Consider the following 72,089-nt stretch of genomic DNA (forward strand, 5'->3'; position numbering starts at 1 on the left):
TTGTATTATTTTTTTTTCATTAGATCTCTGTTGTACCTGTGTGAAATTGTTTATATTCAATGTTCATTTGTACTGTAAGAGAACTGATATGGTCTCGACGTCACCGCGCTTCATACTATATACGTAATTACAATGTAATGACCAAATTGTTTGTTCCATTCAAAAACCTCTCACTATATCGCTATATATTGACGTCAAAATCAATAAATACTCTGCGGTCTTAATTAGTCACTTTTGTACCTTGATTGTACTTGAATAATAATAACCTAGTAAGTGAGGAACGACTAATCCAATTCTGAAATATACTTAATTTAAATTTTGACAGACTGATATCTGTGATTAATAAAATATTTTTAATATTGTCCAGTGAGTGAAATGAGGATATTTATTTTATTAGAAGTTTCCTACTGCCACCGGCACCCGCTATATGTGACGGGACAACATTTACTTTAGTCGTGTATCGTGTCTGGATACATATACAATACAATTATATCCATGAACGGCTACTTTCCTAATTGGTTTAGGTTGTACAAAGTAACGAACAAGTTTAAATCTGTAATGAACCCCACCACGATGCTCTAGCTGCTATCCCAATGATCGAACGTGAAACAATAGCTCTATCAATTTAGATAATGTTTACGTGACATCAATGTTCTATCTATCAGCGCGTACAGAGACTGACAAATAATAAATTAAATAAATTATTATCTATATAGAAATACCACCGATGTCATTTGAAACTTATTTGATCTTGAACGTTGCATATCGACTACATTTCTAATTCGAATTATTTTGTTGTATTCATATCCCCAATTTAAATAATTCCCATATGAGTTAAGTTTAATATCTATTAAAATTTTAAGTTATCATAATAAACGAAATTAAATCGGATTTCTGTAGTATTTGTAGTAAGTGACATCATTTCATTAAAATAGAAAAAAAAAAAAACGTAATGATTGGCGATGTTTGTAATAAAATAAAATTAATATATTTCGGTACCACCTTTGATTTAAAGTACAATGTAGTTATATAAATAATGCGTGTTTCATTGACGTACATGTATTCATTAAAACAATATCAGTATAATGTGAAATCGATTAGCGATAAGTTTAGCTTAGACTTAAGCTGTCTCGTCTCACATTACACCAATTAATAATTATTCTCCTCAATATATGTATTGGTACACTTATTTTAATAGGCAGAAACTAAATTATGTATAGGTTAAATAAAAAAAGAAAAATAAAACTTTTTTCTGTGCAAAAGTGCTCTGTGATGGCAAAAAAAATATTCTAGAAATCTAGTATTAACTGAAAGTGAACGAGGGTCGTACTATATAGTTCCCGAGATTATAAGAGAAACGGGAAAATAGTCTTACCGTACCTTAAGTTAGGGCCCAGCTTCATGTGACTTTAAAAGTTAACTTTTCAGTCTTTTCGCGCAAAGGGTTGTGTATTATTTTTATGTAGTACAAATGTGTTCGCAATTTGATTGCTGCTATAGAGTTTATGTTCATATTCAAATTAACTTTGTTGGTATTTATTTGGAAAATTTGTAATTGCTGTCTGGATTATAAGTAAAAAAAATTGATCTTATAACAGGCATGTGTATTTTTTGTAAGTTTTTTATGAACGGCTGCCTTAATAGTAATATATGCGTACACCAACCTCTATGTTTAACGGACGATTCTTGTCCGAGTCGTCTGTGATCCGTCACGTAGTCACGTACCAAATAATAGAGTAGCCGAGTAACCGGCCCCTTTGTATCTCGATCAGCCCTTGTGTTCTGGTGACAGGATACTGATTGTATTAAGGCGAAATGGGTAATGGCCTAAATTATATATTATAAAATAATGTAAACGATTCCACTTTTAAATGTCCTATTGTTATCGCTTGGCCCTAGGTCCATTTCAATAGTTTTTGTAACATACAGAGTGATGTTTACGCGTGGAAGTGTTGAGTGAGCTAAAAGCTTGTGATATGTAGGCGTGGTGTCCAGCGCACCCGGAGGACAGCGGCTGATCGGGTGCAGAGTAGTGCCGTCGGCGGCAGTTCCAACTTCTTTATCTATTACCTCATTCAATAACCTCACATAGTGTGCCCTATATATCAGGCTATATTTTATCTCCGTACTTATCACGCGCACTGCACTGTTATTTGGTACACACATTCTTCTCATTAAGTTAATTTAAGGTCTTTATCAGTGTATCAAATAGTCGATATATTTTCCTGTTATTTTTCTGATACCTAAAAGCAATGTATTTTACAAACAAAGCAGGAGAACAATAATTATTATGTAAGTGTAACAGTTAGTGAATTTAAGTGTGCTATTTTCCATTCCAGAACTCAACGATATCAATGTTCTTATATTAATACTTATTTTCGGGTTTTAAAAATGTTATAATATGTATTGTATAATTAAACTAAACCTTATGTGATTGAAATGCAATGTTTAGAAGTATTTTATTTTTTATTTTTACCATTAATTAATAAATAGTTAGTAGAGATCTATTTGAGAGTCTAATGTATCAATTATTTGTAAAGTTGGCTGTAACTAATTAGAAGTTACAATAAGTAGACTATAGACGATATTTTAATATAAAACATTTGGAGCAAATTTTATGTAGGTGACAAATAGTTGTTTTGATCATTATGTGAAGTGTTGTATCGTATTGTATCGTATAGTTAGCGCAATGTGTACGCACAACGGTGAGGCGGGTCGAGTGGTACGCGCCACGCGGCGGCCAGTTGCTAGCTCGCAACGCAACCGCCCATGTGACGCCCGCGTCGTAGTCAATATGTCCTCTTAATAATTGTACCACTCCACCACCAGTAGACCCTCGACTCTCACTGCACAGCACTGCTAGACTAATTCAGTTATTGCGTAAGGATATTTTTCTTACATTTCGATAAGAGTAATGTTTATAGTATAGGCAATAAATAATGTTAAACAAAAAGTCCCTATGTAATCGAACTGAATACAGAAACGCATGTTATATTTGTGGCCTCTATGAATAAGATCTAAGTTACATGTTAAAGAAAATTAATTTTGCTATGCACAGAAATGATACTCAATTAATTGCCAAAAAGTAATATGTATTGTATGTAATTCATAGTTCAACAATATTTCTTTTGGGCATATTTACTTTGAAGCTCTTGCAAAACTAGATTATGAGTAAGTAGGTTGTAGAATTCGATGTAGTAGAGTGAATGCATATTATATAATAAAAAAGTACTATACATATATATACTATATCAATTTCGTGTATTGTTCATAAGTAATAAATAAATGGGTTTAGCCATACTTGGGCTGGTTTGATATATATGTTACTGATTAATTGTAAAAAAAATAAAAAATCATTAAAAATATGCGTTTTATTTCATTTCCTTATCCCCTAATATAGATTTAGATTGTAGTTACGATAATATTTATATTTAATAAATGCCACAACATGTACAGCAAAATTATAATCAAAACCGGTTTTTTTATAAGTGATAATGGAATTTTAACTCTGTCTCCGGTATCGGTATATGTTGGCGGGCACCAGAGATAATTAGATAGGTAAGGATGAAAGCAGGCCACTTGGTCTTTAGTGACGAATTCTTAAAAAATGAAAAAAGATAAAATGTCAAAATCTTAAAAAAATTATCGATATAGAAAATAGTTTATGTTCCTATGGCCTATGGCAGACAAGATTATTGTTATACTGTCTTAGGTTGTCCTCCACGCGGTTCGCCTTGGAAACCATCGTAGTTAATTCCAGTTGAATCCATCAATTCGTCAACTGCTTTCATCTACTGGTGTTGGGCCAGCGTATAATGATAATACAGCGGGATTTTTTTTAATGGGTGATAATCGAATAGTAACCTCGCCCGCGCTATAGGTATACGACGGCGGAGTACTAGTGAGGGATGATAGGCGAGCATGAAAGCAGATTAGTTAGCCCATCTTGACGAATTCCAATAGAATTACGATGGTTTCCAGGGGGAACCGCGTGGAGTTAGACTTGATAAGGATGTATCGCTAGCAACGGGTCAGTTAAACCTCATTACTAACAATCCCTTTCCACCCTGGAGACGGGGTTATTTATACACGGGCGTACATCATGATTGGTTAAACAGTACGTAGTACGTAATACTAAGTCTGGATTGATAATACGAGGCATTTGTTAATGGGTTTAGATGGAATGGTAACTCTGTCTGCGATATCGGTATACACTGGCGGGGTACCAGTTAAGGGTGACAAGTGAGGATGAAGGCAGGCCAGTTGGCTCCTAGTAATCGATTGAACAAGAATTAACCACTATGGTTATTATGGTGATAGGATGTATTGCTAGCAATGGGGCTGTTAAATTTCATCACTAACAATCCTTTACCCCCCATAATACGAGGTTTAGAGGTAACAAACTTAGGTATTTGTTATAGAGTAAGGATACATCTTCGTAAATTTTTGTTTTTTCTTTTTTTTTTATACAACTTAGAATGGCAAAGAAGCTGACGGTCCACCTGATGGAAAGTGATAACCGTTGCCTATAGACATGAGCAGTACCATGGACATAACAGAGTATACTGTTTCGCCCATGATACCCTCCATGCGTCGCCATTCCTGAGGACTCAGGTGTTATTCCTCTGTACCTAGTAAATTCACGCCATATCCCACCCTTCAAACCGAAACACAGCCATGTAATCAAAACTGCTTCACGGTTGAAACACGAATGGGACAGAGGTACCCAAGCAATCGACTTTTGTACAAAGTCTCCCTTTGGTACCTTATATGTACGCTTCATTGTCAATAGACCACCCCCTTCTTTTCCCATAACTGACGTAGGAGGCGATTAAGGGAACCTAATGGTCGAGGGATGGGCGGCAGAAACCCTCTTAAAAATCACCAAGGCCTAACTATGGTTGTCAACCCGCCTGCCAAGCGCGGCAACTGCTGGCTAAACCCCTAATAGGTCTATATTCAGCAGAGAACCGAATATGTATATATATATCTGTCTACTGCTGAGTAAATAAGTCTCAAAAAATTTTCTGTTCCTAAAACATTTTTTATATCAGGATCTAGAAACTAAAAAAACATACTGAAAATGTCGAAAAAAAAAACCATTTGTACCTGTACCAACAGCACTACACAGTACAAGGTATGCACATACTGGTCAGCTAGTCTATCGTGATGGATTCACTTGGAATAGAACACGAGTTTCCAAGGGGAATCGCGAGGAGGTCGACCTGACAGGGTGTATTGCTAACAATGGGGCTAACCAATTCTTATACTTAACAATTCATTATCACCCCTATACATAGCTATTATTATGTAATATTGTACAATATTTAAGGTAATATAAAGTCTAGGAAAATGTAATAAAATTGAAACTATTAATAAATACTAACACTAGTTTTTAGGATTTGGTTACGTTAATTAACATTCTGTATATATACGTATATGCCTAATGTACCTAGCTATCTAATTTGCTCTAGAGTTGCACACTGAGTAGGGTCAAGCACGCTTGACTTAATGGGAGGTTTAAAATGTGGAATAAGTATTTGAGCAAATATAGTCTAGAGGCTTCGCACAGGGCATTGTTTTACAGACAGTGAAACAGAGTAAAATTGTACAATAAGTAAGATGTTATCGTTTAGTTGCTTATTGGAATTGTACATATTTAAATTTTGCGCATATAAGGGACTATCCGATTGTACGACAGTTTTGTCCGTCATAATAAAGTTTTCTTTTTTTTTATAATTTTGCAAGTACAAAAGTTGTGTGTCCAGACCTCTTGTATGAAGTCACGGTACCCGGTAATTTATTTATTTATTTTTTATTGCACAATAAAGTTTGTACAAATGCTATATGGGATTCTCTATTAATTTAAATAATATAAGGCAATTATTTAGGTAATTCCAATGTTATTAATTAATTTACTCTTCAAACGGCTATGCGTCCAATTGTTGAGTCAAGATGAAGGCTGGGGGAAACGGATAACAGCTTCATTGCTGGCAATATATGCGAACCCCCTGGAAACCATTGTGGGTAATTCTAGTCAAACTAGACCTGCTTCAGTCTCATCGTATTGTTTTTCATTAGTTCTCCACTAGCGTATACCTATAGCGCAGGCGGGGTTGCCATTTTATTATCATTCCATATAGAATTATCATTGTGGGTAATTTAATTAATATTCGAAATACCTACTTTTGACGATCACGGGTATAATTGTGTTATCCAAGGAATTGTTTATTACTATTTAGGTGATCGCTATACTATAGTTAGATTAAAAATTCCAAAAGTACACAAATAAAACACGAAGTTTATAAAAATTATTATATTTACATTCTATACATAGATAATATTTACATATGTAAGTCGCTACAAAATGGAAGAGACAATTGTATTTTATTAATTAGGTATATTTTATATACATTTGTTAATAGGATTTATAAAACAATACCTTATATAATATTTATATACTTTTATTTGTTTATACAATCAAGCAGGTGACGAATAAATGAACTTCGCAACTTAAGTGCAATTCTTACGTAAGATTTGAAATTCACTAACCTAGGTACATATATCTAAACTATGTAGGTAAGTATATAAAATTCATCATAATCATGTAAACAATCAAAGCTTTTTAGACTAGTAAGTTTGGTATATAATGTATTTATATAAATGTCGCTAATATAGCGCTATTGCAGAGTATATAATCTTATATATAAAAATCTTGTAGCACGGTGTTTGTGGTCGAACACCTCGGAAACTCGACCGATATTTATGAAATTATTTATGTATATTTGGTAGGTATGAGAATAGGTCGTAAAGTATATTTCATATAGCTAGGCGATTAGACTGTCCCTATCCAGAAAAAAATGTTTTATAATATATATGGCAATACAACATTTGCCGAGTCAGCTAGTGAAAAATGAAATGGTTTTATAGTATAAGTCGCTCCAAGTGCATTTTTAATGGTTTTACAATTTTAAACAGACATAAAATAGCTATTAAACATTCTGGGAATGAGATATTCACCGTGAAAAACAGCGTTAAATAAAGAGTTAATTTTAAATCTAGTCTCTTAATTAATAATAATCTCATATTATTATAGTACTTTTGTCTATCGTCAATAAACAATAGAAATAATGTTATAGACAGGTACCTAATATGCTTTACAAAAACAGTGCCAATAGAGTATGCATTCAAATGAAAGTAAATGCAATATCTAACTTAGTGCAATACAATGTGTGCATTGAGAATATTTTAGAAAAAATATAATAAATTTGATATTTTTCGGTCTCCAATTAATATTCAATCACATTTTTTTTTCTATGCCTATAAGAGACTTGACATGAAGTTAGATATATCTATAGGTAATATTTTACCTGTATATTCAACCTACATATTATTCAAATTTCTTCGTTAAATTTTAAGAGTTGTTCTGTTATTAGGTAGTGTGAATGGTAGGACATGAAAAATGAGGTACCATGCTACATAAATGCAAAATATGGGTAAAAGTAAAGTGACAAAACATTAAAAGAAGCAAGCCTCTTATGCTTCAGTCAGGCAGGAAAACAATGATACCAGGAATTTTATGAGATACGTAGGAATTAAAATTTCATGGTAAAAAATTATTTTATTGACTAGATTTATTTTCTTTTTTATTTTCAAAATGGCAAACAAGTTGACGGCCCTCCTAATGGAAAGTGGTAACCACTGTGTATAAACATAAACTGCACCATGACCATTTCAGAATTTATTATTGTTAGGAAGCCAAACGAGCAGACGGTCCACCGTTTTACCGGTTTCACCGGTTTATGGAAAGCGGCTACCGTCGCTCATGAACACCTGTAACACAAGAGGCGTTGCTTGTTGCCAGCCTTTTAAATGTCTGTAGGTAAATTTACGTAATGCCCCATATTATATTGTAAGGGGAAAATTGAAGACGGAAGCTTGTTCCAGAACCAAGATGTACGAGGTAGAAATGAACGGGATGCACGAACAGTGATAGTGTGCCAAGTAATGAGGATGAATACACTGGTAAAGGTACACTGTGATGTTCAGTACCTATACGCCTTTAATGCATTGCCATCTTAGTAAAATTATATAAAACTGATAAAAATTGTATGTAAAAAATCAGCAAAAAGACGTAAAAGATTCGATATTGTATGCTCGTTTCTCTACGATATTATAACATTGTGGTGATCAATACTCTTATATCGGAGACCGTAAAACTCATTTGTAAATCTAATGATTCATTTTTATCAAATAAATGACTAATGATTTATTATTTTACTCGAAACTTTGGTCAGCTGTAAATTTGTTACAAATGTATTAATTCTGTACAGCTGTTACCTCACTTCCGTCGAGTTCAAAGCGTAGAAGATATTTTTATACCAGAAGTCTACTGTTTTAGCCCAAGCGCCGAGAGTGGAGTCATTTAATTTGAGCACTTCTATGAACATTTTCACGATGACTTCTTTCAAGTCCTGTTGAATATAAAACATTATTAAATTAAAAGTGTAGAAAGAGCATCAAGTGTTTTGAATATGTATACTCCAAAACATCAGCAACAGCAAACCTTTTAAGAATATTCTACCTTTGTTTTTTGCCCATAGTTACCCTAGTTATAGGTTTATTTAATGGATTAAAATGGAATGGTGAATTTTTTTTAAACACAGGGGGCAAACTTGCGGCTCACCTGATGGTAAGTGTAGTCACTTACCGCCGCCCATGATCACTCACAACACTAACGGTATTTTTTTTTTTAATGGGTGAGAATGGATTGGTGGCGGGGCACCAGTGAGGGATAATAGATGAGGATGAAGCAGGTCAGTTAGCCCATCGTGACGAATTCAACAAGAATTATTCACGATGGTTTCCAGGGGAACCACGTGGAGGTCGACCTGATATATGCCCTATATTGCAACACTAACGGTATTGCAGGTGTGCTGCCGGCTTTTTAAAAAGGAATATGCACTTTCTGCCTAAGATATCGGTTTATGCTGGCTTGGGCACTAGGGAGAGATGATAAATGAGGATGAAAGTTGGTCAGTTGGCTCATCGTGATGAAGTCAGCAAGAATTTACTACGATGGTTTCTAGGGGGAAACGAGTCGAAGTTGACCTGATAACCCTATCACATTGATAACTGATGTTGTTCAAAATTTTTAAGTTTGAAAAATAAATCTATGGCTCACTACACGTTTTGGGGTATTGTAAGTGTGGTGAGTAATCTATAAATAAATAACAATAAGGATTTTAAAATCATTACTAACAATCCCTTTCCCCAACCATCGCAGTTAATATCTGGTAAATTAGTCATTTGTCACAATGGACGAAGTGACTTGACTTTATCCTCATCTATCATCCCTTATGCCTTCAGCGTGAACCAGTAGATTCATTATTAGATTTCATATATTAAAAAAAAAATATTAAGGAGGTTCAGCAGTGAACAATGAAAGGCTGAAATCATGGTGACGATGAATAAGACTGGATTATTCTTACGTGGAAATTTTTTTCTTTGATTTGTCTTCTCTTGTGCGAGTCTCCAATTTTGACCATCATCGCGGCGACTATTTCTGGCTGGTTCAGGTTCACAACCGCCAAGTTTAGTGACGTCATCAAATTAATTACGTGCGCCTTGAACTGTATGTTCTCGGAAAATTCATCTTCGTTCACGTTCTTTAACATTTTGAAGAAGTCCTTTGCATCGGGGTACGCTCGGAAGAATCTGTAACAACGAATGATAATTTGATTGTATGGTAGAAACTAGGGGTATATATAGCAATATCTATATATTTTAGTTACAATATCTATATACCTGCCCAATGAGGAATATGTTAAAAGTCTGTTGTCTAAAAAAATATATTAGACAATAGACTTTTAACATATTCGAAAATAGATATTAGACCGATATGGGCGATATCGAAATAGATAATGACTTTCTCTTGCTATCCATGTCCAGAAGAACTTAACATAAACATCGGTATTCGTTTAATCCATGACTAGTAGAAATAGAGACATAGTTATTGATACATAGGTAGTTGTTGTGGAAATTACCTACGACAGAATAAGGGATATATTTAAGACACTTTTGTGTTCCGTTTTGTTAAAATCCTTTATGTACGTAGTCTACCAATATACTATCATGTCACTATAATTTTTTATATTATTAGCTGACACGATTAACGTTATTTTTTTCTCCTGTCCCAATCTAATATTAATTATAAATAATAAATTAAATATCCATTATCAATATAAAATAATTGCTTTATCTATTTTTGAGCGAAAATTCTTATAGTAGAGCTACGGTTATTTTTTGGTAGAGCATTAGCTTTTATATTTTGTAAGTTTATTGTTCTCAAATTATAATAAATATATAAATTCTGAAATTTATTTCAATATAGAATATTAATGCAATATTTTTTATTCCTTCTTTTGGGCACAAATCTTGTCTGGAAGATCTTATTGCTTAGCAATAAAACCGCCTTCTGTACTCCACTATGCTTATTGAAAATCCTCCAAAAGTCCATATAGGTGCAATAAAGTGTTAAATAAAACAAAATATTGCAATTAATGTTATATATGTATAAATGGTCTGAATGAATATAATTTTTAATTAAAAACACTGTAGCAGTTTTTATGAACGAATAAGCAATTTATGTTTGGGTTCTCAACAATCATTTTTATATATCCTCTATTTTGTTGACATTGTAAATTAAATTTGGCACTGGACCTGAACTACACGTGTAATTATACTAAGTATAGCGTGTAAGTACGTAATAAATCTATGCGGTTGACCTATAAATTGCGTGAGACAGAAGCTAACCAGATTCATTTTATCACAAATTTCATTGTGGTTTTGAATTAATGTTTTGGCTTTAGTTAACAGGCGAAAGCTCAAATTTTTAAGACTTGAATTTTTTGAACTGTGGTCATAACTACTCGTATTGTTCAGGTTCTTTGGAAAATTTATCTATATATACATAAAATGGGCCAACTTTTCTTTTCTCGTGGGTGTCGTAAGAGACGACTATAGAAATTAAATGGACGAGGGATGGGCAGCAGCGTCACTCTTTAAACATCACCAACTACTGGTAAAACTCTTCCAAGGGGGAAGCAGGTTTCTGTTCAGCACTGGACAGTTAATGATATTTTGGAAAATAATAATAAGGTTGAATAATATACTAATAGTTATTTTAATATTTAATAGCGTCCTATTCCGGCTTCGCATGAGTGCAAAAGCTATATTTACAAATTTCATTAATATAGTTTTTGCGGTTTCGGAGTTTAATGTGAATGAACATCGTGACACGAGATTTTTATATTAATAGGTTCTATTTTAGTTGATATATACTATAATTGTATGCCTACATTATTTTTTTGCAAATATTAAATTGCTCAGTTAGTTATCGAAACTGCTAGCGGCGTAGCGAGTTGGCTAGGACGGCTTTAGTTACCTACGATTGATCTATTTATGTTTCAATTTTGTATGTCTACGTCTTAAAATTTTTATATATATATAAGTTTTATATAGGTAACATATAAAAACTAGAACTCATTTTATAAGATATGATTTTGTTCTACAAATAATAATTTTCCAAATCGCTTTATGAATGATGGAGTTCTGAAGGTATAGACATAAAAAAATATAACCGATTTGAAAACCTCTTTGACCTTTTGACATTAGTAGAAAAGAGTACAACAGTGTCGCGTCTTCCTCATTGTTCTTGATTGAAACTACGTTCCAAATTGATCGGTAGATTAAAAAAAAGTGTCTATAAACTCCTATAAATAAACAATTTTTAAGGTTCAGTTAAGTCTTTAAATAAATTTATTCTTCTCAATACAATATGTATTGTTCAAGTCTCTCTAAGTCATGATTTAACAAGGGTTTTGTTGTAAATTAAAAAGTTTCTTCGGGGGAAAAGATAAAAGTTTTATCCCATTGCTACGGAGGAGTTCGAGCTGAAAATGGGACCACCTGGCGAAGCTGTCGATATCGTGAACTTTCAAGTTTCCTTTTTTATCGGGCATTAGATATCGGGCATTGACCCTAATCGTTGTTGTTTTTAGCAGACCTCAAAAAGAAGGAGGTTTTCAATTTGGTTGTATTATTATTTTTATGTTTTCTTTTTAGCTCAAAACTCCGTCATTTCTACGCCGATTTGGAAAATTATTTTTTTATCTGAAGGCGCATACTTACGAGTACAGATTAGGTTCACAGAAATGTTATCAAAATTGGTTGAGTAGTTTAGCTTTCAGATCAAAATAATTGGTTTTGTCACAATTGAAGTCTGTTTTTTTTTGTGGGTCACAATCTTTATTATGGGAAGTATAGAAGAGAACTGATTGCAATAAATCTTTAAACCGAAACAGGTTAATATTTTATAGATAAGATATGTTCAGTTCATAATTTTAAGTCACAACAGCAAAATAAGTTATAAATAAAATTCATGTATAAAAATATTAAATTTCTAATCTGTCAAGGTTATGCAAAAGTAATAACAGTAAAAAATTATGATAAATATACGTCTGATAGTTTCTCATCGTAATTGTTTTCTTAAATATGTGATAATAAGGGATCTATATAATAAGAAAAAAAAAACAATATTAAAAAAAAAAACAGTGTATGTTCCTGTGTCACGCAAAAACCACTTACTGCACTAAATATTCATAGAAACAGTGAAAACCGCATCCAATTTTTGAAGGTCGAAAATTATTTGGTATATGTTTTATTACGTACTTTCGAAATCCACGCGTATTAAGTCTCAGGCAAATTTTAGTTAAATTAAAAAAAAATTAAACAAGTATTGAACAGAAACTGTTTTTATATAAATAAAATATAAGTAACAAAGCATTTAACGGAATAATTTTCAACAGCAATCCACTTCTGGAAACTCGGATACAGCTTCACCCACCATTGTCCTGATTTCTGCGGTTGTGGACAAATTGCCACAATAAATCATGACTTCTGGATTACATTTATCTTGTTGTGAGGTTATTATACTCGTACACGGCGTACGTGGTATATAATAACTAAATTTGCTGGATTCTCGCTGGTTAACCACGGAATATTTATGTTAAAATTGTTATAAGAATAAATCTATTATTATTTTGATATAATGTACATAATATTAATATGTACATTATTACGTTTATTTTTTTTCTCTTGAATATGTTTTCCTGTTGGTGATCATATTGGAAAACTGCTTAGCTAGTCGATTTAAATAAATATTATAAGTAAGAAAATGTATTATGTTTACATTTAGTTTTATTGCTACATATCGAAAAGGTATTATATTATATTCCATATTTTTTTATGCAGTAAAAATATTAATAAAAAAGTTCATATATTATTGAGTATTAGTCTAACAGTAATTAATTATAAAGTATTAAATTTTTCCTAGAAAAAAAAAAAAGAACTAGACAAATTATATATAAATTAAATTTACACATAAACAATTAAATCACAATTAATAATATGATAATGATCTCGAGATTAATGGTTTTCATTATTTAATTCAAATAAAATTCTATCATATTTTCTTCGATACAATAATGCTAATAAAATTGGTAGATAGTCCCGTGTCGAGACGAGTTCGTTACACCAATATATTAAATAGATATTGATGTTAACCATTCATAAAGCAGCGCTATGAAGCCGAATTGAATTTACATTCATGTTATATGAAGGTAGTGTTATTCAATTGTATGTTGTTGTGTGTGTATTGAAGACACGCTGTATCGCGCACGAAATGCTTGGTAGGAAGAGAGTACTGAGAATCACTAGAAAAATAAGGTTAAAGAGAAATATTCCTTAAATTTTGGCATCCATTCGTGTATTTAAAATTATTTTCTAGGGGGCATGGCTCATTAAAAAGGCGTCCATGTTCTTTTAAACATGTCGGCGAAACTTAACTTTTACTTGTCGATTTATCCTTGTTAATTTCATCTTTAATGTCTAAAGGTTTTAAATTCATGGGAAATTAAGTTATCTCACTAATGTATGTAATATTTTGATAATTATTTAGTGTAGTCACGAACATAATCATTATTTAAATTTTTTATCAAATTTCTATCTCTTAGGTATTCGTATCCCACCAGCGTATGGTAATACCCTAAGTTTCCTTTCCATTTTCATCAATTATAAATACACTGTATTACATGTTTTATATATATTTAAAGCGAAATCAGTTCATGGTAATATAAGATTATTTTATATATTTTTTCAATTGAATAATGTTACTTACGAAAGGTAAAAACCATTGATATATTAAAATAAATATATATCTAAAGAGATTGGAGTATTTTTCTAATGTGATATTTACATGTAGATTTAAAAGACGATTTTAGTTGCGTAGATATCACAAAATCAGTTTAACTAAAATACATGTTGGAATACGCGTCGAAAACAATATGTTTTCAACATACAAACTTTAGAATACATGTCGCTAACATGTATACTAGTAAGTACGAAAATACATGTCGAATAACATAACGATGTAAATTTAAAAGCTCGTTACTTATGAAATGAAACATATAGACTTCTTTAACTGTAAGCGCAGAAGTTATTTCGAAATAGGTACATAATGTTTTAGTACTTGAAATTTTAGTGATTTACGGTAATAGAAATAGAGTTACTGCGCTCTAATATTGGCGACCTCGTATATTATGTGAATATGCCTATATACAAGTGGATATGGACAGACTGCGTATATGAAATCTTTCGATATTCCATCATAATAATAAAAGAGCTTTAAACATGTGTCCTGTAATATAATGATTTTATAAACACAAAAAAAAAATACTTTAATAAACAACTGTTAGCAAATTTGGACTTTATGTAATTTTATTTACGACGCTTAATTTAGACTTCTTATCTTTCATCCAATATATCTATGAGTAGGAATAAATATTATAAAAAAAACTACTTTATATTACTTATTTATAATAAAATAATTTCATTTATCAAGTAGGGATAACTTTAAAACCGAACTTTTTGGCGGGAAAACAATTGTCGAATTTTATTCTCATATTTAATTTTACGTTAAAATATGTTATTACAAAATGAAACGGGTCGAATTTGTTGATGAGATTAAAGAAATCACGAAATAACATATTTATCGATTTACTTTATTGTAGTACATGGTTAATTCAGTTTACCTTTTCAATAATTCAGTGCCATTGTTCACAGCGTCTGCGTAGACGGGGGCCCATGACTTCTGTACGGCGTACACCTCGCGTCTAGTCAGACCGGACAGCGGGTTCTGTAGGTCGGGGTTGCCTCCCCACCACAAATAGCTGAGCCAGCTACCCATCGTTACCTGAGAATTTATCGAATAACAGGTTATTAGAAACTACACACGCTTGTATACACACGTACACCCGTTCTATGACTGAACGTATGGAATAAAAAGAAAAAAAAGAAAAGAAATATACTATTCTACTTCGACTGTGCTTATATAGGAATATATGAAATTAAAAATATTAATACCCTTTTAAGTGTTCTATTAGTGAATCTGAACATTTTTCTCAAAGAAACATGGGTACAAAAATTAAATAAAGTTTAAAATTTCTAACACAAACTTTCTCTGCACGTTGACTTCGGTTAGATTGATTTGCACTGAGCTATAATAATATTTAGTAATCACTCAGAATTAATCCCGTTAAACAAAATATTTAATTATTTATATTAAATATATATACCTATTCATTTATTTTATTACTGATGATCAGCTGACTCTACACTATTAACTAGTTTTTATCAGCAGCTTAGTCTACGTGGAACGAGATAAAAAGTAGCCCGTAACATTCTCCATCCCATGTATTACGTGTATACCAAATTTCATAGTAATTAGTTAAGCGGTTAGGCCTCTAACAGGTAACAAACAAAGAAACTCATTATTATATTTATAGTATTAGTAAGGATATATGACAGTCTATACTACTCTACTATATCGATCAATATCGTTGTCAAAATATTTGGTTGTTTGGTAGAAATAAATTCTAATATATTCATATTTTACAATAGAACAAAATTTTTTATACGTCATTCTAAAATATTTTTTTTATAATAAGTATCTAACAATGAAACACAGTCTAAATAATGGAAAATGGCCATCACAGTATTCAATTTATTAAGGACAGTACAGTAGGTAAAATGCGAGACGCTGTGACCTAAAGCGCCGTACTCTCCCTGAAGAAGACTTTCGGATTTAATTAGAAACAACAAACATAGTATGTCCATGATATTCTTGTTACAGTACCTTTTTGCCGACCTGGCATTTTGCATGGCTGTGTTTCGGATTGAAGGGTGGGATATGGCGTGAATTTACTGGGTACAGAGGAATCACACCCGAGTCCTTAGGAATGGTAACGCATGGGGGGTATCATGGGCGAAACAGTATACTCTGTTGTCAATGGTACTGTTTATAGGGTACATGTCTATAGGCGACGGTTACCACTTTTCATCAGGTGGGCCGTCAGCTTGTTTGCCATTCTAAGTTGTATAAAAAAATAATCTAAGACAGGGAAACCTGAAGAGTACTTATTCGTTCGGAGAAGCATTCCTGGTGATCACAACCCTCTGCCTTGAGGATTTGTCCGAGAAAAAGTTACTGTGAAAATTATCTACGTACTCTATATAAATATCACATTTCGTCATCAGTATCTGCTTTCCCATAACGTCTGCTGGTAAAGAATGCCATATTCTGTAATATATTTTTTTATTATTCTCTGTTTAGAGTATGGATATTGAAATATCAAAGGAAAAAATGAATTTCTTATAAAGTACCTAATCCTCTTACAGTAGTTGTTGCCTGCCTTGTGTTTTCATTCGGTGATAAGGGAGCAACTGTGGCTATGTCAATATTTGCGACGTCAAGTCACATGTTTGGTGTCGACGAACATTTTGTCAATATTGTCATATACTCGTATAGTAATCTCAGAGTGTCAAGTGGTTATTGTCTACTGGTATAGATATTTTTTTTTATGCAACTTAGAATGGCATACAAGTTGATGACCCAACTAGTGGAAAGTGGTAACCGTCATCAATAAATATGTTATACTATATTAGGTCGACTAGAAGGAGACTTTGTACAGAAGTCGTTTGCTTGGACACCTCTGTCCCATTCGTGTTGATTGCCATTATAAAATTCACGCCATATTCCACCCTTCAAACCGAAACACAGCCATGCAAATACAACTGCTTCACGGTAGATACACGAATGGGACAGAGGTACCCAAGCAATCGACTTTTGTACAACTATTTCCAGCATCAACAATATCTATATAAAAATAATTCTTCAATGGTTAATATCGATTAGATTATATATACCACCCACCGGCAATACACTTGAAATATTTTTCAATACTTTAGTTTATATTTGCAGGCTTTATTCAATTTATATTTGCAAGGAGACCTATGTCCTCTTATTGGAAACTTTTAACAAAAGTAGCCACGCTTGGCAGGCGGGTTGGCAACTGCAGTTTATTTTTCTTTTTGATGGGTTTAAATAGCATGGTAATCTCGCCTGCGCTATCGGGATACACTGGCGAGGTACTGGTGAGAGGTGATAGGTGAGGATGAAAAGGCGGATCAGTTAGCCCATCGTGACGAATTCAACGATACATTAGTCACGATAGTTTCCAGGTGCAAGCGTGTCAAGGTCAACCTGATAGGGTATATTGATAGCAATGGGGGACTAACCTCACAATTCCTTTCACCCTGGCAACCGCAGTTAGGCTTTGGTGATATTTTAAGACGGACGCTGCTGCCTATCCCTTGACCATTAATTTTCATTTACGACATCCACGGGATGGGGGAAAGGGATTGTTAGTAATGGAGACTAAGAATCCCATTGCTAGCAATATACCCAACCAGGTCGGCCTCCTCGCGGTTCCCCCTGGAAACTATCATGGTTAATTCCTGATGAATTCATCATGATGAGTTAACTGGCCTGTTTTCATTCTAATCTATCACCCTTTACTTGTACTCCGCCAGCGTATCCCGTTAACGCAGGCGGGGTTACCATACCATTTTCACCCATAAAAAATATCCACGGGATAAGAAGGGGTGGCCCATTCTATATCGCGACCACACGACTATACGTATACATCATCATCTCGGCTATGATATGTATACATATGTATATATTTAAATTTTTAATAAAAATTTTATATAATAAAGTGATCGACAACCCTACTGGATAATGACTACTGGATGCTAGTATTCGGCGAGGCATTCGAGCGATATTAATTGGAGTTTGATGGTTGACCTCACGGCACACGAATTGAACCCCAATAAATGATAATTGTGAAATATTTTATGTCAATTAATGCATGAATACATGTACTTGTAACTACATCAATGCGGGTGGAAAACTATTGTTAGCAATTAGGTTTATTGCACCATTGCTAGCAATATACCCTATTAGATCGACCTCCCAGCGGTTCCCCTTGTCCATCATCGTGATTGTATTATTATTGAATTCGTCATGATGGGCTATGACCTGCTTCATCTTCACCTATTATCCCTCACTGGTGCCAGTGTATACCATTAGCGTAGGCGGGGTTACTATTCCATTATCATCCATTAAAAAAAATTCATCAATGCAATTATTCTTACGTTATTTGTACAATTTTTAATGTAAAAGATAAAGTTCAACCGTTTTGTAAACGACGGAGACTAGTACCTAACTATTTTACTAGTTTACAAGTAAACTTATAGATTTTTGTATTTTATGCACGAAAAATTATACCTATGTGTATATTTCAACCTGTATTTGTTATTGTATTTCACTTGAATTATTCACTTGTCATTGTATATTTTTATTAATGGTGCAATAAAGAGTAATAAATAAATAAATAAATACTAGCAATATGTTCTACCTACTTGGCTAACATGGTTTGCTTGGAAACTGTCACGATGGACCAATTAACTTGACCTTTATTTTCATTTATCATCTAGCAAAAACCAGTTCTGTAGCACAATCATCGTCATCATCATATCAGCCATTAACTGTCCACTGCTGAACATAGGTCTCCTATTGGGGGGTTTTGCCAATAGTTGCCATACTTGGCAAGCGGTAGGCGGGTTTAATTAGTCGTGTCTGACGATATTTACGGGCAGAAAAGGGGTGGCCCATTCTATGTTGGGGCCACACGGTGAAACACTATAGACTTTAGGAATGACAACGCATGTACCCCTCATGCGTATGGTAATTGTGTATTCTGTCTGTGGCGCTGTTCATGTCTAGTGATGTCATGGCGATGGTTACCACTTTCTATCACGTGGTCCGTCAGCTTGTCTGCCATTCTAACATGTCTAAGACAGGAGTATCCTGAATTTTGTTCATAATATTTTAATTATCTCTGTGGCTAATAATAAATAAACAAATTTATTATTAATTGCGTTAAGCATAATAAACATACTCAGCGTATAAATAAATATCGATAAATATATTTTGTAATATATTTTTATATCGCAATGAAAGGCTATCAGAAGTTATCATAGGGTAAATGTTATAACGGATACCACTCTATGAATTTAAGTAATTGTTGACTATTTATATAAGTAGGTATATTATAAATATTTTTTTATATTATTTTCGTTATACTATTATGTTTACATATATATAATATTTATACTGCGTTTAAAAATTATCCGTAGCCCCATTTTTCTTCTTTTAGTCCTATTTTTTTCACTCCTATGCATTGACCAGACGCAACATTAATTACTCCTCTCCAACCTAAGGTTGCCTGGAAGAGTAATAAGATTGCCCATTGTTGTCTCTTTATCTTGCTTTTTGCAATTAATTTTTTTTATCTTTATAATCTGTATCATTCTTTGAAGGAAACCATAAAGAGTTTAACTCATTCCTTCAAGGATTTTTTTTTAATTTATTTGTTAAGATCTGTCACAATACCGAATCTATTACAAAATTTTTATTACAATAGTTTATAGATATTGACATTTAAAATTTTAAAATAAACATTAGTACACCGACCAAAGAAAGTTTAGTTAAACATTGTTTAAATAGGCAATGTTTTATATTATATTATTTTTGTACTTAGATATTTAGGTCTCGTATATCCGAACACGTAGGTATTAAACATAATGTGAATAAGTATATGTGTAGTGTCTCACAAGACATCTTCGTCCATAGCTTTTAATTAGGCTGCGCCTCATGCCGTCAAACGTGCTCGGAATACGTCTCCGAGTGCGTCTACGTTAGGGTTGCCATCTATTATCAACGAAACAGGACAAAAGGTTCAAATTTCAGGATTTTGAGCTTAAAACTGCTTTGATATGTAACAGCTATTTGATATACTGATATACCAAATAACTGTTATATATATTATATTAGCCCTATATTTTGCTCTACAAAAAACAGCGACATCTATTGTATATTTTTATTTATATATTTACTGTTTGTGTTGTGACTCGTTAATGGTACTGCATTATATTGATTCTATATATATATATATATATATATATATATATATATATATATATATATATATATATATATATATATAAATCTATATGATATCATATTTATTAAAATGTTTTTATCATTATTAACCTATGCGACCAGTCTCAAAACTTTATCTTCAGGAGTATACTAATTTGGCAATAGCAAAATAATACTGATTTATAAAAATTCATGAATTTTTAAAAAATTGTACAAGTATTATAAATAAATAAGGTCATATATAACACTTAGTGGATGTAATAATTTATGATCGATTAAATATATTATAGACACATTAGACAAAACATATTTGATTTTAGTGCCGAATGATGTATTAACAAGAAAATTTTACTCAGTAACTAGTAGATATTTTTTAGTATATCATCAATCAATACATATAATAAAATCGTAATTGATCGTAATTGTCGGTACATGGAAGATATATAAGAAAAACTATTGTAGGGGGGCTTTATAAATGCAATAGAACTCGAAACATTGAAAAATTTTCAAATTTTTAAGCTTAACCAATTTGAAAGCGGTTTTCACTAATGTGTTGTTATTTACTACACTTAAAATTTTGTTTTATTTTAATCGTTACATAAACATTGTTATTAACTTATTGTTGTTACTGTATGTTTTAATTTATATATATATATATATATATATATATATATATATATATATATATATATATATATATATATATATATATATATATATATATATATATATATATATATATATATAAAAGTTATATCAATCTAAAGAATCACATATAAAATGCTATAAAATAACCGATCAGTTGAATTGGCTGAAACTTTATAAAGATATTATAGGTTTATTTTCATTTAAATATATAATACAATATAAGACCGGATTCATGAGAGTTCCAATGGGAATGATATATGGGAAATACCTAGTAAGAAGCGAGCAACGCCGCAGGAAACGGCTAGTAAAATAATATAACCTTAATGTGGTAACAACATAGGAGTAAACGGTAACGATGACAGAAAGAATAATTGAAATCCGTCTCGGAATACAAAAAAAAAATACAAACAAAACTTTAAAAGTACGGAATGTATACAAAAATCTACTTTGAACCCTCACCGGATGTTCTTTGAACGAGTCAAGTCCGGGGTAGCCCTAATTGATGGCAACTCTAGTCTATGGTAATATTTGGCCATAATTCCGATTTTACGGGTCAGGTCACGTAATGTTTTATTTCTTAAATGGATTACCTGGGTTGCTAGGCCGTTATGTCTAGGGAGGATCATTTAATAAAGTTATTTGATTATAAGCTCTCATAAGGGATTTCGAAGGAGTACAACAATGTTATTGTAATATTTTTTACTATACTAATATTGTAGGTGTCAAAATGAGTTTGTTTGTTTGTTTTTCAACCGACTTCAAAAAAGGAGAAGGTTCTCAATTAGATGTTTATTTTTCTCTGTTAACCCTGTCAATTATAAACTTATTTGAAAAATTCTTGTTTTTATCTGAAAGGTTTCAGATTGGTTATATAGAAATATTATCAAAATCGGTTTAAAAGTTTAGTTTTTAAATCAAAATAACTGGTTACATTAAATTAAAATAATTGCTTTGCAACGATTAAAGTAAGTTCTTTTTTGTGCGCCTTAATCTTGAGTTATTGTTTATTACTTCTTGAAGTCTTAACAGCTCAATTAAGCATTATAAAATTTAGCATAAACGTTGGGATGGAAAGGAATAAAAGTTCTTAAGTGGCATCAGCGGGCACCGGACCATTCTTCCTTGCAGTCTATGGAGGAGGCCTATATTCAGCAATGGACGGATAATGGCTGAGATGGTAGTGATGTTGGGATTGAAAAGGACATGGCTACTTTTTATCCCGTTCACATCTTTTTTAGAATATTATCTTGGTGCTTCACTTGCGTGAATCAGTATATAAAGTATCCTATTATTTATTATTTATTTTACACTTTATTGCACCAAGTAAGAAGAAAAATAACAAATACAGTAAATATTAACGAGAAGTGATACAAAAAACGGTCTTATCGCTAAGCAATCTCTTCCAGACAACCTTTTAAAGTAGTGTTAACCTTTTAAAGTAATTTTTAAGGTACAGGATATTAAGAAAAAACCAAAGGATAGGTGGCGCACTATTATAAAGATATTATCACGTACAAACATATATACACTACATATACACAAACAAATATATACATAAACATACATATATTTATTAGCATGTGTTAAGGTAGGCTATCTATATCTATCTATCCGTGTAACAAATTTCATTCAAATCCGTTCAGTACTTTTGCGTGAAAGCGTAACGAATATCCGATGTATGGACGCATTCTTACAGACTTTTGCATTTACAAATATTAATAGAACTTGTACTGTAGAAAGTGGTAGGCTCGCCCTTTACTATGTTGGATTGTATCCTCGGCTAAAAATAATATAAATCTCTCTGACTACCACATTAGAAATTATAGTCGTGACCTTATTTGTTTATTTTTACAAACAATTACTCACTCATAAATAAACATGAGAATGGATACCCTTTGAACTTTGGTATGAATATCAAACGGTAATCTCAGATTGACCTTTCGCTGATCGCTTTATCTTATTAACTGAAGCGCACTGAAAAATGAATAACAAACGCGTCGAATTTAAAATGTGGGAGGATATGTCTAGTGCATTCACTTTTATTCTGTAAATATCTTTTTTTATTAAAAATATTATAAAACATTTTCGAATTAATATCATTATCGTCATATCCAGCGTTAACTGTCCATTGCTGGACAACCCCCTTTATACAGGAGGAGGCTCCTCCTGTATAAGGGTTTTTTTACAACACAGGGGGCAAACGAGCGTGCAGCTCACCTGATGGTAAGTAACTACCGCCGCACATGATCACCCACAACACCAACGGCATTGCAGGTGTGCTGCCGGCCTTTTAAAAAGGAATATGCTCTTTTTTGTGTTTTACCAATGGTTAAACTTTGGATATTTTCGTTTAATATAAGGTATTTCTTATTAACTTTAACAAGTAAAGCCAGGAATTACCTGCTAGTTTGGTGCACTAGTCTCTTTTTATTTGTTCAGCTCAATTTAACACTTATTTGAAGGCTATGCTCTGTATTTCTTTGAACTTTGAAATTTTTTGATATTAATATTTCTTTTTCAGCAATACTCTTTGTTTTTTGTAAAGATAAAAGGCACGTTAGCTCGCCTGTTTTAGTTAAACATTTGAAAAGGATTACAATGCCAGGCGGCAACGATTTACCAGCACGCGGTCTAACATGTAACAAAATTTTTCATTTCGTGGTCGGAATACTACGCTCAACTTTTGAAATAAACAAAATAATTTGCCTAAATGAAAATATGGAAAAATGTTGGCAAAGTAAAGAAACGTAGCATTGTGAATTATCTTATTTTGTATCACTTAATGGTAGTCTGGCCGTGTGGCCCCGGCATAGAATAGGCCACCCCTTCCTATCCCGTAGTTGTCGTAAGAGTCGACTAAGGGAGGGCGAAGGATGGGCAGCAGCGTCCTTCTTAAAACATCTCTAAAGCTTGACTGCGGTTGTCAATCCGTCTGCCAAGCGTGGCAAATACTGGCAAAACTCCCCAAGGGGGAGGCTTATGTTCAGCAGCGGACAGTTAAAGGCTGATATGATGAATGGTAGTCTAGTTACTCGAAAATTAATTGAGGGTTAATTTTGAGTAAAAATAATATTTTTGTCTTAATAATATGTGTGTATTAACAAGGGCTCTACATTGGACACTGCAAATTTAATAAGCACAGGACCCAACAAAGGTCACGTCCAAAAACTGTTTGCAGATTTTCTTACAGTGAGGAAGAAACGTCACAGCACGTAATTTGTGGCTGCACCCCACTTATACATAAACGAGATATCTCTTTTAGAAAATACACTTTATACTTGAAGAGATAAAAAACATCGCTGCTAAGAACGTCTTAAAATTCCTATCACTGACAGGAATCCGTAGCAAACTTTAAAAAAGGGCGAGTACAAAAGGTCACAGAGGGCGCAGGTTACAGGTTTATCTGCCTGAAAAAGCCCATCTTCCAATAATAATAAAAATAAAAAACTGTCCAGTGTGTAGACAATTTGTATGATGTATGACAAACAGTGGGTAGAGGAAAATACAGAAGTGGAGGTGTTGCTACATCAGTCTAGTTGTGATCATGGCTGGTGAAAATTATCATAATTTACCTAAATTATCATTAATTTACGTCTCTTATAAACCATTAACCATTTTAGGGATTGTTGTATATATATTTGTTATTATCAGGAAATGTTTGAAAAGCTTTCAATTAAATTTTATTATTAACTAGATTCGGTTTCAGTTTTTCCTTTTGGAGGTACAGAACCCTAAAAAGAGCAATGAAAACGGTTTTTCCAAAAATTCCCCCGGCAACATTGTCAAAATAGCAAAATTGCGGAAAATAACTTACGTAATCAATAGAGTCGGTACTTAGGTATTTATTTCTGACAAAGCTTTACAATGTCACACCCTGACAGCTGTAACAATCTGTGTTCTGCTTTAAATAACCTCTGCGAACTGTATTTATACAAAAGTAGGTGAACTGAATAATTATGATCTTTATTACGTTTCTATAGAGTTCAAATACGGGAAGTATATTTGGTTATTTTCGTTGTTGGTATTGTGTGGTTGACGCGACAGGTTAATGAATTTTAATGGGACAGTGAACGCATCACACAAATAGTGCCTACAATAGATTCCCGTGGTGTCATTCAAACTATAATGTAATTCCCATTTTTTACGTAAACAAAGGAAAATAATAAATGTTGGAATTTTGTATGTGTGTTTTGGGAATTTTAGCAAATTTCGGCGTGGTTACAAGTTTAATGATTTTTAATAGGTTTATTATTTAAAAAAATGTTAAGGCCTTTTACCTTTTTCTTTCCCTTTTTTAATTTTTTCTTTTTTTTATTTTATATGGTAAAAAAGTTAAATATCAGTATTTATTGGCTCTGAATTGATTTCACAAATAGGATTTTATCTACTTTGTCTACACACGGAAAGAGAGAAAATAAATAGGAATCAATAGGAACCATTAAAAAAAAATTCAATTAAACACCTAATAAAAATCAATCTATATGTTCATATAAAAGTGGAAATTAGTATGAGTTAGTAAATACACTAATATATAAGTTTGAATAGAATAACGTTCTATTCAAACCTCTGGATGTAATAATATTTTGCACAGGGATTTCTCATAATTGTAATGTAAAAGTGTTCTAAGAAAGATTTTTTTGGTAATTATGTCAGAAATGGCAGATAATTAGCTCCGGCGGGACGAAACTAATACAGATGTGAAATATTTGTAAGTTTATTGCCTTTTAGCGTCAGAACAACTTGTTAATATTTTGCATAAATACGTTAATGGTTCTTATGATGATATAATTTTATAAATTCAGCAATGCACAAAGTACATGTTTGAATAATGCCTTTTTTAAGAGCCTATAATAATATTCCAAAATAATTAAAGAAATACTTGAATCGAGGAGAAAGGGATTGTTAGTAATTAGGTCTAACACTTCCATTGCTAACAACATTCCCTGTCAGGATGTTTACCACGCGATTCCCCTAAAAACCATGGTAGTTAATTTTTTCAAAATTCATCACAATGGGCCAACTGACTTGACTTCATCCTCACCTATCACTGGTGGCCCGCCAGCATATACCAATATCGCAAACGAGGGTAGCATTCCATTTCACCCATAGAAAAATACTTATATCGGCATAATGTATTTATTACGCAACCTACATTATTGTTTTCCTTATTGCATCCCAATTTCGATTTCAACCTACCATAATTGCATAAGTACCTACTTACACTTAGGTAACAATAAAATAAGTAGTAGTCAGTATCAATTTTATTGCTATGTATTTAAAGTCGGTGTTGTTTTAATAGCATTGTTGGCTGGGCCTTATCAAACCAACCGAGTTTACATATTTTTATTGTTACTAATTTACTTTTAACCTTTAGGTATGTGAGTGAATAAGTCCTTTCCTTGAATTTGAGTCACATGTACATGTAAAAATATGGAATTCCTTAATGAGGATAAAATATTTTGATTTGTCATTATATATTTCAACGTAATATCCTAATTTTCTTACATCCACATTTATACGTAATACTATTTAGTCATTAGTTTGTATTGATACATTCAGACATGTAGGGAAAATTAATATCAACAAAAAAATCGAACGAACAAAGAATCGAATCTATCGAATCTAGAGTTCGTATTTTAAAACTTATTAAATTTGTGCGGAAGTTTAGGAACCAAATACTTTTTTTTATCCTTTTATGATACAGGTAATGTATCTTTAATACATGTAATGATTTAAAAAAAATCAATAATTCAATGCCCTAATAAATATATTTATAGATGCTAGAAGAGTTAATGAGATTCTATATCTTAGATTATATATATATTGTCTCTATAGAAATGCTTCGAGAAAAAGGGGTCAATTTTTTATACATTTTTATGTGATAAATAGTTATGAGTGATTAATTTGTAACTTCTATATTTATTTAGTCTTATAATTTCTGCATCTTTTTAATGAGTAAACACTCATTTTATTTATTAAATAATACGTCAATATATATTTTATGCGTAAGTATATAGAACATTGATTAAAAAATGAATCAGCTAATTTCATACTTAGCTGACAGAAAGTTGACCCGTATTTGAGGCTTGATATTCTATCTATATAGGGAGGAAAGGGATTGTTAGTGATAGAGACTGAGAATCCTATTGCTAGCAATATACCCAACCAGGTCGACCTCCTCGCGGTTCTCCCTGGAAACTCTCATGGTTAATTCCTGATGAATTCATCATGATGGGCTAACTGGCCTGTTTTCATTCTCATCTATCACCCTTCACTGGTGCTCCGCCAGCGTATCCCGTTATCCCATACCATTTTCACTCATCAAAAAAAACTCTATCTATATAATGTAAGTACTATATATACTTATAGATGCTAGAGAGGGAATGATTCCAGTTGTTTTGAGAAATAAAATAAAATAATCGCTGAGCTCCTAAAGAAAATTGATTAAACTTTATACATTATTTTGTATTTGGTGAAAATGGAATGTTAGCCCCATCTGCGTTATTGCTATCCGCTGACGAAGTACCAGCAAAAGATGAAGTCAGGTCAGTTGGTTCATCGTGATGAATTCATGAAGAATTAACTACGATGGTTTCCAGGGTGAACTTAGTGGAGATAAACCTGTTAAGGTAAATTGCTAGTAGTGGGGCTATTAGATTCTATTATTTTTCTTCCAAAATTGACAATGGAATTAACAATACAACTTAGAATGGCAAACAAGCTGACGACCCACCTGATGATGAGTGGTAACTGTCGCCTATAGATACGAACAGTACCATGGACATAACAAACTGTACTGTGTCGCTCATGATATCTCATGTGTTGCCATTCTTGAGGACTAAGGTGTTATGCCTCTAAACTCTGTCATTTTATATTCCACGCTTTAAACTGAAATACAGATACTTATGTAAATACAACTGCTTCACGTCAGAAAAACATAAATGGTACAGAGGTACCCAAACAAATGACTTTTGTACAAAGTCTGTCTCTGAATATTTGCATGAGACTCTTGTGGTTCGAAACTTAACTTTAGGAGTCCTGATCAGTATATATATGTACTGCTAAAAAGGCCGAGAGAGGTCAAACGCACAATAAATGAATTTTTGCGACAAATAAATTTGTAAAGGGAATTTTTTATCGATAAAACTTGAAATTGAGGAAATTGCCTACAATTAAGTTTGCAATAAATAAGATTCTTATACTACTATACTATACTTAGAATTTTATATAATATACAATGTTGACCATATCGGTCTAATGGTTTAACACATCGCTTTGCATTCCGATGGTCATGGGTTCGATCTCGCATAATGTAAACATTTGCACTGATAAGTATGTTTGCAGATGCTAGTTTGTATTGGTCTGGGTGTTGTCTATGTATGTATAAAACATATATTTATAACCAAAAAAAGGATTTAAGTATAGATGTACAAATGTTTGGTGTCTATAGCTAAGCTAAGTTTGAGATTAGATGGAGCAGTGTAATACATGTCTACTGGTTTTAATTAATTATCTAATGTTCTGTGATGTTCATATCTTTGGATGGTGGCTACTATTTTCCATAAGGCAGGTCGTGTCCTTCATTACCATTCTAATCGTACAAAAAAATCAGACACTATATTATTACGATTACTATAGTTTTCATATGATTTTGGTAGTGCAATTTTTTTTTGGATTATTGGATTGATAATTGTCATTACATAATTTTTGTTTTATGTCTCTAATTAATTAAATGTGTAAATGCTTTTTAAGTTACTACAAAATTTAAAGAAAATATAAATAGGTAAAAAATATTATAAATAGGTAAAAAATAATAAACTATAATTATTTATTCAAACTATATTTAAATATTAATGCATGCAATAGGAGGTTACCGATTGGAATGTGTAAATAAAATTAGATGCGATAAAAATACTTGAAGCGTGACATACTCGTATTTAGGAGGTGTTAATATTATACAATTTTACACTTTAAATTGAAATGGAATTTTACACATTAAATTGAAATTTTCCAGAAAATCACAAAATGCAAAATAATTAGGAATATGTATTGTGTGATTATAATAATTACGTTTTATATAAACTAATAGAGTTTTACCAGATTTTGTGGAATCCACTTAAAATAATTGGCAATTTTAGCGTCGTGCAAGGTCGGAATGTCGTAAAGATTAATTTTATGATCACTTTATGTCACTAGCTATGTGGTGAGGTCGCCTATAGATTATCAGTATTCATATATATAGTAGATGTTTGGTAATTGTATACAACACAGTAATCCCGATATAAGAATAATATTTAATGCACTAAGTAACAGTGTGTGTATTTGGCTAAGACAATTTATTTCAAGTGTGTAAAAACTATCTTATCTTATTCTTATGTTGACTACGTATATAAAATATTATCATATTACTGATCAATCAATTTATGTATGATAAAGTAGTTTCTTTTAAATGACAGTTAAATAAAAAGAAAATCGATTGCCACATTAGAAAATACTTCACTTTTTTAAAATAGTTTTAGAACAGTTTCGAACAAATACGACACGTGAATAAAAGATCAAAGCAAAGTGTAACGATTGTCTTGCCGGCATTAGCACCTAGAATAAAGCATGAATCTTTTATGTTTCACGTAATTTAAGGGCATATCGTGATCGGCTATGGTAATACTTACAAGTCACAATGTATTTCAGTGTCACGACGAGTTTCGCGCGCGTTCGCCTTCAGTTCTATAGTGATTGGTTACTTAAACGCGACAGTTTGGCCGCGACACGTGTTGTCTGTCCACGGTACAATAGAGTACTGACTTGTTTACTACGCCCGCCGCCCGCCCGCCCTACGGTAGAAGCCCTATCGGATAATAGTATGGATAAAGGGGTAACCATACTGCGGGGTTCTCAAACTTTTTCATCGCCTGATCACCTTTGAAACATAAAATATTTTATGGGGATTTAAAACAAGAAAAACTTGGTTTTATGCTTGCTTTTTTATGACATCTTTTTATTTAATTGTTTTACTGTATTTTAAGTACACATGAAAATATACAATGAGAATTGGTTCCTTCATCACCATATCTTTCCTTTCCCGTGGATGTCATAGACTGTGGCTAATGAGATTTAATGGTCGAGGGTGGGGCAGCAGCGTCCCTCTAAAATAAATAAAATATCACCAAAGCCTAACTATGGTTGTTAACCTGCCTACCAAGCGTGGTAAACCACCAAACCAAAACCTCTCTTATGGGTGAGGTTTTTGTTCAGGAAAGACCAGTTAATGATATGATGATGATGATAAAACTAAAATAAAAGTATGAAGTCCATCGCATTTTTTAATATAGTTTTGAAAACTTCAGATAAAATATAATGTTTTTGTTAATTGATAAAATATAGAGCAAACTGATGTGTCCTAAAGATAATACAACGGTGAATTCCTCGGTCTTTCCCTTACAATCTCGTACAGCAGATTTAAGAAGCTCATCTTCCTCGAAGCACACTTTGAGAACATCTGTACACTGACTTTTAGTATGTGAGTTAGGTAGTGTAGCTAACCGTGTTTGGTATACAATGTTGAAGTCCCAGAATGTAGACCTACCTACATTCTGTAACCGGTAACGACTCTTTGGATGCCTTATGTAGCGAACACTATTTTATATATTTTTTTTGTAGTCCATGTTTAGATGCGATTTTTATGCAATTTAGAATAGCAAATAAGTTGATGGACCACCTAATGGACAGTGGTAACCGACGTCAATAAATATGAACATCATACCACTATGATGCTCATGAACTTAACCTTTGTTTCGTACTTTGTAACTTCACTGCCATAATTTACTTTTCAAGTAATGATTATATGTTTTTATAACACAAAGGGTAAACAAGCATACGGCTTAGTTGATGGTAAGTTACTATAGCCATCCATGATCACCCACAACATTAGAGGCATTGCAGGTGTGCTTACGGTCTTTTACAAAGGAATATGCTCTTTTCTTCAAGGTCACGATGTCGTATTCATTTGGAAATACCGCTACTGGGAGTTGATTCCAAATTTGTAACATAATATTTTTTAACTCTACTAAAGGTTTTGAAAATTATCGTCGATCATCCGTCTTACTAATATAATAAAACTGAAATAATATAATGTCTGTACATGGAAGATGAAAAAAAAAAGAAATGAAATGTTGATATGAGCAACACAGATCAAAACAATAATTTTTAAATTTCGTCTGCTTGTATGTTTGTTCTGGCATCACAGAAAAATAGTGTACTAAATTGGACGCGGTTTTCAAAGTTGTATTACTTATCATATATTTAATTTGAAATGTCTTTGAAGGTCTTAAAATTTGGTGTACGTTTTGTCTTCATATGCCTTTTAGAAATGGTTAACTTCTTTAGTGTGGTCAAAAACTAGTTTTAATATATTTACAAACGCAAAGTAAACCCACGATTGCTTCCAAATAGTCGTATAAATGTATAATAAAAAGCATTCATACGCAAAATGATATTAAAACCCTTTCTTCTATAGGAATATATGTCGAGAATAAGGACAACAAATTTAGAGCTCTAATAGTTGAATATATATTTATTTATACTTTTGCATACATTAAAATATGTCAACAGGACGGACTCTACCAGCTAATTATTACACTAAACAGAAAGAGAGTAAATGGCGGTGTATTCGTCTAACAAAGTCAATTTGTACATGAAATAAACATTTAGTGTTAGTATGGCAGGCATAAAAACCTTTTAGATTTTAGACCCATGCTTCTTTGGAAAAAATATTTAGTTACTGGTAAAACACTAATGATTACGAATTCTGTATTAACTGGCATTATTACCAAAATTTTAAATTGTTCAAAAGTAGACGTATATATAAGTCATTACTGAATTTTATTGTAAAGTATTATGTTCATTTCTAAATAAGATAGAACTGGTAGTCTGTGTCTACGAGTATATACATCTGATATTAAATTTATGAATATAGGTATCATATGGGTATAAAGTTAAAGAAACGTAGAAATGATGATTTTTCTTAATCTACATTAATATAATAATGACATAGTGTAAAGAGTTTTCATAAGTAGATTTCTTTATACTATGACAATAAAATAGAAAACGGGAGAGTTTATTTGTTTATTAAACGCGCTAATCTCTAGAATTATCGGTCGGACTTGAAAAATTATTTTTACATTTCATTTCTTGAGGAAAGTTATTACGGAGCAATACGATACAAGTATGGATGAAACCACGGAGTAGGTATAACCAAAATCATATATATTTTAATATAATTTACATTATGTTTCAACATTATATTTTGTACTCCCTGTAAGTAATCTGTTGTTTTAATTTGTCTGTTATAATAATCTATTAACGTCCTACAGTTAGACGAGATTTTCTCAGTCTTTAATAAGAATATGGTGTGATAATAGTAGGAGTCGTGTGGTCCTGGTATAGAACGGACCACCCTTTCTTTTACCGTCTACTCGATAATGGAATGGTAACCCCGTCTGCGTTATCGGTATAGTCTAGCGGGGCACTAATGAGGGAAGATAGGTGAGGATGAAAGCAGTTCAGTTAGCTCGTCGCGACGAATTCCACAAGAATTAAATAAAATGGTTTCCAGGTGTGAAAATTGAGTTGATAGGATATATTTCTAGCAATGGGGCTATAAAAACCCCTATTACTAGCAATTCCTTTCCCCAGTAGTAGATATTATTAGGCATCCCACAAATAGGGGCCTGGGTCTCTTTAAAAGTCGAATATGTATTCTTAGACATGTCTTTTTGAAGCTTCGCTCGCATCTAGGAGTGAACACCAGCCAATTCTGGATTGTTTTCAATCAGAATTTTAAAGGTATGTCTGGAATAATTAAAATCTCATATTGATTTCTATATTTGTATAGAATATCGAATGCAGGAAAATAATTATAAAAAATATATTGCGTTGCGTGACCACTGTATTGAATTTATGATGACTAGTCCATTTTAGGGATTCAATGTAGCTCCACGATAATAGATTCTGGGGGGGAAAGGGATTGTTAGTAATGGAGACTGAGAATCCCATTGCTAGCAATATACCCAACCAGGTCGATCTCCTCGCGGTTCCCCTGGAAACTATCATGGTTAATTCCTGATGAATTCATCATGATGGGCTAACTGGCCTGTTTTCATTCTCATCTATCACCCTTCACTGGTGCTCCGCCAGAGTATCCCGTTAGCGCAGGCGGGGTTACCATACCATTTTTATCCATCAAAAATCAAAGATATTAGATTCTATAACTCTTGAAAGTATAATGTAATTTATCGCGTCAGGATTAATCAATTAATAGTAAGTTACAGATTGAATAAATTACTAATATGAATGTGTTATAATATGTTAATTTTAGTATGTATGTATATTAATTATTACCAGTATTGCACTCGAGTATTCTGACACTTCCCTATGGCTGACTGGGAAACAATGCTTTTAGCAATAAGTCTGCCATGTAAACATACATGTTACTAAGCATACAAATATATTAATGAATAAATATATAAATAAATGTGAAAGTGTGTTTGTTGGTTTGTTCGTTTTTTTTTTGGTGGATGAAAATGGAATGGTAACCCCGCCTGCGCTAACGAGATACGCTGGCGGAGCAACAGTGAAGGGTGATCGATGAGAATGAAAACAGGCCAATTAGCCCATCGTGATGAATTCATCAGGAATTAACCATGATAGTTTCCAGGGGGAACTACGGGGAGGTCGACCTGGTTGGGTATATTGCTAGCAATGGGATTCTCAGTCGCCATTACTAACAATCCCTTTCCCTCCATTTTCAATTCCCTTTTCCTGTGTTCGTTACCTCTAGCGCGTTAACGGCTTAACTGATCACTATAAAATTTAATATACACGTAGGTATTATGGAGTGAGATGGAGAAGGATATAGGCTACTTTTTATCTTGGTCAGTGAACATATTATGGACAAGCGGATGAAGTCGCGGATGAAAGATAGTAAAAACATGTTATGTTTGATCGCGAGAAGGTATCAATAATGTTTATTAGATTTAACTAAATATAACTTTCCTCGTAATAAAGAAGTTGTTTTCTACAAAAAAAAAAAAAAAAAACTGTCTTCATGATTTTGATAAAATTTCTACGAGACTAATCTGTAAGTATATCCTTTCAAATAAATAAGAATTTTCCGATTTCGTTTAAAACTCGGAAAATTCTTATTTACGGTTTGGTTTAGGATTTTTTATGGCGGAGTTATAACAAACAAAAAAAAAGGAAAATAAAATACAACCGAATTGAGAACCTCTTTCTTTTTAAAGTCGGTTGAGATTGTCACTGAATTGTAAAGTTCTTTCAATGTAAAAGTCTAGATAGTTTTAATTAAAAACATAGATCTTACTTAGTAAAAAACAAGATTTTACTTTATTTGTATGTAAGTCTCACCGTTCGAAATTTGCAGTCTATTTTTTCATTAATGATTTGTTTATTGCATCGTTACTAGATATTTATAGTTGAGATGCTTATTAACATACATTTGTAATATGTTATAGGTTTTAGGAATCGTTGATTACTTATTTTTTTTTTTAATTATGACATAATGTGTGGGCAGGGTATAAGGAGTGGAACTTTCCTAACTTCTTTACGTGCTAGATTTAAAATTATTATTTACATTTATTTAAATATTATGTAGAGGTATTATTTTAGCATGCTAAGAATTGAAGATTACACATGCGTTTTATGCACTACAATTCTTTTTTGTGAAATTAAAGAAGTTTACTTCATAAAATATTTGTTATTGTATAAGGAAAAAGATTATGTTGGTAGACTGTAGGTTTTAGACAAAAGAGGGGCCTATTTTAAAAAAAAAGATCTTATTAAATGAAAAACGATTTTACAGTTTTTTTTTGGATCATCATTATCATCATTACAGCCTTTAACTATCCATTGTTGAACATAAGCCCTTGGGGGGGGGGGGGGGGGGTAATAGTTGCCATGCTTAGCAGGCGGATTGGCAACCGTAGTTAGACTTTAGAAATGTTTTAAGAGGGACGCTGCTGTCCATCCTTTGCCCTTCTTTAGTCACCTCTTATGACACCCAAGAGAAAGAAATGAGTGACCTTTTGTATGCCGGGACACCACGGCCGATTTTTTTCGGATAATTGTATAAAAATAACGTATCACTTTAAAACGATAACATTATACAAATGTAAAATTACTTTCAAACGAAATTATTATTTTAAAAAACTGTCAAATTGGTTGTCATTCGAATTATCCTAATCTTTTATACAATCCATCATTGTTTGTGACAAAAAATCCATAGTACAATTTAAGTAAGCTATAATACATATAGCAGTGTGCGCGATGGAATTACTGATTAATAATCGATAACAATCTACTAATGATCCATTGTTCGCTGTATGTACCTATTGTTATTCATTGCAAACTACTTGTACGTGCGTATGGGAATAGGAAACGGGCACTGAATTCTGATCGATGAGCTAGAGTAGCTGCCAGGAGTCAACGGACCTCCAGTGTCAAACGATACCAATCTATTGGTATTTACCCTTCGGATTATAAAAATCAATTTCCAATTAATAAATAATCCACGCACACAGCACATCTAGTCCCAAACTAAGTAGAGCTTGTATGTATTCTGAGGTAATTGATGTTTAGGAGTATAGTAGATATCTCAGTATTTATGGCGTATATTGAATAAGTAATTATCTCTAAATGTTGAATTAGGTTCCGTATATTTAGAAAATAAAATTTATAATAAAATTTTAATAAAAGAAGATCACAGACGACAGGAAAAATAAAGGCTGTTAAAAAAAATAAACGTAAGAGGTTTTATTCTTAAACGATAGACAACTGATAAAAATAAGGAGTTCCTCCTGGTAATCATCGTGGTTAGTTTTTGACAAATACGCCATAATGATAACTGAAGATTTTACTTTTCAATTCTACCTACCATCCTTTACTAGTGTGCTATTGGTATGCACTATTTATATTATATTACCTTTAATTAAAAAGTAAACCTCTAGAAAAACCTCGAAATTGCATTTATCAATCTGACAAGTTTTGCATTATTTTCTTTAGATACAGTAGTAAATATGTGCACGTAGATTCTTGCATTACTTACACTGTTAATAAAAGTGTTCTTCTTAAATAAATCTAATTGTATTCTTTATGTTTCTAATTTACATGGAACCGTATAGCGATTGTATAGTACGTCTATTGAGCGTGTAAATATTGATTGTTTATTGGTGGGCAAGTTTTATAAAAGATAAAATACTTAAATGCATTTCATGTGGTCATTGATGATAACATTATACAACATATTGTTATAGTTTTTAGATTTATAATAAATCCAAGTAATGCTTTTTATTTATTCTTGGTATTTGATTTGATTTAAATAATAAAATAGCACATTTTATAGTCTGTTATACTTAATTCTTGAAGTTTTCATTATACATATATATGTTTCATCATATTTACACATACATCTAATAAAATAATTTGCATTATATATTTATATGTAGATAAGAGACTTTATCTACTACTAGTCAAAATACCACGACTACGAGTCAAAATGCTTAGGTAAAAACAGCACAATTTTTTTTATTGTAAAAAATAATTTTATATTTCGTTTTAACTTTTCGCAGTTCCGATTGTTTGAAGAAATAGGTCCAACTTTATTAGTGCTATCGTTGGCCATTGTTTGTATAACAAATATTTACTAATATTACTGCTTTGGGACAAGGGATTCTTAGGAAGTAGGATTCATTGTTGCTTTTGTGTTTCCGAAGAAATACAATCTGGGACTCTTCAAGCCAATAAGTCTGGGTAAGTGCGCTTCATCCTAGATCTTATTATTATTTACTATTTAGGTGAGATAAGATCAAGCGCAACCCTAATTTGTAATAAAAAAAAAGAACTAAAAACATTATATGTCAGTTTGCGGATTGCGTAAAGACGTTGCGTCTCTTTGGGTCTTTTGTCGCATATATCGTGAGAAGTGTTTAAAGGGATTATTCGTATTAATACTAGCCGCTGAATATCATCACTACACAAATCGGCACAAGCTAAAGTTCTATTCTGACCAGTTTCACGTACAACCATACTATAGAAGTAACTTTCAGAAGCAGTATTTCCGAATAGAAATGACATTAAAACCTTCAAGAAAAGAGCCTTTACTTTCTAAAACCCAACGACACAACTGCGATTTCTTTGATGTTTTGGGTGCTTATAATTGATTACCACCCAGGTAATCAGTTACCATCAGGTGAACCGCATGCTAGTTTGCTTCTTATATTATATCTATATACATATATAAAAAAGTTTGACTTTGACGTGGCCCTCCTGGAAATCATCGTGACCTGACTTTATCCTCACCGTTTTATCCACTCCTAGTATTTCGTTATTGTATATCATTAGTATAGGAATGTACCTACTATTCTATTTTCATTCTTTTAGATGCAAAAAAATTATAATTGATATTTATTTATTATTATTATTATTTCTCACCACAAATAAAAAAAATATTAAAAAGCACGACTGCAATACAAAATAAATATTCTTTTGTTTTTTTTCTGCGATATTGATTTTTTTTTCAGTTAATTTTTTAGCCAGTGTCACTCGAAGTGATGTACGGATTCTGACTATGTCTTATACTTCCAAATTTGTTCAGGTATTTAGAAGTTATGGCAGAAAAAACGTACAAACATAAACATTGAAAACATGATAATCCTTTTTTTGGGCAGTCGTGTATAAAGTAGTTTGTATATTGTATACTTATGCAAAATAACATTAAAAATCATTAGTCTTTTGGTTTCCGCAGTCAAAGGTAGGTTGGTAGTTAGTGCAAACCATAGACATAGTATAACGTACTGCGTGCTAGCAGACTGGCAATGCAATCACAAAAATGAGGTAACACATAAAGTGTATGTGATGGCTCGGAATTTATATGGAAATGAAGTTGCAATAATAGCATACATTTATGTATTTGTTATTTGTTTTGAATTCATAGACGTTCAAAACTTTATTTGGATTAAATTAGATATTTTTTCTACCAATTCTTAAACAAAATATTTTTGATGGTTCTATATTGTACAATGTTTTTTTTGCCTAATTTGTTATATCAAGGAACAATATGCTTACCTCTAACCAACTACATTCACTCAAAACTAATTAAACATTAAAATAATAAGAATTTACTTTGTTCATGCTCCTACCAAATCAGCTTCGAGCTTATGTTGTATAGACGAATGTCTTACCTTTCTATTTCTCTCTAATATATGTGATATTCTTAGATTATATAGATAGAGCATCGTATGTCAGCTAATTGTAATTTTTTTTATCAGTGTTCTATATACTTGTCAGCTAATTGTTAAATTAACCGACTCATTTTTTTATGTGTTCATATAGTGTTAATATATGATTTACACATAAAATGTATCTTGACGTATTATTTAATAACTAAAATCAGTGTTTACGCATTCGAAAGACGCAGAAATTATAAGACAAAATAAATATAGAAGTTATAAAGGAATCACTCATAACTATTTTTCACGCCAAATTTTATGTAAAAGTTGACCCGTTTTTCTTCAAGCATTTCTATGGAGACACTCTATCTATCTATATAATCTAAGACGATATTATGTTTCTTCTCTTTTACATTATTAATCTATATACATACTTTATAATGTAAGGTACAAGCTAAGCTAACCTAACGAACAACAGAATCATGTAATGAATTTGTAATGGACACATCGAAAAACGTCTACTTATTTAACTGCGCAGTATTAATTTTTTGTTAAGTTTGTTTTAGTAACATTATATTAACGTACCTATTATATAGATGTGCATAATAATAGGTATCTGCGCATTAAGAGTGTTATTTAATAGGAGGGTTAAATTTATTTTCAACCAACTTCAAAAAAAAAGGAGGTTTTAAATTCGGTTGTATTTTTTTATATTTGTTACTTTATAACTCTGTCTGTTAAGTTATAAACCGATTTGGATCTTTCTTTTTCTCTCTCTCTGAAAGGATAGATTAGTATTTCATAGATTAAACGAAAACGTTTCAGTAGTTAAGTTTTTAAATGAAAATACCAGGTATTTTCTTTAAACGAAACTAAATAAAGGACTCAATGTAAGTAAACAGAAGATTGATAGGAATCAATGAAATTTAATTAAAATATATATAAGCAAATGAATAATTTATCCGACCATAAAAAAGTCAAGTGAGGGTTACTACATACTTTCTATCAGGTGGGCGGTCAGTTTTATCGACGTTATTGTACTCGTAACTATAAGAAAATTGTAAGTTTTACAGCTTAGAACAAACACATTATATTGGAAATATATTTATTTATTATATTATTACAGAATAAAAATCATATTTAAATTTTTAATTACACAATAATTTACACAATAATCTAATAATATTTCTTTAACAATTTGTCAAGTTTTATAAATAAAATATAATTATAAACAAATTCAAAATACCATACGTAAATATTATTATTTCTTATTTTTTTGCAGGCTACAAAAATATAGGTATAAGTCTATATCAGTTACATAAATGTAAGGTCTTTGAAATAAAATTAAATCATTTGCCTCTACAGTATACATTTGTATATAATCTTCATTCTCAATTTGTCAGACTATTTAATTTCTCAAATATATGTTTGTAAATGAAGTCCACAAATCGGTCCCACGAGGTTACGAGGGCTTGGTTGGCTTTCAACTCGGTCTTCAATATATTTACTAATACTGATTTCACTACCTGAAAAAAAAAAAATAACACGTCATGTGAAATACCTTTCGGCCACAGCAGTCAGTAGGTTTAGAAAAAAAAAACATAGTAAAGGGAAACTGTACGAAAATCGTGTGCATTATCCTCTGTTCACTTCTTTTTCTCCACTCGTGTTTTTGTTGTGAAGTAGACATTTGTTTGGGATCTAATCCTTAACTATTGGAGCCCAGGGTACGCAGGTGTACGTGTGGTTATTGTTTATATTGTTTTATTGTTGGGGATAAATTTAATTTAGTTTTGTTTCATGTTAACGTCATTAATTAATATGTCTAATATTTGTATGCCTGTGTTTCGGTTTGAATGGTGGGATTTTAGATTATATAGATAGAGCTTCGAGCCTCAAAAACGGGTCAACTTTTTATCAGCTAATTCTCAAATTAAAACGCATTAAATATATGCAGAAATTATAAGACAAAAATAACAATAGAAGTTATAAAGGAATCACTCATGACTATTTATCACGCAAAATTGTATGAAAAAGTCGAGTCTTTTTTCGAAACATTTCTATGGAGATACTTTATCTATATAATCTAAGGGTTGGATATAGCAGTGAAATTATAGGTTATAACGGCATAATACCTTAGTTCTCACGAAATAGTAATTATGTTTAATTTGATATACCAAAATAATAATACATAATTAGCAGTTAAAAATTGATGTTTGATGTAATTTAAAGAATTATAAGTGACAGCGAATCGATAACGATGTTTACGACACGAAAGCTTGCGGCTGACCTAATAATGACATATACATGACTATAGCTATAGGAAAATGAGGGTAAAGGGATTGTTGATAATAGGGTTCTAATAGTCTCATTACTAGCAATATAACCACACAGTTGACCTTCACGCGATTTCCTCTAAAAACTTTCATAGTTAATTCTTGTCGAAATCATCACGATGGGTTATCTAGTTTGTTTTCGATCTAACTGGTGCTTAGCCAGCGTACATAAATCGATATTCAGCACTAATGCTAGCGTCTATGCTTTCATTACCTATGGTACTAGTATAGTATTATATTATCTGTGCCTATGGGGTCGATTCTAAGCAACGTTAACCTATCTTTTAACTTATTATTTTAATTTATTATTTTGCTGAAAATATACTTTCCCCATAAGGGAAGTTTGCCAGTAGGTGCCACAGTCATAGTTTGCAGGCGGATTGCCAACCGCAGTTTATCTTTGGTTGTGCTTTAAGACAAACGCTTCTGCCCATCCCTCGACCATTAAGTTACCTTAGCACTTCTTACGACATCCACGGCGAAGGGAGTAGTGGAGAGAAATTTTTATTTGATCGTTTTGTATAACTACTGGTTTATGGAATATCACAAACTACCAGAGGGAGACTTTGTATAAAAGTCATCTGTTTGGATAGTTCTATCCCATTCGTGTTTCTGTCGTGAAGCAGTTGTGTTTACATGGCTGTGTTTTGGTTATATTTTTGCTAAATTCCACCCTTTAGGGTTTGGCAATGAAATTACAGGGTACAGATTCATAATACCGTAGTCCTCACGAATGGCAACACATAAAGAGTATCATGGGCGAAACAGTATACATAACAAGTTTTTTGACTTAAACCTATTAGAAATTTTGTTCATATTGGTCCTTGGAACAAAGATTTCGCTGTCTTATGGATAATTTAATTTTAGATGTAGGCATAGAGAAATAGTGCCTTAGAATCGGTTTCATTGTACCTTAAAATGTTTTATTTCTACGTGTCTCCTATGATGTGATTCGCCAAGTTTGTTCATGAGCACGATCACCACCTCAGGTTGATCAAGGCTGACGACCGCCGCGTTGATGGCCGTCATCAAATTGATTGCGTGAGCTCTGAACTGAAAACTCTTGGAGATTTCATCTTCTCCTATATTTTGGATGGCCTTGAAGAATGATTTCGTTTCAGGATCGGCTCTGAACAGTCTGCGAAAATGCATTAGAAGTACATTACTTTTGAACACTAAACAGATCGTGTACTTTGTGTTTGAATATAACAAAATTGCAATAGCAACATTGCTCTTAATTTTCTCCTCTTCTCTATCACAATTGTACATTTTGAATTTTAACTCTTGTAATAACAAATAGTTTATTTTCTTACTTGTTTCAACATCACCAATGTCCTTCTTGGTTCTACTATGGGTATTAGAAAATTAATAGAAATATCTATACATAGAAAACATTGAAATACAAACAAACTTTTTTATTGTTTGGGGAGGTTCGTTTACCTTCCCAAACAATACACGTGATACCTCTAGTATTGCAAGCGTCCATAGGCTACAATAATCATTTAGCATCAGACGGGCTGTACACTCGATTGCTACTTTCATGATATAAAAAAAAAAATTACTTACGACAAATAAAATTAACTAACTTAATAAATAGTAGTAGACCATATTTGCCAGGGTTCGAATACAGTTGTGACCACGAGCGTTGTATAGCGTATACATCACGGCGGGAGAGACCAGTGATGGGGTGTACTTCGTCTGGGTTTCCTCCCCACCATAAATTATTGATTAAACCTCCAATACCTGTAAGATTAATTTAATTATATACTTATAACTACCCAACTGGAAATAATGTTTATAAAAGTGCTTATGCACTTTTGCAAACAGTATTTTTATAAACAGTACATACTTGTATATCATTTATATTTTTATTACCAAATAACTGTGCTTGCATAATGGTTTAAAAGGTGTAGTAGTAAAATTGTACGGTATAGAGATAGGAAATATTACCTCCCAGAAATGACAACGTACGTGGGGTGCCATGGGGATCTTAGTATATACTATGATACCCTGCTTCATCATTATCATCACACACACATATATATATATATATATATATATATATATATATATATATATATATATATATATATATATATATATATATATATCATATAGGTTACAAATTGCAAATAAAATTTATTAAATTACGATGTGTCATAAATATGATATATAGAGCTACATAAACACTTAAATATACTTATTTTAATTGGTGTTTAAACTACTGTAAAAGTTAACATAATGCAAACATTTAAATAATTGAGCATGCTGTTACAATAAAAGTAATAAATATTAAAATTAATATTCTTACCAATCATATTTAAAAATATTATCTATTATCGCCACTATCAAACAATGTAAGTCTTTTAATTTGAGTATTTTTTTAGTATTTATTTTTTGTAATATTTCTTTTTGTGATGGATTCGAAAGCAATTTAATAATATTTTAAATTAATGTTTTAAACACTCGACAATATTTATATAATTTATCGACACATGAGTAACGCGTAAACAATGGTGATAGACTGTTGTGTTGAGTTCATGGAATGAACGTGTAGATATGTTTATTAAGTCCTAGTACAAGTCGTACAGAGGAAAAGTTATGATAAGACAATATAAAATGTGAAAAAGAGTTTAATATCTCTTGACGCTTTAATATGAGCATGTATTTTTTAATGACCTATACGATATTTGCATATACTGGCGAGGCACTATAATGAAGCAGATCAATTGATCTATCGTGATGAATTTAAAAATACTTAACCACGATGATTTTCAAGAGGAATCGCATGGAGGACAAGTTGATAGGGTATTTTTTATGGGTGATAATGGAAATAGTAACTCCACTTTAGCTATCGGTATACGCAGGCGGTGTATCGCGGTGTATGGCGGTGATCCGACATCGCTAGCGAGTCCGTGATAGAATGAGATAGCAACGTTAGACGTCCCATTCCAACTCATGGACTCGCTTTCGATAACGATTCCATCAATGGATTCGCTTGCCGTTTGTCTAGGGCGTGTATTGCAAATCATTTGTAATTCGTGTGAAAGCGAAAGAATTTGGTGATAAATTGTATACTCTGTTACGAGTACTACACGGAGAAGTGTTATGTCATCACTACTTATATATTTTTATTAATCAAATCATTTGTTCTAAGTACCAAAGTAAGGAAGTAACATAATTATTACGTTATTTACCTACTATAACTACAACTCTATTAAGTCGCCATCGTTTTACATGAAGGTGCCTGATTTGACTTATTAGTATAACGGGTAACGAGTCCTTCGAAACACGAAAAGTGTGACAATCATTTTTTCAATCAATCACAACCATTGACTATATTTATTGTTCATGACATGACCTTATATATATGTGTATAAGTGCTATATTGATGATAAGTAAAAAATGTATAGTGCCTATTGTATTTGTCGTCAATCATCACAACTAACCCAGTTATGCCTCCGCTTATTTTTATTACTCTAGGAAATTACAGTTAAATGGCACATGACATAAAGTAACAGTCGTAAAATTTAAGAGAAAATATATTTATGCCAATAAACTACTTAGTAACTAAATGGGTATTAGCTTTTAACCGCGACTTGAGTGGTTATGGTGCTAAAAGGTGATACCACTTAAAAAACTCATTCACATCACAAATATAATGTTAGCACACCATATAGAATTCAAGATTTCTTATACAGTGATTTTAATAAGGAGATGCAGAGTTTAACTATTTAGTTTCCATAATATCACTATTTAGATTGTGGTATCCTTACTCTTCTTACTTATAAGTATTTAAGTAAGGATTCAAAAAATGTTTAGTTGAAAGAACGCGTTTCTTTTTGTGAACACGGAACGCCACTGATGGCAGGAAATGTCATTTCTGACATTGACATTGGACAGTTTTGAGAGACAGTTAATTGACATTGACCATTGGACATGTCCTGAAAAAAAAGGCGGGAAACTCGAATAAGAACAAGCGGGTTTTTTAAATTTTTTTTATTAATTTATTAAAACTATCTCTATCAATTCTTATTATTGAATAAAATATTATATTTTCACTAAATTCAGCGACAGTAATATAATTAGCATTCATGGGGAAGCGCAGTTGTAGAAAAAGGAAAAAAACAAGATGACGATTCAGGTGATGTAGACCATGAACCTTGTAATGACAAGGATATATATTCGGAAGATACTTCTACTGACTCAGAATCTGAAATTGATAAGGCCGATAAGTATAAACCTTACTACGTCACAGATTATATTAGAAGATATCCCGAGGAATCCCCTGGGACAGAATTTGTTGTCTTTGTAGAATCCTCAGATAGTCAGAAAACCATTGGATCCAGAGACTTGCTCTCACTCTCCTCCTGTTTAAAACGATTTAATAAAGGGGTAACTTATCTTAGATCTATAAATAAATTCAAAATCGGAGTATACTTTCAAAAGCCAGACTTAGCCAATGCTTTTTTAAATAATAAAACTTTTTTAAATGACTACCATTTTAAGGCCAGTATTCCTGCTTCTTCAACAGAAGTTACAGGCGTTATTAGAAATGTACCTACAAATATATCTAATAAAAAAATATATACTATGATATCGAGTTCTAAGAAAATTATTGCTATTAAAAGAATTTTAAGAAAAAATACCTTGACTCATGGATATGTGTTACAGCCAACTCTAACCGTGACAATTACTTTTGCTGCATCTGTATTACCTGAATATCTGGATATTGGAGGTTGGCGCCACAATGTCACTCCATATATACCACCAGTTAAACAATGCTACCGGTGCTTGAGGTATGGACATTTAGCTAAATTCTGTAAGAATTCTGAGCGTTGCAGCATCTGCAAAGGTGAGCATAATTATAAAACTTGTACAACTGGAATGGAAAACGCTATTTGTGTACACTGCAATGGAAATCACACAAGTGTATCACCGCAATGCCCTGTTAAACAAAAGAAAATTGCTGAAAATAGATCTAAATTCAGACCTGCTTCTTTTGGAGATATACTTAGCACTGAAATATTTCCTAAACTGGGTAACAAACCTAAAAAAAATGTAGACCTAATTTCAATTCTAAATTCTGATAACAAGAGTTTATCACTTTTAATAGAAAGCATAATCAAACTTATTTCACTACATAACACAAAGAACACATCTATTAACACTAAAAGTGTTTTGAATGTGTTATATGATACTTTTGGTAATAGACCTATTTCACAAAATTCAATCGAGACCAATTAACTATCATACAGTGGAACGCTCAGAGCCTACTGAGCAATCGACATATTTTTACACAATTTTTAAATGAACATCATATTCACATTGCTCTCATCTCAGAAACTTGGCTAAAACCACATTACAAATTAAAAATTAAAGATTATTGTATAGAACGAAATGATTGTGGTAATAACCACAATGGAGTAGCGATTATTATACATAATAGTATTAGATATAAAAAACTTCACTCTTTTTTCGACAATTCTTTGCAAACTATAGCTATTAGTATTGAAGTTAATAATTCTTGGTATTCAGTTGCCAGTATTTACTGTCCTACCAATAGTACACCTAGTTTTACTAAAGCCAAATTTAAGTTCTTTTTGGAGTCTCTTCCTAAACCCACTATCATATCTGGAGATTTAAATGCACATCATACTATGTGGGGTTGTACCTCCACTAATACAAGAGGTAAAGACATTCTTGATTGTTTAGATGAATGTAATTTGGTACTATTAAATGATAAGCAAGTTACTACTGTTGGCTCTCATATTTGGAGACCCAATGGCCTTGATTTAACTATGGTATCCCCATCCATATCATTAAAATGCGAGTGGTCGGTTCATGATGATCCGTTAGGAAGTTATCACCTGCCGACTTTTACTAAAATAAACACAAAGAACTCTTCATCAACTCCGTCAGGTGAACAACATGCTCCTATAGATGAAGTTAATAAACTTTTGTTAAATCGTATAAACCTACGTCTCGTTAATTGGGATCTTTATTCTGAAACTGTTAATCAATTACTTTTGGATTTCGAGTATGATGTCAATGAACCCTTAAACAATTACAATAGATTCTGTAAAATTATTTTGACAGCTGTGGAACGTTCCGTTCCACGTAGGAACTTATCAAATAGCGGTGCAAATACTTCAAAGAGGCACAAACATATTGCAGTACCTTGGTGGAATAACAGGTGTGCGACAGCTGTCAATGATAGTAAAGCGGCTTACCTTAGGTTTAAACAAAATCCAACTCTCGATAATTACATAAGTTTTAAAAGAGTTCAAGCTGTTAAAAAGTTAGTAATTAAGCAAGTAAGACAACAGGGGTGGCAGGAATTTTGTTCCAAATTTAATAGATTAACACCAATTTCCACTGTTTGGCAAAATATGAGAAAACTAAATTCAAAACATCGTCAAAATCATTTTAAAGATATATCATGGGTCAATGATTTTTTACGCAAATATACTCCTGATTTTGTACACTCACCTTTTGATGACAAACAGTTTAATTCTGTTAATTCATGCCCAAAATTTCTTACTGACCCATTCTCAATTGATGAAATATCCAGTGCAGTAAAATCTAGAAAAGATACAGCTAGTGGCCTTGATCGCTTAACATACAATATGTTTCGATTGCTGAATAAAATAAACCTTACTAAACTCTTACAAATTTTTAACGATTTATGGAAGGACTGTATTATCCCACCAGAATGGAAAATGGATTGTTTGATTCCAGTAATTAAACCCGGTAAAGATCCTACAAATTTCGACTCCTATAGACCTATAACATTGACGTCCTGTGCAGGCAAATTATTCGAACAATTAATAAAACAGCGTTTAGAGTTCTTTATTGAAAGTAATAGTATATTACCATCGAATCAATTTGGTTTTCGCCGTGGATATTCAGCGAGAGAAAGTTTATCGAACTTCTATGTAGACCTAAGTACTGATTTGAATAACGATGAATATTTTATATATGTTTTTTTAGATGTCGTAGGAGCTTTTAACAATGTAAATTTAACAGTTCTATCTTCGATTTTATCCTCATTTCTTCCAATGAAACTTATCGAATGGATTTATAATTTTCTTAGTAATAGAGAAGTGTATGTTAAAGTAAATAGTAAATTAATAGGACCTAGGTTAAGCTCTAAAGGAGTATGTCAAGGTGGTATTCTAAGCCCGCTACTATATATTTTATATATCTATAAACTTAATTCAATTTTAGGAAACAGTGTGAACAACTTGCAATTTGCCGATGATTTATTAATTTATATAAAAGGAAAGAATATTATTGATATGCAATTAGTGTTAAATGAGTCATTAAAAAGACTTGAGAAATATTTTTCTCTTCTTTCCCTCGATATTAGTTTAACCAAAAGTAAAGTAGTTGTTTTTCATCAAGTTCATAAATATGTTCCATTAATGAATATTATATATAATAATCAAACTCTTCCAACAGACTGTAGCGTTAAATTTCTGGGGGTAATTTTTTATCAAAATTTAAAATGGGATCTATACGTTGATTGCTTAGTAGATCGTGCTTTAAGAGCCACTAATATAATAAGATCTGTAATTGGTCGTAACTGGGGAGCTGATCCTAAAATTATCCTTTTACTTTACAAAACTCTTGTTAGAAGTAATTTTGATTACGCTTTCTTTTGTTATGCCTCAGAACATAAATTAGTAGAAAAACTCGAAAAAATTCAAAATATGAATTTAAGACTTATTTTAGGTGCTATGTATACTTCTCCAATTATCTCAATGCAAGTAGAATGTAATTTGCCTCCTATCCTTCTTCGTTTCGAATACCTAAAACTCAAATTTCTCTTCAAAGTTTTTTCAGTTTCCAATAACCCACTCATACTCAAATTATTAAATTGCCCCATTTCTATGTTTTTGAATAAAACTATTGTCAATGATTTGAATTTACGAGATGAATATAACATCTATAGTAGTAAGATACTTCCTTGTTATAATGGCCTTTATGAGAGTAACTTCTGTAAGATCAAAATTGTTATACGTAAAGACATAAAAGAAAAGCACGATATGTATGAGACTTTATCAGAATTTATTGACTACAGGCAGATATATACAGATGGTTCCAAAAATGCACTTAGCACTTCAGTGGCTTTTTACGATTTGTCAAATAGATTTGGTCACGGTTATAAAATTTCAACTTTGGCTAGTATTTATACAGCAGAAGCAAAAGCTATATTTTTAGCATTAGAATACATAGAAAAACAGGTACTATATTCGAAATGGATTATAATTACAGATAGTATGAGTGTTCTTATGGCATTAAAAAATAACACATTCATTTCATCATCAAACTACTTAATTCAAGAAATTCGTAATAAATATTATCATCTCTGTACTATATATGGAAAAGATATTATCTTCATCTGGACCCCTTCACATATTGGAGTGTTTGGGAATGAACAAGTAGACACTTTGGCTAAAATTATTAATTCAAGTGCTGCTCGTGTTCAAGATTTACTCCTTTGTTACTCAGATTGTAGTATTGGAATACATAAAATCGTTACAACTAAATGGGAGGAGCATTGGACTCAAATATTACAGACTAAAGGCAAATGGTACCGCAAAATTAATTGGCGTATTGGAAAACCGTGGTTCTGCAAAGGAAAGGACACAAACAGAAAATTTTACACCAATATTTGTAGATTACGAATCGGCCACGGACATTTCAACGAACACCTGCACCGAATGGGCATGATCGCTTCCCCATCATGCACATGGTGTAACTCAAATACAGCCCAATCTCTACATCACCTTTTTTTTGATTGCTCTGAATTTGTCATTCAAAGACACATTATGTTTGACGAACTTAGGATTATCTTCAAAAAACCCGAAAATATCCCGCACTCAATCCCGCTTCTCTTAAGATTTCCTTCTTGTTTCAAAGCTATTTTCACTTATTTTACTACAACATTCAAGGAGCTATAAGAATACTTTTATTGAATTGCAAGACAATGATTTTTTATAATTATTTATTTTTAATTTGATAAATCCACTGGTTTAAGAAAACTCAAGAAAAGATATTTATGAAAATGTACTTACCGGATTTGACAAATGAAATATTGAAGATTATGACAATAATTGAAGCGACATTAGAAAAATAAAATTCCAGACAAATTATCTTTCTGAAGACTAGGCAGCATGGTCTCCGACCTTAGCCTGTTCCAAACGGAACAAACGTACTAAAAAAAAAAAAAAAAGTGAATTATAAGTTTCGTCGTTTCAGTGACGTATCAACATATTTGTTTCGTATTCTATTTAATTATATTTGTTTTAATGTAAATTTTGTCTAAACAAAATGTCTATTGTAAGTGAAACTGCGATAAAAAATATAGGGAAAGTACTTAATGATCCATCGAGGCCTATGAAAGAGCGTTTTCGAGCGCTTTTTACCCTTCGAAACTTGGGCGGCGAGATTGCTATACAATGCATTAGCCAGTGTTTTGCCGATAAATCTGTGCTGTTGAAACATGAATTAGCTTACTGTTTAGGTCAAATGCAAGATAAAAAAGCTATACCTGTTCTACGAGAGGTACTAGAAGATATACATCAGGATCCCATTGTCCGTCACGAGGCCGGTAAGTAAATTAATGTTATCAATAATATTTCTTTACGTATTAGATATATTTTGATAAAAATATATCCAGTTAATCCCTCAAAATATATGGAACATTGTTTAGTTTACAGGAATGCAACCTTTCTGTTGTTACATATTTTAGTTTTTACTAACAGGTTGTGTGTGTTAAACATAGGTGGATCGAATCTATGTTTATAAGTCACTTGAAGGATATCTATTATATTCAATTCTAAGTAATCATATTTTAATTACAATTGAACACTAATTGTAGCTGTTATTATTTATCTATATGCTTGTGAAATGTTTTCAGAATCAATTAAATATTTAGGTAATTATTTGAGAAATAAATTTTTTAATTATAAACACAAATTTTCTATGTTGTAATTGAATTTTTAAAGAACAAATTTGCTTATTTTCTTGTATATATGCCATGGAATAAAAAGATGTTAAACAATATTTACAACTTATTTGTATTGTGGTATTTATATGTTAACATAAATATTCTATTTTTACTTTTATAAATTTGGGATTTATATTGTCTAACCAAATTTATGAATTAAAAAAATTGTATATGTGTTTTAATTTATGGATTACTGTTTAATTTGAATTAAGACCAGTCTGTGTCAATGCAGAAAACAGACATGTGTGTAAGAGTGAAGTTTCCAGTTGTTTTTGCTTATTTTCTAGGAGATGTAGTGTAGAGCCGATTTAAGAACATTTTTTATGCAACATAGAATGGTAAATAAGTTGACAGCCCAACTAAAAAGAAGGGTAACCATTACCTATAGGCATTAAAAGCATCAGTGCCATTTTAGAATATATTGTTATGGTCATATAATCTCTCATACATTTCCATTTTTAATGACTTAGATATTATGCTTTCATATCTTAAAAATTAATTAGTGTTAAATTTTTTATTTTCTAGGTGAAGCGCTGGGAGCTATTGGGGATCCAAATCTGCGGGATTTACTTGAGAAATATAAAAATGACCCTGCAATAGAAGTGGCTGAAACATGTCAAATAGCCCTGGAGAGGCTCAACTGGGTTGCTAATGATGGATGTAAGGAAAATTTATCTAAAAGTCCATTCTCATCAGTTGATCCAGCCCCACCAAGCAGTGAGAACAATGTTGACAGGTTGACCAAAATTCTGATGGACGAAAATAAACCTTTATATGAAAGATACAGGGCCATGTTTAGTTTGAGGAACTTGGCGACTTCTGAGAGTATTAATGCTTTGGGTGAAGGTTGGTATTATTTTTATTGTACATTTACTCAGTAATCTGTTACCAGAGTTTAACTGTATAAAGTTATTCAAGAGTATCTTTGTAATACTTAGTCAACCTAGCAGCTGTAGTTCCAAATGCTTATATCTGTGGGTAAATATGTCCCTGATGAATTGGCATAACAAATCTTACATTCAGACATTCTCTATGAGACTGGCATAGTCACCCAGGTGTAGAAAAATTTAAATGCAAAGAAGAGTTTACTACACTTATTTTTGTTGTGGCTATGCATCTATAGATCTTATTATTATTTTTATTAAATATCCCTCATGTACAGACTAGTTATATTTTTATATATTTGTAAGATTTTTTGAAATCAGCTGACATCAACTTTGAGAATATAGTAAGAATTATACAAGTAAACCCTTTGCATTAAAAAAAAGTATTATCCATTCAGAATTGGTTAAATAGAATAGATTATTTATTTATTAGAGAATAATTATGAGATATCACATAGATAACATGTACAAAAAAAAATAGAATTCTTTTCTTATTTAAGTCTATTGAAAGGGCTAAATGTAATATGATTATCATTATTGCATTTCAGGTTTTAAAGCCACTAGTGCATTGTTTCGTCATGAGGTGGCATTCATCTTTGGCCAAATGCAGGATGAAAGGAGTATACCATACTTGAAGGAGAGATTAGAAGATACAGCTGAGCATGAGATGGTGCGGCACGAGGCTGCTGAGGCATTGGGCTCTATTGCTACTGAGGAATGCACTGAAGTGTTAAAAAGGTATTTTGGTTTTATTAATAACTAGCTGTTTTTCACTGCTTTGTCAACATGAATAGGTTTATGAAATATCTTATATGTTAAAGTAGGATATAATCTATGCATATACTAAATGTCATTCAAATGAATATGAATCATGCCGCAAAATTGTGAAATAGTCTTTCTTATAGCGCATTTCCTTTATACTATAACTTCTGATTCTTTAAATGTAGCATGAAAAAAGCAGTCAGCGAGCCGTTGAGAGTAGAATGTTTTATTTTTGGTTGTTCACTTTCATGGACCATATTGTCCCTATGTTCATTCAAGATGGTGTGGTTTTATGTCCTAAAACTATAAAAAAAAATTAACCATTAAAGTGTGCTTGATTAATAAATATATATTTAAACATTTACAAACTTTCATATTTATAATATTAGGAGTAAGATGATGGTGCATCCGTTTTTTACATGTACTATAAAAATTCGGGTTAAATGACCAATTTTAAAGGCTGGCAACACATTGGCAATTTCTCTGGTGTTGCTAGTGTCTATAGGATGTGGTAATTAATCACTTAGTACAGGGGAATAGTATACTTCTTTGATGTTCTTACTCCAAAAGTACCAATTTCCTGATTTATATCACTTCTAAACAATGTAGTGTAGTAGTAGTTTCTAAGTACCTCAAATGTAGTGTACTGTGATCAACATTTGATATTTGAATCTAGTTTCAAAAGACAGGACTAACTAACAATAGTAATTTTAGCTCTCAAATTACTCTGTAGAGGAAACAGAGGAGAGACAAAATGCCAAAAGGAAGATTAAGCAAAGATATTGAATATATATATAATATTATTATTCATTACATATATCCTATATCTTTGGTCCTATATCCTATATATTTTTTGTTTTCGCAATTGTTTGCTTATATAGGGCTATTTGCTCATAATCGATCTTCTGAATGAGCATTTTGGTTCAATAAATGATTTTTCAAATTACAGATATTTGAACGACCCGCGTCCTGTTGTACGAGAGAGTTGTGAGGTGGCTCTTGACATGTCCGAGTATGAAAATAGTCCAGAATTCCAATATGCAAACACATTGGTCACTGTCGAGGGATAGTGTTGACATGGCGTTATATAGTTTTAATTAATTGTAACGATTCATGCTGTGCATATTACTTATAACAATTTGACTGTTTACGAATTTTATATACTTTATGATTTAATACATAGTTTTTATTTATATATTTTTTTTAAATGAAACAACACAGTTGATTGTATTTAGCCCTAGATTAGTATTGTAGGAGTCGCAATGCATATGATATTAAGGGCCATAACATCTTTAATTTGGGAAAAAATATTTTGATATATTTACACTTTTAAAATTAAGAATTGTTACATAACATTAGAGATTAACTATCGTTTTTGCACTATGATATTGAAATGGTTAATAAAAAATACAATAGTATTTCACTTGAACATAAAGATTTAATACATTCGCCGATAGCTACAGTATTGAATTGCATTCAGTATTGTTGATAATGTAGAAACGAAATAAAATGTTTTTTACTACAATAAAATATATCACTATTATTATTTGCCTTGTTAGTCATCATGCATATATTGTTGTAAGTATATAGAAGACCGAGTATTAATAAAATAATATATAAATAATAAATTATTAATAAACAATGGATTATAAAATTATATACTCTATTTTAATAAAACTTAATGATAATAAATGTAAATAAATAAATGAATAATTGATTCTATACATATTATAATATAGTTTCCTGATAATCAATATCTTTGACTTATACTACATAAATAAAAAATTGATTGAATATTTTGCTTAGTTACATATTTTATTTAGTGATTTTCTGTAATACCATACCATATTAGTCGTTAAATGTCCACTGTTGGCAGGCGGGTTGGCAACTGCAGGCTTTGGAGATATTTTAAGAGGGATGCTGCTGCCCATCCTTCGATCATTACCTTAGTCGCCTGTTAGGATACCCACAGGAAAGGAAGGGATGGCCGTGTGGTCCCGGTATAGAATACTTTCTGTATTAATTAAAAAAAAAACTTAGATAATTTTTCATTACGTTTAATTGAAATAGACTATATATCAAAGTTTAAAACGAAATATATGAGTCGTAGTTACATTAGATAAACCTTAATTTTGAAATGATACTTTTATGCGAATATGAAAATATGATATTTACATGGTCTTTCCTTTGTTTTGTGCATGATAATGGAACGGAAATCCCGCCTGTATTAAAGATATACATAGAGCACCAATGTGACATAATGCGTAAGGGTGAAAGCAGATCAGTTGGTCCATCGTGATGAATTTATCGAGAATGAAGTATGAAGGCTTCTAGCTGGGACCGCCTGAAGATTGATCTGATATTGCTAGTAATGGGGCCGCTAGACCCCGTTATTAAAAATTTACTCTCTACGGTCTTTATAAGAGGGTTATATTTCTTTGCTCCTTTGGTATTCTTGGACTTGTTCGATTTTATTGTTAACAATATACTGCGACGAAAGGAACCCAATGGTCAAAGGATAAGTAGCAGCGTCGTTCTTCAAACATCAAAGCTTAATTGCGGTTGCTATCCCACCTGCCAAGCGTGGCAACAACTGGCAAAATTTCCCTTATGGGGGAGACTAAGTTCAGCAGTGGACAGTTAACGGCTGATATAAATACAAAAAATATACTTTCGGTCGATTTCCGTGCGGTAGGTATACTCTCAGAACCATATTTAATTTCCGTCGAACTCGTCATGATGGATCGAATAACATAGACTTGGTAAAAGTCGTTTGTTTGGGTACCTCTGTCCCATTCGTGTTTCAACCGTAAAGCAGTTATGTTTGCATGACTGTGTTTCGGTTTGAAGGGTGGGATATGGCGTGAATTTACTGGGTACAGAGAAATAACGCCTGAGTCCTCAGGAATGGCAACGCATGGGGGTATCATGGGCGAAACAGTATACTCTGTTATGTCCATGGTACTGCTCATGTCTATGGGCGACGGTTACCACTTTCCATCAGGTGGGCCGTCAGCTTGTTTGCCATTCTAAGTCGTATAAAAAAACTCTAACTTCATTCTTACCAATTATTCCTCACATTGTTAGCGTCTACCGATAGCGCAGGCGAGGTTACCATTCCATTGTCATCTCTAAAAAATGCCTATAAATAAAAGACATAGACATATATCTAACTTTTGCCGATGCTCAATATCGATAGTGAAAAGAATTCCCTTTTTATCTTTACAAAAGTGTCGACCCACGTCACATTAAAATAGGCCGAATTGCAAAGTTCGACAATTTGTATACCTACCCACTATATTTACGAGGGTCAACGACTGACGCACTGTTTTTACCTAGACTTTTACTCAACTGTACACCAACAGAATATTATCTTCCATCACTGTGGTTATTGTATTCACTAATGAGATCCCAGGTTTAATACCCGGTCGGACCTATTTACACAATGTACATTTAAAAGTCTAGAGTGTTTTGGGTACTACTTGTGCTCCTAGATATTTATTATCTAGTTTCTCAACACGATGTCCTAGCTTAGAGACTCGGCGATAGGTGTGATTGGGTGCCATTTATTATTAAAAAATAACGTTGACCAGTTTGATCCGGTTTTTTTATAGAAATCAGAAATGATAGAGACAGAACGTTTCTCGTTTTTTGGATTCGTTCACGAGGTGCCTATAAGCAAGACCACATTGAACCTGGTCGATGAGCTTAGTGCAGTAATATTGCAGCATTCGAATGGAGACAGAGCTGTTCGAAGATATTACAACAAATATGATACGCCATTTATGGAAGAGAGATATAATAAAATATAGAGTGCATTGCGCACTATGTGTAATTTTATTGATTGAATAATTAACTGTCTTAAGACTACCTGCATGAATTAGGATAAAAGGTTCCTTTTGTGTTTATTTAGGACATGGACTCTCTTTGTGACAAATCTAATACAAATACGCAGCTTATGGGGGGAAAGGGATTGTTAGCAATGAAGTTTGACAGCCCCATTGCTAGCAATATGCCTTATTAGGTCGACCTCCACGTGGTTCCCCCTGGAAACCATCGTGAACAATTCTTGTTGAATTCGTCATGATGGGCTAACTGACCTGCTTCATCCTCACCTATCATCCTTCACTGGTGCCCCGCCGGTGTATACCGATAGCGCGGGTGGGGTTACCATTCTATTATCATTCATTAAAAAAAAATACGCAGCTTATTCGTTATTAAGTAAAAAATATCTAAACATACAAACTGGGGGAGAAGGGATTGTTAATAATGGGGATTAGTAGCCCTGTTACTAGCAATACACCTTGTCAGGTCGACCTCCTCGCGGTTCCCCCTGGAAACTTGTGTGTTCTATTCTAAGTGAATTCATCACGATAGGCTGATTGACCTACCTTTTCTTTCTCATCTATCATTCTACCCCGGTGCCCCGCTAGCGTATATTGTTAGAGCAGGCGGGGTTACCATTCCATTGTCATTCATTAAAAAAAAACATTCCAACTGTGGTATTTATAATATTAGTAAGTAGAATATCATTCATCGTCAGTACATAAGTGTAAGTACAGTTCGGAAGTGGAAGATAGATAAATAGATAGATACTCTTTATTGTTTCCTCCAAAAGATACAATAGTAAACTTATTATAAATATAAATAATTACAAGAAATTATCACAATGAGAAAACAATGGGCGACCTTATCGCTAAGAGCGATCTCTTCCAGGGAACCTTTGGATGAAGAGGAGTAATTATAAACAATTTGGTAGGAGGCACGATGAAAAATTTTGTTAGTTCTAGATATGGGAGATGTAATACATATAATAATATAAAAAAGATGGAGGAATTATAATAGATCTTGACTGACCTATGATAATATTTTTTTTAATGGATGAAAATGGCATGGTAATCCCGCCTGCGCTATCGCTGCGGTAAACGTTACCTATAAACATGAACTACACTATGGTTGCCTTAGCACAAAAGATTCCGATGGGTTCAACGTGCAACGGCTTAATTGACCCCATATGCGAATATAATAAGATGGTCATCTTATATGACATGGCATGCCCATGGTACTTCTCATAGAGGACTAAGGTATTGTGTCTCCATATCTTGCTATTAAGTGCCATATTTCATTCTTCAAACCAAAATACAAGCATGCAAGCTCAGGTCCTTTGATATAGACGACTTGTGCACGAAAGGAGACATGAAGTCTATGCAGAAGTTAATATGCACAATACTCTGATGCAATTAAGGCCACTTGGTATTCGGTTTTCTCTTCGTATCCAGTGAGGATCATAGCGTCAACAATCAGTTGGTATATCTACTTGTAAATTCAATATCGTTTAATATTCATATCAGATTTCAAGCGTCCTGAAGATTTAATAAAGGTATGCCTTACGTGACAGTAATTAATATTACATCTAATTGATGTAGGTGCACGATGTTAATGAATAAGACGAAATAACGATTGGGTGAAGGTTACGCCCGCAAATTTCGCGCGGTTTTCATTATTGTGGTATGCTTGGTATTTAATTGTTATAATCACCAAAGTGGTTACAAAAATTGTCAGCATGGGTAATTCCGTACCACTCGTATTGTTGTATTGTTGTTGTTATGAAGCAACTATGCTTGCATGGCTCAGTTTCAGTTTAAAGAGTGTGATACGGTAGTGAAATTACATAGTAGACGTATCCAAGCAGAAGACTTGTACAGTTTCTCTGTGGTTCTAGTAAATTTATTTACGATTTATATAATATTCTCGAAGGAACATTTTCTGTATATTTTAATTATATATTAAAAATACCTCAAAATAAAATGTAAAGCTTGATAATCAATTATAAAATTTCATTTAATAATTTTCTATCAAAAAATAAGTTAACTAAAATTAACAGTTTTATTCTATTAACAATATTGAAATTATGTTGTAAATATTTAATCAACTTAGTGATAATAAATGAATAGAAACAAGAAGAGGCAATTTATGTTTTTGATACATTAATAGGTGCTCAATCTTGATATTTCATAGTTTAAAGAGTGATATACATATATCACAGCTTTACAGCCAATATGCGAGTCTTAACTAGTGTTGCCAAGTAATCGTTGTGACTTCATAATTATCGATTGTTTAATTGGGGACACAAATAATCGATTACACAATTGACAATAAGATAAAAGTACGACTTATAAAGTCGTACTTTAAGGTTTGCAAATAATCGATAAAATACGAGTAGTTTTTTTTTTTTTAAGGGTGATAATGGAATGGTAACTCCGCCTGCGCTAACGGGATACGCTGGCGGAGCACCAGTGAAGGGTGATAGATGAGAATGAAAACAGGCCAGTTAGCCCATCATGATGAATTCATCAGAAATTAACCATGATAGTTTCCAGGGGGAACCGCGAGGAGGTCGACCTGGTTGGGTATATTGCTAGCAATGGGATTCTCAGTCTCCATTACTAACAATCCCTTTCCCCCCAAATACGAGTAGTAGTTGTAGTAATAAAACAATGGAACAATAATATTGATATAAATTTGAATGGATAATACTGTTTTGAACTATCTGTCATTATATTTAAACTAGATTATTGATATTGCATTCAATTATTACCGATTATGAGATTGTAATCTATTATACCATACCATTTCAATCATTTACTGTCTACTGTTGAACATAGGCCTTTTTCTATTGGGTGTTTTGCCAGTCGCCTCTTACGACATCCACGAGAAAGGAAGGGGTGGCCCATTCTATGCCGGGATCACATGGTATAATTTATTAAATAGCGTTAATTTTTACATAGACACTATCGATTAAGTGACGTGATATTTTCGATTTAATGATAATTGATTATTAAGCAACATTAGTATGAATCTAAAGGCGGGTATAAAATCAATTTATGATAAATCGGAAATTAAATTTCATCCTTTGCGAATTCTAATTAGCTATTGATTTTCTTGAGTCTATTTTTAATATTTATACAGGTATGTGTACTGACAGTACATTTGAAGCGAATAAAAATAGATAAAATGTTTTCAATTTACCTAATTTACCCTAATATAGTTTTTTTACCCTGTTATGGCGGATGAAAAGTCAAGTTAACCTCCACGCGGTCCACCTTAGGAACCATTGTCGTTAAATCCTGGTGAATACGGCACAATAGGGTAACTGACCTACCTTCATCCTCATCAATGATTCCTTGCTGGTAGATTGCAGGGCTATACCAATAGCGTAAACTGGGTTACCTTTCTATTTTTACCTATTAAATAAGATATTCTGCATTACCATTGGTAAGGATATTATTCAGAAGTACGCATGAATTGAACTCTTTTATTTATTGAGATTAGTAGGTATGTAGAAAAAAATACTCTTTTATTAGAATTAATTTAAGTTCTGTGTTATAGTACCTATTTATTTTTAATACCCGAGGCAATATGGATGTTTTCTATCTGGGCACGAAGTCATTGCATTGCATTGGGGAGGCTATGCGAAAAAGAAATAATACTTCTCAGCATAGACCTCCCTCATAATGGGGTTTGCCAGAAGTTGCTATGCTTCGTAAGCGGGTAGGCAACTGCAGTTAGGCTTTGATGATGTTTTAAGACGCTGCTATTCATCCCTCGACCACTAAGTCCTTTTATTTGCCTCTTATGACCATTGGAAAAGAAGGAGTTGTTTATTGTATGCCGGGATCACACAGCAGACGGGGTCACCATTCCTTTATTATTCATTCCATTGTTGGTCTTTAAAAAGGTATATACTTTCTTCTAAAAGGTTCCCAAATTGTTTAAGATCGGAAATTTCACTGCAGGTAGTTTGTTTCATATTTTTATGCACATGCCTGGCAAGTTGGGTAAAAGTATACAGTACTTACCCGTAAATAATATTAGTGGAAATTTAATTTAATATCTAGGAGACTCCAATAGATATTTTGCTCAGAGAGCGTGTAAAATTGATATAAAAATTATGATCGGGGACATAATTTCGTCGGTGGATCGCTGCATTACGAGTGGTGTATTTCTGTTGGACATTTAACTTTAATTTCTGAACGAAATTTAATTCTTTTTTCAGACGATAGGCTTTATTTCCCATTGCTTTTGTTCAATATTAAATTTGTTATAACTAAAGTACCTACATACCTAAATATCTGCTTTTTAACGGCAATATCTATTTATATCAAAATAGATAATAATTATTCGGAAGCTTTACGTGCAATATAGCCGAGGGCGTGAAGTTACTGTCTAATAAACATGTTCGTAGATTCCGTCTGTTTGTTACATGGCGATGATTATAAATGGAAACACACGAGTAATTATTATTATTGCAATCGAATTCTCTATTTGATAACACAAAGTACTTTTTTGTAATGTAACTTCGTTTGCATTAACGATATATGCTGGCGGTGAGTGATGTTAGGTGAAGGCGAAGTCAGATCAATTGGCCAAACGTAACCAATTTACTAGAAATTAATCACGACTGTTTCTAGGAAATTCGATTTGACACGTGTATATTGCTAGTAATGGGGCCACTAGCAATCGCTCGCCCCCGTTACACAGTACTTTACACCATTAGAGAATTTAATCTCGGTGCACAATCTCTATCCCACACTTTTGCGAGATCCAACATTTGCGGTATAGTATTCCCGTACGACAAAGTATGCTTTGGTGCTTAGTTGGTGAAGGAAACTAAGGATTTATTTGATTTTTATACTAAATATAATAGAAGTGCTATTTTATAAATTTTTATCGTCATTCTACAACCCATCGTTTCACTGTTGAGTAATTTTTAATATGACTGAAAATGGAATGATAATCTCGCCTACAGTATACGCGGGGTACCAGTGAATAATGATAGGCAAGTATGAAGTCAGGTCAAATGGCTCATAGTGACGAATTCATCGTGAATTAACTAGGATAGTTTCCAAGGGGGGATCATATGGAAGTCGAGGATGTATTAGCACTAATTAATGTATAAATAAATGAATACTCTTTATCATTCCTTATTTACTTTTTGAATAAATAAATAATTAAGATTATCGAAAATTATTGAATTCCTAGTTGTTGCCTGCAGCTTTGCCTTATGTGCCAAGTTAGGTTTTTTTTATCTTCGGTGAGTGCATTAGTATATTTGCAAGGTTCATCAAAAATATGTATTTATTATAAATAAATAAATAAAACTGATCAGTCGTTTAAACGGGATCCAGGAATAAACATACAAACGTTCAAACATCTTTATAAATTTTTACTTTTATAATATTAGTATGAATGGGATTTTTGGAAATTGACACTTCATTTTTCTGTTTCCATATTTCGATAAGCATTGGTATGAACGTTCGTTAATTAAGTCGTTCACGTACACAACTAAAGTGCGTGTGTTTACAAACATTTCCATAGTCTTACCTATAAGGAAATGTTCCGAGTCGCTGCATCACAGCGGCTGTACACCATAAGCGACTAACTAAATTAATTATCATTCCCGGAATCCGTTTACGTTAAGGTCAATTCACATTGGTAGGTTGGTGGCACGTGGTTACTGAAACAAAATTCGCCGATCGAACGTACATGTGAAACAAGCCGAATATCACTCGTGACACGAGTATGAATTATTTTTTAAATTCATTTATCAAAAGAAGGTGGTTCTCAATTTGTCTGCATTCTTTTTGTTGTATTTTTTTGCAAAGAAAAAAAATTATTATGGAAGGAAAATGGGCTTTATACACATAATTACGCCATCTATTTGCTCGTGTTATAAATTTAAATATTTTCGATATATAATATCTATGAAACATCTTATGGTTCAGCGGTGTGTTTCGTCAAATTAAATTAATTTTTTTGTAAAGGAAAATGCCCATACTTATTTTATGGGCTCATTAAACTCGTTTAAAAATATATATTATATCATTGTTACGACAAAACTTTACATTTTATTTGTAATCACAGAAATATGACTACTATTTATTTATTTATTTTATACAAAAATCCACAGCTCTTATGAATACAATTTACCTGCTAAGTCTCTTATAAATACAGCCAATAACGGATTTTATTTATGCAAACGAAATTTTATAATTCCAAAGCGAGGTAGGCAAGTTAGAGTGGGTGTATGCAAGTAATATAAGTGCATGTATGAAAGAAATCATGTATAATAATGAGTGTCCATAAAGTCGGGTTAATTAATATATAAAATAATTAAAATCTATGTATTATGTTTTATAATAATAATAAAATATGTAAAAAAAAGAGTAAATAGGTAGTTAGTTTCTAGGTGGTAGCAAGTTTCAAGCTTGGTGTTGCCATGATTTTCCGTTGGATGAGGTAAGTTCTCCTAACTATCCATTGTCTATATAAAAAAAAAAAAGTAAAAAAGAAAATCCTGACGGTGGTATCTAACCCGTAAGTATGAAAACTTGAAGAAAAGCTCCTTATGAGTCTTCAAGCTTTAATAAAGAAAAAATGTTATTCAGAGGAAAGAAGAAAATGTGTTTTCTGTATATTTACTAGCTTTTAACGCAGTGTTATAGAATATCGATTTAACACCCGAAGGGATGTAATGTAAATTTTAGTTTGATATTTTAGATTTTATCATATTCATTAATGTTAAACGCAAGACCTTTCTTTTCCTTGTTAACGAACAGTTAATTACCAATTCCACACATTGGAGTTATTTCTATAGAGTCGAATGTTTAATTTGAAAGAGACGAAGTAAATTCAATTCATAACATTATGAATAACATAAAAAATTTCATAGAGGCAAGTTACCAATAGCGTATTTCAAATATGAGATTTTCAGAAATTACTTTAGTGGAGTATCCTCGAACTGTGTATCTCACGGGTATACAGTAAGTTTAAACTGTAACTTCTACGAGTATTACACTAATTTAAGTATCTAGCTATATCTAGAGAGGTCCCGGGTTTGATTCCAGTCGAGCCAATTTAGAAAACGAACTCATATAAATTGGCTTGGGTTCCGCTATTCTGAGTTATGTCTAAATTGTTTGTTTTCTTATTGTACAAAATAATCTAGTTTAATCTAGACAGATGAAAAGGCAGAGATATTTTCTAGTGAGATATATAACAGTAAACAGTTTCTTTAATGTAATAACGACTGGTTTAACTTACGTGTAATTTGGTACAAAAAGCGTACTACTACTAGTTTCAAGACCATTCAGGACCCATATTCTTGAGCGGCTGTAATGCGAGCGTAAGCCTGTCTGAAGCAGTTTATTGCTCAGTAAATAAAATATAGCCTTCAGAATGTTTAATGCGAGTATACTCGAACACCTGTAAATTCAACTTCGGCTAACAAATAACCGATTACGAGCGTTCACGTTTTAACCTTTGATCAATTGAAAAAAAATCTCTTTTTGGAATTAGACAGCTGGAAATGTAATCAAACATTATGCACAAGAGTAACAGAACACCAAATCACAGACAATTTTGAAAATTAGCCCATTGAATAAACCAACCTGAGACATTATTTGCGCAAAGCAAAATGCTACCACTGCGCTATGAAGGTTTTTTTCAAGAAGATAATGATATGGCAACCTCGCCTATACTATCGGTTTATACTAGTGGAGTAGCAGTACAGGATAATAAGTGAGAATGAAGTCAGGCCGGTGAACCCAATGTGACGAATTCACCATGAATTAATCAAGACGATTTCCAGGGGGAATCCAGTCGACGTTGATCTGACAGTGTATTTTGCTAGCCGTGACATTTATTCCCTCATGAGGTTGTATATTTCAAGATTCTTTGTCTCACATTGATGATCATCATTGTTCATGACCAACATCATCAAAATTCTTTCACCCATAAGATCGTTTTTTGTTTTCATCTAATTGACTGTATGGTTTATTATAAAACTTAAACTGCAATATTAAAGTTGATAAATATCCATCATAAGGATCGGTCGTTGCTGTACAAATTACGAGTATTTTAAATAAGATATTATATTTATAAAATTTGTACAAAAGTCGATTGCTTGGGTACCTCTGTCCCATTCGTGTTTCAACCGTGAAGCAGTTGTGTTTGCATAGCTGTGTTTCGGTGTGAAGGGTGGGATAAGCCGTGAATTTACTGAGTACAGAGGAATAACACCTGAGTCCTCAGGAATGAGGGGTATCATGGGCGCAACAGTATACTCTGTTATGTCCATGGTACTGCTCATGTCTATAGGCGAGGGTTACTACTTTCCATCAGGTGGGCTGTTAGCTTGTTTGCCATTCTAAGTTGTATAAAAAAAAATTACTTAAATGTTCTAATTAGAAAAGAATCTATTGGCAAATTTCTATAATAAAAAGATTGGCATGAAAAATTTATTAAATTTTAATACTCAACTGTTTTACAAACTGAATGCGTACCCCGGAATTCGATGAGCGGGAAAAAATCAAAAGGTATTCATTTTCAATTCATGAATTTGTTAATAAATTTGCTCAGCCAGGGATAGCGTCCATTTTACAACACCGTTTCCAATAACTACGTGTTTTGGGATCGCACGCTGTTTTGTGTAATACCATCTTTTATTTATAAAGACACTTTGAAACAAGTCTTTCGCAATGCGCTGGAATAGACAACAGTTAGGTTGGGTGAATGTAACACCGAATAGGTAAGCTCAATTAAAATAAAAATAAAAAAAATATAGATGGTCATAGATTTAAGATAATACTTGTGGTCCTTTTTATAATACTTTAATTGTACGTTTGTACTATACCACAGATTATATAGAGATTAAGAATAATACAAGCCATGCATAGATTAGGAATAATTCTCTTTCTATGCTATATAATAGGTATTAACACACGTCAGTCTTTTTCTTTTTTTTATTCAGTTAAAGAAGTGAGTCGTTTTAATCGGGAAGAAATGGCGAGAATCTAAGGTAATCTCTTATGAAGCAAATTTTAGTTAAAATTTTAATGTGTAATCTATATATATAAATTATTATAGCAAATCTATTATTATAGCAAAGTTTAATATAAATTCTCATACCACCCTAGTTGGTACTATTACATCTTAATATAGCTTAAATTTTACCATTATTTTTGTGATTAATGTTGATGTAGATAGATTTTTGTTAGACTTTTATGTCTATGTCCAATATATATGTTTATGTAGTTTTAATATTAAGCAGTGAAGATTTCTACGTTTCTGCTTAGCTTCGATTCTTTGCAACGCTCTCCTTTCGGAGACTGTTTAGTTTATAGAGTTCTTTAGAATCCCATTACTGTATCAACAATGTCCATCTATAGTAGAGCTTTAGTTTAGTAATGAAATATGACTTGGATTCATAATTCACACCTTTTATCTATCCATTGGAATATTGTACTATTATTGTATTGTAATATTTATCGTACCTATTTATATTATCATATTTTATAAAAATAATTCTTCTGATAAAAATTGGCGATATGTGATATATTGGCGAAAACAGAAAAAAGAATGACTTTTATATGTCGTCAATCGCTTGAATTTATAACAATTAATTGATAACGTATTATTTTTTAGTTCTTTTTTTGATTATAGTTATTAGATATGATAGAATATTAAAAATATATTCTCTCCACTACTTCGATGCAATTTACAATAATATAGAATAAAAGTAATTTCTCTCTAGACTAACTCTCCGGTGATAAACACCAATAACAAACTAAATAAATCTAGTGATGTTTATTTATATTTAGTGTTTATTTATATTATATTTAGTTTCGCTTCCTATCACATTGGGTTTCAATATGCTTGGTGAAATGTTGGCATTTTGACTGCTATGTTTACCATAACGGGAATAGTCCATAAAGGCTTCTGAATAGTTCATTTGGGATTATAGGTAGAATCTTTAGAAGAAACATAAAAAAAAAAACCTATTCAAATATACTTGTAATTACGTTTATTTGAATAACGAATATTTCTATAGTCGCGATAATGTTTGGACTGATTTAAATATTTTTTCTTTTGTTTTTCATAATAAAGGCGATAATAAATATTACGATCATGTGTAACAAGTGTTCGCTTTAAAGAAAACACACACTAAGCAGGAAACTTGCAGTCCGTAGATACGTAATGTAAAACGTAGTCGATATTTGAAACTATGTGCACAATACAATGGCCTATTTAGTTTGTATATTCTATTAGTTTCAGGTCATGTATTCATAAAATTGTTTATCGAATAAGTATGTAGGTAGCCTTTTGTTTGCTTGATTATTTAATTACTAGCTTTTATGCACGACTTTGTTCACGTGATCGAAATATGTTCACTAACAAGGATAAAAAGTAGCCTGTATTATTCTCCATCCCATATAGTAATTGTATACTAGATTTCATAGTACATAGTTAAGCCTGAGCTATGTTTTTTGTAGTGTAATAGTTTAGGTTTTCAAGTCAACTGCTAAACATAGGCCGCCCCAAAAGAGGGGTTTATCAGTAATTGCCACGCTTGGTAGGCGGAAGTTAGGCTTTGGTGATGTTTTAGACGAATGTTTTAAGGGAGACGCTGCTGCTGATCCCTCGACCATTAAGTTCCTTTAGTCGCCTCTTACGACACCCATGGGAAAGAAAAGGGTAGCCTCTTCTGTACTGGGACCACACGGTAATCAAGTAGGACATCACAGATGAGGATTATATTTATTTATTGATTGAATTTTAATACACTTAGTGTAAATGGCGGACCTAACACCATATGACGTTATCTACCAGTCGACCCTACACAGGAATGACATATAATAATATATTGTTAAAGATACACAAAGCTATAATATAGTATGAATAAATTTATAATTCTTTTAACCGATCTTATTGCTGTAAACTAAGTCACGTATTTTAAAGAAAGGAACTTAGATCGATGAGGGAATGTTTAGCATTATAAATGAAAACATGTTATGTTAAAATATATTTTAACATAACATGTGATAAAAATATTATAATATTTTTATCATATGTCATAATATAAAGTAATATGTCAAATTGCACGACAACTACATTGCAATATTAATGTAGGTAAGTAAATAGTAACATGAATGGAAGGATATATGTACAAAATGTTAGAATATCTTATTTTCCCTATATCTGTTAATAAAACCACGGATAGAAGGAAAATCCGATGTTATTTTCGTGCATCTGCCTTTAATGCTCTCTTACGTTCGGTAGTCTTGTGAAGCGTGATTCCATTTTTTCCTCCATGTACGAACAACCTTTTGCTTTTACTTCATGAAGTCACTAGATAAAACTTATCTACATTACTAATATCAACATCTTGGCTAAAATTGTATTCCGAATGTGCGGTAATGAAAAAAAAAATCACTATTAAAAATGCTTAAATCTAAGTTTACTTGAATAAAAATTATTCATTAAAAAATAATTATTCATTAAATAAATAGTCATCGCGATGACAAAGAGTACTTAATTGTATAGATATGTTTCATCGAAATAAAAATTAAAAAGTAAATAAAAGTTTTCGTAGTAGATATACAAAGTATAAAATAAAAAAGTCTGTAGATATTTATAACAGAATTAATATAGGGCTGTATTGATTGCAAAAAAGATTATCAAAATTGGTTCAGAGTTGGTACATATCACACGTATATGTACACAAAATTATCAACAAATTGCTATCCAATCATTTTTTTAAATATTAATAAATATGCAGTTATTTCACAGGATTTAAATTTCCAATTTCGAAGTAAGTATGAATCAAGAACACGACAGTCAGATTTTCGTAACAAATTGAAATTTCACTAATTAGAGACTGGATGAGTAATAATAAAGTGAACGGTAAACAAATTCTACCTTGGCCTTTGTTAGAACTGTCATTAAAGATGTTAATAATGCTCAAAGTTATTTAGAAATTGCAATTAGAGACGGGTCCTTTATAGCGCCGTCTGTTTGGTCGCCTGTTTAACTTGGCACTCTATTATTTTAAGTCATATTACACCCTCAAGATGCCTACTAGAGAGTTAATATACTTGTAAAGAGAGGTCGAGCTATATTAAAGGTCCTGGCTAGTGTAACCATATGTTCCGATGCACTGAGGATATTTATATCGTCATAGTCGTAGAATACTGACGGATCTTTATATGTAATCTTTGTCAGATCCGTCAGTATTTTACGACTATGACGATATATGTAATTCTTAGTGCTATTGAATAGAGAGCCTTTTTATATACATAACGTTTCTGTTTCAACGTACAATCTGTGTATAATAATGTGACAGTCATCATCATCCTATCCTTATCCCAATCATTTGGGGTCGGCGTAATATGATTTTATCCATATTACAAAAAGATTTGGTTTTTAGTTTTTCGACTTTATAAAGTTGTTGATAACTAATGCTTGAATTAGGATCTGAAGAACACAGATCACAAAACGCCAAGTTCCTCCCTATAAAGTAGACATAACATTGTATATATATATATATATATATATATATATATATATATATATATATATATATATATATATATATATATATATATATATATATATATATATATATATATATATGCACTTGAACAAAAAATACAACGATTAGTTTAACAACTTGTTAGCAAGGGTGGGCCTATCTCTTAATGGAGAGACTATGTTATGTATGTTAGAAGGTAGTCTGTTCCACAGTTACGCAGTGCGAAATGAAAAGGAATTACCCAAAAAAAATGCAAGCACGCCTAGGACGTGAGGAAGGGAGCAGAAATTTCGAAACTGGAAGCGGAGGTAAGACAGAGAGTTTGCATTATTAAGTATGTTATAAAGAGTGGAAAAGACATTATATATTGTAGTTTAAAAATGCTTTTTTAAAAGGCCAGTTTTGGTACGTAGATTACAAGTGGATATTTTTAACATCAGTCCCGATTTTCTTCCAATAAAATGGCTACACTACCCCTGACCTTCTTAATTACAGTGATAGAGCATGGAATTTATTCACTTACATACACCGATAGCTATCTATAGAATACATAAGTGTTATTGTCCCCGTTTTACAAGATTATCAACATTAAACACTTAATTACAGAAATTATTGGGATCCATTTGCACAACCGTCATGATGGCTTGTTGGGTTCGTAGAAGTTTCTGGATATTAATGTTAAAATTGGTTCTCGTGTTCTAAAAATATACGTGAAAGTTTAATTTGATGATCAAAGATTATAGTATTAAATATAAACATACTTGGAGCTTGTAGTAAAAATTTACACCAAGGATCCTAATGCTTTTAGTGATGTTAAGAGATGTGCCCTGGATTTTTGAAATTACAATAAATGGTATTTTGAGTGACATACTCAGTAATATGAAAAATGCGAAAGTACCTTTGTTTGTTTGTTACTTTATAGCACTTTAGCAGTTTAACCAATCATTTTTAAATTTGATATACACCTACTCTATATGGGATGGAGAAAGATTTTTATCCTGGTCCGTAAACACCCCAGCGACGTGGAAAGAGTTTCAGGCAAAATTCAGTAGGTAATAAAAAATGCAGAAGAACTGAGAATCTCCTTTCGGTAGTAGTTTAAAAATAGTGTTGACGAGTTCAGGGAATTGCGAATATGAAAAATAAGATCCGTCTGCTCAAATTATTTAACTTTCACGAGACTATTAACTTAAAAGCATTATTAAAATAATTTCGACGTCAGCACCATATTTTAATTATAAAGAAGTTTTAGTGACAGCATTAAGAAGATATATTTTTCATATTATGTGTTTTAATTTCGCTGACGTGGAAATTCTTGTTTTAATAAAACAAATAATAGCCTTGGACGGAGATATTACACGGTGTCATTTACCTCTAATGTAAATAAAGTTTGCCAAGATGAGTAAAATAAATTTATAGTAATTAAATATATATATATATATATATATATATATATATATATATATATATATATATATATATATATATATACGGCCCACCTATATATATATATATATATATATATATATATATATGAGCAGTACCATGAACAAGTATACTGTTTCGCTATATATATGTTATCCTAAATATACAAATTTTATGGTCGACATAATATTTTATCTGTATTACCTTTTAGTTTTGCGACTGGCCACTTTCCTAACGTCAACCTTTCTTGAGAGTGCATTTGTTGGTGGTATCCGCCTCCGGTATGGAGGAAAGTATTGAGGAAAAAAGAGGGAGACTGGGAATGAGTAAAGGAAGTTGGTTAGAAAGGGATGAAGGATTTATGGAAAAAAGGGAAAAGAATATACTGCAAGGGGTTACTGGTCAAAAACTGTAGTGGCGCATGTCCGTGTGTCTTTACTCTAGAAACGGATAGATTACTAGAGGCGAACATTCCTGGCAGAAAATACGTATAATTTTAATGCATATGCATGAAAATGGCCAGACTAATATTAGCAGATATATTTATGAAATTATGTTTGTATTATGCAATGATCGGATCTGGAATTATTGGATAGTGAGGCAGAGTGTTAAACCGCTGTACCATCAAGGTTTTCATTTTCTACTTAACTGGCCCTTTCTTGAGGTCTCACTCACAGGATTTGTTACAATTTGTTTGAAATCGCATTTATAATGGACGGTAATGAAATTAAATAACTATGAAAAAATGCTGAAATCTAAATTTACTCAAATAAAAATATTTCTTTCTTTCTTTCTTTGTCCCCGTAGGAATATTGTGCTCAATTATAATTTTTCGTAGAAAATCCTATGCAAGTTTCTGTGTACATATATTATAAACTTACTAATATTATAAATGTGAAATTTAGTAAGACTAGTGATTTGAAAAAAATTATATGAATGCGTACAAACACAAAGACACACAGCGAGAGACACGCATGCACCTACAGACACACGCATACATACACGCACACACCCACGCCCACACACACACGCACACGAACACACACACACACACACACACACACACACACACACACACACACACACACACACACACACACACACACACACACACACACACACACACACACACACACACACGCGCGCGCGCGCGCGCGCTCACACACACACGCACGCACACACACACAACTCTCAGATTGAATTATAAATATTTATCTCTTCCTATAAATTATATTTATTACATTAAATTCATTTATTATATTACAAGTACTTAGTAAGTAACCCTGCGGAGTGAGGCCCTGGTGACCTGTAATACAGGTATTCTTATACCTATCTCAGGCACCAGTCTCTCACAGTTATATTTATAATTTGATTACTTTAATATAAGCCTGTCTCATTGTATCTCACTGTGATAAATTGTGAAGAGAAAATAAATCTATTTATTATTATTTTTTAAAAGCCGCGGATAAATCTAGCTTTGTACGTAGTAGTTATCGTGTACATTTTTATTCGGAAACTTTTTAAAGATTTCTGTTTCTTTAACATTACCTGATTGGTAACAACTTTAAAGAGTACCAGAAGCAAAGAACCGAGGGAACAAATTAAAAATACTAAGTAAGCAACCAGCGTTCCCGTGCTCCGAGTTAACCGCACGGTTTTCTTGTTTAAAAAACTAGTTTATGTTACTAGTAGAAAAAATATCATTAAATTATTTTTACTTTTATTTATTTATGTCTCATTGTATTTATCTACTTTACTATTGTAATCTTTTTAACTACTCTTCATTGTGAGAACAATAAAGAGTAAATATCTGTACTAGTACGGCTGTATCTCACGGATATTTTTTATTGTTTGTTAAAATAATCCCCTCTCAGCATTGTAGCGGTAGTCGATAGACTACAGCGCTGATTTTCAGCGGAGATCTGCGGGTACATTCATAA

The 72,089-nt window shown here is 32.2% G+C and overlaps 3 protein-coding genes and 1 long non-coding RNA gene across 8 annotated transcripts; 1 reads left to right on the plus strand and 3 right to left on the minus strand.

The window, feature by feature from the left end:
• Positions 1-7,254: 7,254 nt before the first annotated feature.
• LOC113519337 (cytoglobin-1) lies at positions 7,255-29,934 on the minus strand. Its single transcript, XM_026904395.3, has 4 exons — positions 29,782-29,934; positions 15,153-15,313; positions 9,492-9,717; positions 7,255-8,474 (listed from the first exon to the last, which is right to left on the minus strand). The coding sequence occupies exons 2-4, from the start codon at positions 15,305-15,307 to the stop codon at positions 8,337-8,339; spliced, it is 519 nt and encodes a 172-aa protein (XP_026760196.1). The 5' UTR covers positions 15,308-15,313; positions 29,782-29,934; the 3' UTR covers positions 7,255-8,336.
• A 9,573-nt stretch (positions 29,935-39,507) lies between these two features.
• LOC113517978 (globin-1-like) lies at positions 39,508-49,906 on the minus strand. 5 transcript variants are annotated; one of them, XM_052903480.1, is made up of 5 exons: positions 49,772-49,906; positions 45,338-45,535; positions 42,275-42,431; positions 41,601-41,826; positions 39,508-39,878 (listed from the first exon to the last, which is right to left on the minus strand). In XM_052903480.1, the coding sequence occupies exons 2-5, from the start codon at positions 45,345-45,347 to the stop codon at positions 39,744-39,746; spliced, it is 528 nt and encodes a 175-aa protein (XP_052759440.1). In that variant the 5' UTR covers positions 45,348-45,535; positions 49,772-49,906; the 3' UTR covers positions 39,508-39,743. The 5 variants fall into 5 exon arrangements, with proteins under 5 accessions (XP_052759440.1, XP_052759439.1, XP_052759437.1 ...); XM_052903479.1 differs by lacking the exon at positions 49,772-49,906 and adding an exon at positions 46,716-46,908; XM_052903477.1 differs by lacking the exon at positions 49,772-49,906 and adding an exon at positions 46,671-46,908.
• Positions 49,907-49,926: 20 nt separating this feature from the next.
• Positions 49,927-53,895, plus strand: LOC128202602 (deoxyhypusine hydroxylase). The gene is made up of 4 exons (XM_052903475.1): positions 49,927-50,307; positions 51,232-51,552; positions 52,139-52,328; positions 53,302-53,895. The coding sequence occupies exons 1-4, from the start codon at positions 50,028-50,030 to the stop codon at positions 53,420-53,422; spliced, it is 912 nt and encodes a 303-aa protein (XP_052759435.1). The 5' UTR covers positions 49,927-50,027; the 3' UTR covers positions 53,423-53,895.
• Positions 53,896-59,737: 5,842 nt separating this feature from the next.
• Positions 59,738-63,612, minus strand: LOC128202603 (uncharacterized). The gene is made up of 3 exons (XR_008253881.1): positions 63,456-63,612; positions 61,737-61,869; positions 59,738-60,178 (listed from the first exon to the last, which is right to left on the minus strand). It is a non-coding gene; the product is annotated as an uncharacterized LOC128202603 (long non-coding RNA).
• Positions 63,613-72,089: the final 8,477 nt, after the last annotated feature.

This window comes from Galleria mellonella, unplaced genomic scaffold (genome assembly GCF_026898425.1).
Source record: "Galleria mellonella isolate WM207_F2 unplaced genomic scaffold, CSIRO_AGI_GalMel_v1 utg139, whole genome shotgun sequence".
In the NCBI taxonomy this organism is placed as follows: domain Eukaryota; kingdom Metazoa; phylum Arthropoda; class Insecta; order Lepidoptera; family Pyralidae; genus Galleria; species Galleria mellonella.

Bases quoted from the DNA above. Each gene is read 5' to 3' on its own strand.
- LOC113519337 (XM_026904395.3), bottom strand. From the start codon at position 15,307: ATGGGTAGCTGGCTCAGCTATTTGTGGTGGGGAGGCAACCCCGACCTA. The intron at 9,718-15,152 runs GTAAACTGAATT...TCGTTGTTACAG, and splicing joins GGCACTGAATTATTGAAAAG to ATTCTTCCGAGCGTACCCCG. The intron at 8,475-9,491 runs GTAAGAATAATC...TATATTCAACAG, and splicing joins TCAAAGAAAAAAATTTCCAC to GACTTGAAAGAAGTCATCGT.
- LOC113517978 (XM_052903480.1), bottom strand. The intron at 41,827-42,274 runs GTTAGTTAATTT...GCATTTTCGCAG, and splicing joins GGTCTACTACTATTTATTAA to ACTGTTCAGAGCCGATCCTG. The intron at 39,879-41,600 runs GTACAATGAAAC...TTTTTTTTTCAG, and splicing joins TAGAAATAAAACATTTTAAG to GTAGTGAAATCAGTATTAGT.
- LOC128202602 (XM_052903475.1), top strand. From the start codon at position 50,028: ATGTCTATTGTAAGTGAAACTGCGATAAAAAATATAGGGAAAGTACTT. The intron at 50,308-51,231 runs GTAAGTAAATTA...TTTATTTTCTAG, and splicing joins CATTGTCCGTCACGAGGCCG to GTGAAGCGCTGGGAGCTATT. The intron at 52,329-53,301 runs GTATTTTGGTTT...TTCAAATTACAG, and splicing joins TGCACTGAAGTGTTAAAAAG to ATATTTGAACGACCCGCGTC.